Source organism: Ochotona curzoniae, unplaced genomic scaffold (assembly GCF_017591425.1).
Source record: "Ochotona curzoniae isolate NIBS_2020 unplaced genomic scaffold, NIBS_Ocur_1.0 contig_3037, whole genome shotgun sequence".
Taxonomy (NCBI): Eukaryota; Metazoa; Chordata; class Mammalia; order Lagomorpha; family Ochotonidae; genus Ochotona; species Ochotona curzoniae.
In genome coordinates, this window is record NW_024465699.1 from 2,977,620 (window position 1) to 3,049,708 (window position 72,089).

At 43.2% G+C, this 72,089-nt stretch overlaps 1 non-coding gene across 1 annotated transcript; it reads left to right on the top strand.

Annotated features, from left to right (window-relative positions):
* The first annotated feature begins 33,283 nt into the window (after window positions 1–33,283).
* Window positions 33,284–33,388, top strand: LOC121155724. Its single transcript, XR_005883711.1, has one exon. It is a non-coding gene; the product is annotated as a U6 spliceosomal RNA (small nuclear RNA).
* The last annotated feature ends 38,701 nt before the right edge of the window (window positions 33,389–72,089 follow it).

Below are 72,089 nucleotides of genomic sequence, written 5' to 3' on the forward strand. Positions count from 1 at the left end.
ACATCTACTCTTACAACTTTTATCTAGGAGTGACAGACGTCCCAGCCTATCCACAACCCAGTAATCAGAACTAGTCTCATTATCTCCATTGCAAGAAGGGCAGGAAGCATATGAATACACAGGCTGCAGCTCAGTCACAGATCCAAACCTGAAGGCCAGGGTAATGTGTCAAGATAGTCATTTCAACTCCTCGGCAAGCCTTTCATCAATGCTACAACAGCTTGCATTGTTACATGAGAATTTCTAGAATCTAACATCTTGGGCTTCAGTCAAAAAAAAAAAAAAAAAAGCAGAAAGAGTTCCGTTGAAACATCCAATTACATGGGGTCAGTGCTGGCATCACGGCATATCAGGTTAAGCCTCTGCCTGTGCCACTGGAAAATCTGGCTCCAGTTCTGACTGCTCCACTTCCCATCCAGCTGCCTACTAATGACTTGAGAAAAGAGCAAAGGATGGTCCAAGAGCTTCGGCACTGGAACCCACAAGAGAAACTTGGAAGAAGCCCATGGCTCCTAGCTTGGGCCACTGTGGCCATTTGGGGAGTGAACCGGCAAATGAAGGATCTCTGTAACTCTGCCTTTGAAATAAAAACAAAATAAGTCTTCAAAAAAAATCCCTTTCTATTTGGGCTAACATTTAAAATATGGCAACATACCATGAACAGAAATAACATTTAGTGAATATCTACTAGGTACCAGCCATTGTTCTATGTTGTTTGTGTACGTGACCTCATTTGGTTATCAAAAGAATACAAAGACATAAGTAATGATGCCATGGTTATTCTGAATCTTAGTCTTAAAGATTAAGTATTACTCAAGGTCAGTCCATTAGGGAGTGAGTCAGGTTTAGAATCCAAACATATGTTCTCTTACATGCAGTTCACTTTATTGTCCACCTGAACCAAAACACAGACAATATGTAAACCTACTATTTCAGCACCTGACATGGATCAGAAAGCTATCAAAATAAAGGGCTAATATTAGAATCATTTTCAGAATTAATGACCTTCACTGAATTGTAAAGATATCACTATGATTAATGTAATAGAGTCTGGCAACTGTTTCTTGCATTTCTATTAGTATTATTGCATTTAATATCATTGTGTGCTTACAAGAGCCATGCCTTCCATCAGATTGTTAGTTGTGCTTCAAGCCTTATGCATCCTAGCTGACTAGAAATGCCTTAATGAGAAGGCAAAGACAATGGATATAAAATGCACCAACCCATGGCTGATCCCTTCTCATTGGCCATTTTGATCTTTGGGAAAGCAGCAGAGGATGGCCCAAAACTTTGGGCTCCTTTCAACTGCATGAGAGACCCAAATGAAGCTCCTGTCCCCTGGCTTCAATATGGCCACTGCCCTCACTTGGGGAGTGAACCAACAGACCAAAGATCTCTCTTCTCTCCCCTCTCTCTGATTTTCAAATAAATAAATATTTTTAAAAGTTGCCAGTGAACAACTTCACAAATAAAGTCCATGTCCCTAAAGGGTTCTGTGACCTGTGGGCCAAAGCTCCCTGACTCAGGTAAGGTAGTGGAAGTCCACCAACTTCTGTGGCATGCCAAGGACTCCACTTGCAGCCTTAGGCGTGAATAGAAAATGAATATCCTACTCTCTGTGCTCTTCTGAACCAATGATTTTGACATAATGTTATGAAGAATGTGGAGTCAGAGTGTTAGGGTTAGGACCTCATGAAAAAGACTACCTGGGGGAAATGTGTGAGCAGAATTTGGAAGCATGAAGAAAACTGGATGAACCAGATAGAGGTGAGTAGAAATAGTCTTGCTGGTTGCATCAGCTTCCAGCCTGTGTCGGAGCACTCTGCCTCCACCTCTCCAAGGCTTCCCACAGAACCTATTCCTGAACATTTGACTCATAAGTTCTCCCCATTATGGTTCTCTCTGGAAATTGTAGCTGGACTCAATATGATAGGCATGGTCCCTAGAGGCACCATTTAAGAAACATGCCCTTAAGATGAAAAACCTTCCTGGAGTATAGAAAGAGACATCCAGAGAAGGCCCTTTAGCAACTGGGCTCTCACCAAAGCATTCTTCTCTATCTGGTAAATTATTTGTCAGTTTCTGAAGTTAAAAAATCCAGTTATCATGAACAAGGACAGACAGCCAAAGGGTCATGGGCAGAAGCGAATGGAAACCATCCACACATGACACTGCATGACATATGAGCAGCAGGAGCAGCCCACCCGGATCAGTCAGTGACACACAATCACTCCACAAGGTGAGTTCCAGTATTCTCATCTTACAGACAGACTGAGGTACAGATGACTTCAACACTTGTCTCAAGGTCACATTGCCTTGTGAGTAAATGCCCAAATGGAGATATGACTGTAAATCTAATTCTAAAGCTTTTGCTTTCACCTCTATGAAATTTTATTCTCACATGGAAAAGTTTGCTTTCATGTAGTTATGTAATCAAGAATCAAAAAAATCGTACAGTGGCCTAGTGAGAAGTAAAAATATTCTATTTCTCTCTTAAAGTCCATCAATATTTGCTAAGGGTCTACTCTAAACCAGACAACAGGGTACAAAAATGTGCTCGACAAGACTCCTGTGCTTAATTTCAGGAGAGCAACCTCATGTTCTAAAAATGCCCTCCCCGAGTCAATAGGAGGTCAGAGATCATCTGACAACTACGCATTTCAAGCACTCTTCTAAAGATGAAATGCACAGAAGGAGAAACATGGGAATGTGCCTGAATGGACAGAGAAAATGCCAATTCATCCTCCGGAGAGTGGCAGGACTCCACCATCTCAACGCCATGCGCCCCATGGAATACATGACGATGCCCTTCATCTCCACTCAGTGACACGTTGAAGTGCTTGTGTGATTGCTTGCTCGTGGTTCCTGACGACCCGTCCTCTGCCACCCTTCCCTCTGCTGCTGAAGCTGCTTCACGAGCTCAGGGAAGCCTTTTGTGCCTTGGTGACCCTCCTGCCACATCTCTTGTGGTCAAGGTACCAGGGAATTGGATGCCACCTTGATTGCAGGCTTGCAGGCAAGCTAAGCATACAAGGATTCAGCACTTTAATCTCATCATCAGCAAGGAGGCAGATTTTCCAGCAGGAAACAGCAAGAGCCTTGTACATAGTTCCAGGTACGGTGTGGGAGACATACTGAAAAGATGTAGAATAATTCCAACTATATTAGCATTTACTGAGATTCGGTCTTAATTATAACTCCACTTCCTCCACACCTCGCCTCTTTTTTTTTTTTTCTCATGACACCAATCCCCAGGAAAAATCATCTGATGTGTCATCCTCAAAACTGCAGTTTGTTCCACTTGCTCATTTTTTCTTGAGTGTTGATTTTATTCTTTTACCAGTCACTGCCCAGATTTTCATCCAACACCTACTACATGCCAACACATTTTCAGAGCTTGAAAGCGTGCCTTATCTATGCCCTTCTCTTTTTCTCTGCCTCCCTCCTCCCTCTCCCTCACTTTCAACGGAATCAGTGGTTAATTATTATTTCAGTGTAACAGCAATGCTTCTAGCAGAATTCCACAAGCCTCTAGCCTGAGGCCTTGCCTGCCTATCATGTTTACTGCTGACTTACACACTGACCTTGAACACAGTTATCAGTCAGTTTCTCATCACTGTAATCCTAAAATCCCTGCTCAGTCTACCCCTTGCCTGTGTCTCAAGAACTCCCTGCCTGACCAGTCACACTGGCTTTCTCAAGGTTCTTCAAGTTCACCTTCTATTTCATGCATTCTGGAAGCTTCCAGCTGCTTAGAAATGAAAAACGACCAGGGGTAATTTACATGAGAGAAGACACCATTCTCTCTTTAGTTGAACAGAACCTCCTTCCAACAGTGCTGCGTAGGTTCTTTTTAGGTATAGAGCAAAGTTTCAAGCTTACCTTTTGTAGTCATCCTTCGGTATCCACAGGCGTTCGTGGAAACCAAAATCTCTGGACATTGAAGTTGCTTTAATAAAGTGACATAGTTCTCACACACAACCTAGAAGTATCCCTAGATTATTATTACATAAAGCTATGTAAGTGCTACATAGATAGTTGCAGTACTGTATTATTTAGGAAAATGATAACAAGGGAAAAAAAAGCCTTATGGCTTCAGTACAGACCCAACTTAGTCCCTGAATGTTTTTGAGCAGTGTTTGGTTGAATCATGGACCAGACCCCACCGATGCAGAAAGCCAGGTGCTTTGTGTACATATTAAATTGATGCAGTCTGTATAACTAAACTACGCTTGCTAAAGGCAGGAACCATACCTAGTCCATTCTCCTCTCTTCAGCTCCATGCCTGGCACACTATAATTACAGGCTCACCAAACATTTGATCAGTGCAAGAATTTAATCAGCAGTGTCTCTTCCACAAAAAAAAAAAAAAAATCAGTTTGCCAGAACAATCCTCCAAGGTTCCAGTCAGCGCCTAAAGGAGGCAGGACAGGCAGACCAGGCGTAGCATGGGAGGAAAGCTCCATTTTCACTTTGCCTGGAGAAGCTTTGCAGGGCCCAATTGCAATGCTGGGTCTCTTACAGAAGGGTTTATTTTGGAAAGAAGCTTTGTACTTGTAAAATATGCAAGACTAAGGTTAAGATGTAGCAATGTGGAGGAAATGGGAATGATTTCAAAGCTCACCAAGAGGGACTTTGGGAAGTGGCAGAATAGCTTTGTGTCTTCACGTGGAGAAAGTGGTATGCAATCTTATGTGCATTAGTCAAAACTCACAGAAATGAACTGAATTTTATGATGCACAATTTTTGAGGATGTACAGTTTGTAAGCAGAAAAAAGTAGGAATGCCTGGATTACCTTTGGATGTTGTTTCTAGATTCATAAGATTGAAGGAATTGCCTATCATGTCCCAAAAAAAAAAAAAAAGGAAATTATGTCATGACTATGACCAAAAACAGACACACCTAGAGCCTAGGATCGTAGAATGAGGTTTTCCATACATTCCCAAATTTAATGCTAAAACATGAAGAGCGCAGTCTTTTAATCAGTGAAAACATCAAAAAAAAATATTTCCAACCTACTTCAACATACCAACTGTTCATGTACAAAGTTTGCAAATTTGGTTTATTAGACAAGTTACAAATATCTTAAGTCACATGTTATATACCATAACATAAATGTAAAAATACTGCTTTTTCATTCACATTTTTTTAATAAAGCAGCTTTCTCAGAACTTCTGCTGCCACAGAGCCTGGCTTTGAACCAGCACAAATGATTTGAAGTGCGAACACAGACACACAGAAATTGTTATCAAATTCATGTGGCATTCTATTGTTTTACCTTTTCTTGAACCCACACTGCATTCAAAGCAGCATCAGTTAAAGAAGTTTCAAGCTCATGTGTATTCCCCCAAACAGTGATTTTTATTTGGTTGCCCATGAAAGAATGAATACATAACTCCTCCCCCTCACAGTCCTACAAGACAACCACTAGACTCCTGTTTTCAGTCATTTCCCCTCAAAGTTCCTTCCACTGCTGCAAAGGTGTAGTTTTCCCTTACAGCTTCATCCCAGGCCATCCAGGAGCCTCTTGGAAAGCAGGCTCAGAAGGACACTGTAAGAGTCTGCTCAAGCCAGGAAGAAGGGAGCTCCGATCAGCTGCACCGTGATGCTGAGCAGGCTAGTCCTGGTCAGCTTTTTGAACAGCTAGGTCGTGGCATTTTACAACACTGAGCTTAGGAATTGTAAAAATTCACATACATAACAATTTTATCTTTCAAGAGGAAATTAAATAGCGGTGATGCATGCTGCTTGGAACCCAATTTGCCCCAACCAGGAGAAATGTGTTTTAGTGAAATGAAAAGGTCAGGGGAGAAAGCGAGCATTCAATATCTGCAGAGACCCTTGCCTTCTATAAACAGAGAGGCAGAGAGCTACTGAGATAAAGAGAAAATAGAATCGTAAGAGACAGCCAGAGATGAAGAGAGGGAGAAAAACATCCCATCATGTAATTTTGTTTTTGGCGTGATTTTAGACAAGCTTTATCTAACCGGTCCACTGGGACTCATGAATTCTTTACCTGTGTGACCATACAATTCCATTCCTGCTCCACCAGTTTTTAAAGAAAAGCCATATTATTGTGAGTATCAGATGCAAAGACACTCAGGATCTCTGTTACAGAACTGGAAAAAATAAAGCTTGACAATCTGCTAAAGCTTAGAGGAATAAATATCCAAGATCTATGTTCCCTAATACCTTACCCCAGATAGCTCAAAATTATATCGTTTTGACATTAAAGGTTGCCTCATGAGAGGATTAATAGCACACAAGAGAAAGTACAGAAGAGTACATTTTGTAATGATGCGCATCTCTACACGAATACCATCGAGTGACTTAAATTTTCAATGTGGCCTTTCAATTCTCATTGCCCCAAGACACTACAGCATGTATAAACTAGATGTAGTGTTAGTCAACTTTTCATTATTGTAAGCAGAATTCCTGAGAGGAGTAACTGAGGAAGAAGGAAGATTGACTTTACTTTACAGTCTGAAGGTACAACCCAAGAACAGGGAAGCCTCGTTGGTCTGGCATCTCAAAAGCAGGCCAAGGCAGAATGCGTGTGGTCACATGGGCCAGCCATAAAGTAGACAGACACAGGGAGTGCTCTCTGCTAATATAACCAACTTTCTCACGAGAACCACCTGCCAAGGGCAAGGCACCAATGACCCCAACACTGCCCACTAGGCTCATTTCTCAGATGCCATAGTTATATAAAATCCCCACCCTTAATCCACCAATCCATTTGCCTTTCATGTAAGATTTCAAGGCTAAAACCCCTTCCTGAGCCTGAGAAGCCAGAGCCTCGTCAAACCAACACAGACACTTGATAACGATGCTTTGGGGAGGCTGTTTCTAGTCCTGGCAACACTGAGAAGCAGCCCACCCATGTTTGGAGGACCTTGACTCTCAATAACTTTATCTGCTCTTCTTCAAGAAATCAGCCAGTGCCCTTCAATTGTTTTCCCACAAATGATGCAATGAAAACAAGTCTTCCCCAAGGGTCTTTGATTCTGCATTCGGCAAGCCCCTATTCCTCTTAAATATTTGACTGGTGGGTGGGCCAGGTCCTCCAACCCAGTAAAACATCTAGATGATATTCATGTCAATGTCAGCCAACCTCGGATGTCTTCTGGTTCATGAGCAGCTCCACTTTGGACTTCTTTCCTCAAAATGTGGTGAAAAGCGGCATTTAAAAAACAGCCCTACAAAGTAGGCATTTTTGGCAATGCCCTTCATTTTTTATTCTAGATGGTGACCCTTTGCTCTGTGGTTGGGAAGCCCAGAGTGAGGGATTGTCTTTGCATTCATCTCAGCTATGGTTCTAGTCTCAGTCTCTCTCTCTCTCTCTCTCTCTCTCTCTCTCTCTCTCTCTCTCTCTCTCTCTCTTTCTCTCTCTCTCCAACTCACAGTCCTTTAGCTTAAGTATCTTATTACCTGATATTTCTTAGCGTGTTCAAATTATTGACCTGCTCACTTGACCTGGTAGATAAGCCTCTTTCTCACCTGTGCAGCAGAAGACATGGGGAAGAGGCTTAGAACTACCTAATCTGGCCATCAGAGTTTTAATTTCCCCCACCAGGCAGAAGAGAAAAAAATAAAGTAGTAAGAAATACACTTGCAGTGCATAAACAGCCACCCTTCCCACTCCAACCTGAGATCCAATACCAATTTAGTCTTATCTGTCTAGCAAATCATTATCTGAAGACTTGAAAAGGTCAAGAGAGTTCCCCTGTCTCCTTTCTTACACTTTCATCTGCAGCACAAAGAAAGGGAGAAATCTGACAAGCATGGGGCTAATTTGGTTCACTCAGGCACCCACAGGGAAAATATTCAGATTGTCTCTGCAAGAATCAAATGGAATCCATAATTCATGGCACACTCTGTCCCTGTCCTGGCTGGTAAGACATCAGCCTTCAAGATAAAATAAGGGTGGTTAGGTCTGCATGGAAGGGGACATAAAATGTGAAAAACCAGCTGGGCCATTTATTCAATCATATTAGCAACAGTTCTTGAGCATCTACTGGGTACTAAGCAGGGTAAGCCCCTGCCCATAAGGGGTATACAACCTGGGGAGAGTCAGATAAATAAACCAAGGCTTATAGAATTACCTGAGCTTTAAAGTAGTGAGAGTGGAGCTGATAAAACAGGGAAGGAAAGTATCTATGAAAGGGATATACCAACAGCCGTATAGGGAGCTGCATGGGGGAAAGCACTGAAGTATGAAGGAAGCAGGCATTAGAAAACCTCTCTCAGCTGCTGCAGAGGAAGAACAGAGCATCACTGAGAGGTCAGTGGCAACAGTCGTGCTATGTGAACTCCGATCACAAACACCAGACATTGGCAGGTCACTCCAAGGAGCAGGCAGCCTGCCACCACCCAAAGCTAAGGGTACAAGTTTAAAACTTCACAGATAACACAGCAATCTAGACTCATTCAGGGTTCATTGCCTGATGCTAACTCTAAGGCTAAAACTAGACCTCGATAAAGACCAATATAGACAAGAGAAGCATCAGCATTGAGCCTTGAGGATTCAAAGAAAGATGAATGAGACAGGACAAGCAACAGATGGGGTATGCAAGGAAAATAAGACCTAGGAGTTGCAAATTAACAAAGACCTGTTGCACTGCAATGAATAGCTTGGGCTGGGAAACAACAGAGTAGATGTTGGTGATATGCAGACCAAAAGTGAATGACCAGGAGGATTACTATACAGATTGAATATCTCTTCTTCAAAATCTAGGGGCCTGGCATGATGGCGTAGCGGTTAAAGTCCTCGCTGAGCATGCTCCGGAATCCCATATGGTCACCGATTCTAATCCCAGTGGCCCTGCTTCCTATCCAGCTCCCTGCCTGTGGCCTGGGAATGCACCTGCTTGGGAGACCTGGGGGAGTTCCTGGCTCCTGGCTACAGACTGGCTCAGCTCCAGCCATTGCAGTCACTTGGGGAGTGAATCATCGGATGGAAGATCCTCCTCTCTGTCTCTCCTCCTCTCTGTATATCCGTCTTTCCAATACAAAATAAATAAATCTTAAAAAAAAAAATTTCTAGGAACCAGAAGTGCTTACAATTTGGGATTTTTTTCCAGATTTTTGAATATTTGCATACAAAGCAGCCAGAGTCTAAACACAAAAGCTGATTCTCTTTTCTATGCCTCACATGCACATAACCTGTAGGTATTTTTACACAGCATCTTTGATGTACCCAAATTTTGACTGCAGCCTAACACATGAAGCCACATTGACACCCAAAAACTTTCTAGACTTTGCAGCATTTTGGATTTCAGATCTTTGGATTAGGGAGGTTAAGCAACCTTAAAGCATCATCAACAGGATGATGAGAAGTTTTTGAAACTTTTTTCCTCTGCTTGACCCAGAGATGTTGTATCTTCCCTCTTTGATCTCCCAGCAAAACATTTTGTGCAGTGGGGACAAGCCTTCATTCCTTGTTTTACGAAGAGTTTGCTCTACTTGAACCAATTAAAGGCTCTGAGATGAAAGGCAAACATACAAGCCCCTTACCCTCATTTTACAGATGGAGAAGCAGGGGCTCAGAGAAAAAGGCTAACTAGGCTAGTGGACATGCCTATCAGCAGTAGATGGGGAGTTGAACAAAGAACTGGGAGTACAAATAGCTGGCAACAGAGTACAGTTATATTATGGAAGAGAAGCACAGAGTGTCAGTCCACGCTTAGAAGAAAACAAGAGACTAAAGAGATGCAATGGTGAGGTAGCTGGAAATGTGACTCTGTATTAATCGCAGTTGTTTACTGTCCATGTCTTACGATATTTTCACATCTGCAAAGTCTTGCAGGATAGGGAGAGGTGGCCTTTCCCTGGGGTAGGTAATTCTTGTAGATAACAAAGGGCTTGGCCAGGCGCACTGCTCTCCTATGCAAATTAACCCAGATCTGCATTGTTGTGGTTTGAATATGGTTTGTTGTCTCTGAAACCCTCATGTAGAGGCTTGATTCTTCAATATGGCAGAATTGAAAAGACGAAGGTGTTTCAGTTAAGGGGGCAATGCGTTCCTGGAAGGACTGATCCTTTCCTACAGGGTTGAGTGGGTTCTTGCTCTCTCAGGACTGGAACAGATACCACAAGGGTGGATTAATGTGAAACAGTGACCTCCTTTGCTCCTTCCCCTTCCACGGCTAATGGGAGTTGAAGCACACAAGCAGACGGGGTCACGCACACTTGGGCTTTCAGCCTCTTTATGATGAGCTCCAGAACCCTCTTTTCTCTGTACATTATCTGGTCACTACTATTCGTTACAGCAACAGAATACAGACTAAGACACACTTCCCCTCATTGGCTCATACATTCTAGAAGGCACTACTTCTAATCAACCCAGGACAGGGTACCAGGCAGAAACAGCTACTGAAACGTAAAGCATGTCAAGCTCACTCACACAGCAGGTCCTACACATTCACCCAGCCATGCCTTGTGAGGCCTTCCAAATCCACCGACATCCTGTGTCAGGTCCAGGTGCAAGCTTTATGATGCCATCCTCCCTGAGGCACAACCTCAGTGCTCCTTGTTTTGTATGTACTGCAAGTACTGGCAAGCAGAAGAGCACTTAAACCCTGAGAAGCCTGACACCTCAGTGAGACGGGAACACCATTTGTCAGCAAGGTCATCTTTTGTCCCTCGCCACGTGGTCAGGAGATCACACTTTCAAATGAGCAGCCATTTCCTAATTGGTTAAGAGACCACCAATGAGGAATGCCTTCCTCATAGGCTTCTACCCAAAGAGGAATCAGGAAACCTTAAAGAGCAGTGACATCCTGAAACCCCAGTGTCTCTCCCTCTCTCTTCTGAAGAAGAACCCCATCTCCTGGATTCCTCCCTCTTCTTTTTCTGTTCACCTGTTCATGTCACAAATAAAACTTCTCCTTTGTCTGCCATCAATTCCCAGTTTTTCATTTCTATACTAAGCTGAGGAAAGAAACCACCAAACTTCGATGTAATACCTTGTCTTTCCCACACAAACCCTCATGGATGCTCTAGCTGTGCTTCACCATCATTCCTGCTCTGTCTTGTGACCAAACCCAGTGCCTCCCCATGCTGTCCTGCACAGCAGGTCAGCCCATTTTCCCCAGCAAATGGAAGCAATATGAATTCATCTTTCAGTAGCATTGGCTTCTCTCATTGGTTAAGACACCTTGATAATCTGGGACCCAGACAAAGACCATGGGCTTTATTAATATCTGCTCTTGAAATTGAAACTTACCTCCAAAGTGTCCTCTGGAGTACAAGACTACTACTGATCTCTTAGAGTGGTGATCTCTTCAATCTCTCAGCCCATTTCAAAATGAAACAATGTTCCTATTTCCTGAAATTTATAATATATTCTTAACCCACATACAGATTTTCAAATAGCAACAAATATCAGCATTCTGTAAGATCAAGTCACTTTTTTTTTTAATTAAGAAAGTTCACAAGACCCCAAAGGGTAGAAACTAGAAACAGAGTGATTCTCTGTTTTATTCATTTGACACAATAAATAAAGCTCTGTGGAATAATTTCGGCTTCAAACAAATAAAATGTGATAAATGATAGTACATTGTGTCTGTTGTCAGAAATGCAAAGATAAATGAACACACTTACCTAATTCCAGTAACAAGAGTGGAGTTTCAAACAGTTATGAAATAAGAGGGATTATAGGCACACATGGAAGGTGCATCCTTGGAAAACGAGGACTCTGTTTCCTTATTGAGAACAAAGGCGGAGAGCAGCTGACCTCACACATTTCACTAAATATCATGTTAAACACCAGGAGTTCTTCCCTAAGAACCTCTTTCATGTTACTGGGACACACAGCTGCCCAGAGAGAACTGCGTTGTCCAAACTCAGCAAAGCCATAGGGCTCAAACTTGGGTAAAATACAAGGAGTACTGAACAAGATTTCTGGGATTTGTCCTACATCAAAGGGATGTTCCCACTTTCTCCTACTTCTGTACCCTACTGCCTAGAATGTGAGTCTGATACCTGGAGCTCGTGCAACTATGGCATGTGGTCAGGATAAACATCATACCCAAGACACAAGAAAAGCATTGAGGTCCCCAGAATCGCAGAGATGTCATACAGCCCTCAGCTTCTCACTTCCTGAGTTTATACAAGAGAAGCAAAACCAGACTTGATCCTGCTTGAACTACTTCCAGCTAGCAGGATACTGGCTAATGCAAGGAAAGGGGAGTTAAGTAATTCTTTGAGAGTCCTCACAGTGAAAGACTGCATTCTTCCCGGAAAGCTGAGGGTCAGATGTCAAGCAGGGAGCAAACAATACAGAAACAGATAACACAGGACTTGAGTATGGCAGAGCAGGTACCAGATCCGAGTGTCAGCAGACAGGATAGAGCTCAAGGAAGCTCCTGCAGAACAAAGAACCTAGTGGGAAAAGGAAGGCATAGATGCAATATTATACTCACACAGTCTCATTTTCATTTTCTCTACCAGGGTTCACCTGAAAATAGACACTGGAAATAAATACTAGAAACACAGTGTTGACCCTGGGAAGTTGGGTGTGGTTAGGCATGACTAAAGCAGTTAAGAAAATCAGCAGTAGAAAAATAAGGAAATTGTGGTTGCTACTAAAGGCATAATAGTGTAGACAGCTGTGAGCTTCTAAGCAAATTCAAACAAAAATAGAAGGAAAGATAATGGGGAAAGCCAAGTTTCATGGTCATGATCAGCATGAAATCAGACTCAGAAAGAAGAGGCAGATGAGGATCCAAGTAGGTGGCTGTTAGGGTCATGATCTTTCATTATCAAGAAGACATAAATCTAAGCCCCAGATATTTCAAGGACTCATTAGGTTAGCTTGAGAAAGTAATTTAGTTTTCCAGAACCTCTATTTGCTAGCTGTCAAACAGGACTAAAAGTAACTCTACGGTTAGGTCAGCAGACAGCCTCACATATAATCATTGTTCACAGCTATTTCTACCAGATGACGAGTCTGCATTTGGGGAGGAGAAGCCCAGAGGTTGAGCTCTGGAGGTAGTGGACAAGAATAAGGAGAAGGCAGAGGCAGGAGAAGCCCCACAGCCAAAAACATCCCTGAAATGTGCACTCTCTCCCTCTTCCTTAGCTAGGACATGCTAGAGCATTCATTTTTCCATCTGTTTTCCTGTGTTTGCTCAGAAGTTCCTTGATGGGAGAGAAGGAATGTTATGGGCAGACCCCTACCTTTCTTGCCAACTTCGAGCCAAGCAGATCTTTCTTTATAATTTCATGTTTGTATGTGTTTGGTAGTCAGCATGAAATTTTACTCAGACACAATTCTCAAGTTAAAATAAGAAGATGAAAAGAAAGAATAATAAATAGTCATAGCAGTGTAATAGTAGCCATAGCAATTTACCACCCTCAGAGAAAGCAATTCTCCTATTTAGAAAAATACACGCTCTAGAAAACACCAAAAGAAGCCCATATGGATGTGTCATTCAGGGTGCCAGGCAGAAACAATATGCTCAAACAAGAGGACGGAATTATATTTTCAGGAGCATAAACACAGTTAAGGGGCAATATCAGCACAGGCCCAAGTTAGTAACAGCGAGGGGCCTTTATCACTTCTGGATGTAAAGAGACTAGGAGAGAGAACATACAACACTGTGGACCTCACTTACCGATGAGAGGGGGAAAAAAAACAGCAAGGTTTCCTGCCTTTCAAAAAATAAAAAAAAAAAAATTTTTTTTAAATTAAAAAAAAACTCCTACTAGCACAGTGACCATAGAAAAATAAATTCTATAGCTCTCTATTTCTCTTCTCCCTTCCCCTCCCACCTCTCTTCTCTCTTATCCCCTGTTTGTGTAGCCTGCTGGTCAAACCCAATAGAAATCAGATAATCCAATCTAAGTAGTAGAGGGAGGCCAGCCTGCCAGGACACAGAAAGAGCAGAAAACATAGAAAGTGAATCTGGAGAATAAACACAGACACTCCCCACAGGGTGGGATTTATACCTTCTGCTAAGAATCCATTCTCCTTCACTGAGATGTGAGTGTGCAAAGCTGACCTTCCCATGAGGCATGCATGCTCTCCATCCGATGACTGTGCAGGTCAGCAGAAACAAGGATACGTTCCTTCTCCTAACTTTTTGATGGTCCATTAGGTTAGTTGTCTGTTTCTGTATAACAGATTGCCCTAAACCTTATTGGCTTGAAACCAAAAGCATTTACTGCCCATCAGTTGCAGTGAGGCAGGAGTTTGGGAGCAGCGTAGCTGGGTGATTCTCACTCAGTCTGTCATGACGTTACTAGAAAGTGACATGGATCATTCACTTGGCGGTTGTCAGCAGGCCGTAATTCCTGGCCACAAAAACCTCCCTCCATAGAGCTAGTTGAATGTCTTCACGACACATCAGTTGATGATAGAACGAGAATGTGGGACAGAAGAAAAAGAATACAGAGCAAAGAGAAAGCTACAATACCTTCACGAGCTAGTCTCTGAACCTATATGCAGCCATAGTCACTCTGCCTTATCATGATCTTTGTAAGCTAGTCTGACCACACTTGGAGTAGGGGAATGAAGAAAGATAAAGCTACAGATCTTGAAAGCAGGCCCTATGATTTAGATATCAAATTAGGTATCCCCCAAAAGTCTCTATGATAAGGATTGAACCCTTAAAATCATATGTCAATTATTCTAAGAAGATGCAGGCTTAATCCAAGCATGGTGTTTGAGGGGGAGACCTTCAGGAAGTAACTAGAATGGGTTAGGTTGTTAGGAACAGCCCATGATCGAGTCTCGGTAACTTAAAAGGAGAGACGTAAGCAAACACGTGCACACTCCCTCTTGCCACGTGATGCTGTGTACTAGCAAGAATGCTATCATCAGAAGCCGGATAGATGGCGTCTCCCAGGGTAGACTGTAACTCTTCAAGACTGTGAGCTGAAAAAAAAAACCCTTCTCCCTCCATAAACAACTTACTGCAGGTGTGTTGCTACTAATTTGGAGAATTAAAAAAAAAAAAAAACTTCTGGACGTGCTTTTAAAACACCACCCACAATTACCTGTATCCAGCAACTTTAAAGCTTTGCTTCCTACTAATACTATCTCCTAGGGATGATAATATCCATGTACTCCCTGCACCAATGGCAGGAGGTGTGATATCACCATAGCCCAGGTTTCACCAAATAAGACTCCAATTAAAAAAAAAAAAAACAGTAAATTCAAACTCAAAAATGGCAGGAAACCACACATCTTATTTATATATAAATACATAGAAATGTATAAAGGTGGCTTTATTTACCACCCTTCCAACTTAAACAACAGCACACTAAGTATCACAACAAAGCCCAGACAACTTCTACATTGGAGTGAACACAGAACAACAAATCCCAAAGGTTTAGAGTGATGTCTATTTGTATAACTATCGTAGAAAGGAGTGCAAGTGGGGCTGGTACGGTGACAGCAAGCTAATCCTCTGTGCTGGGGCACCAACATTCATGTTCCTACTGCTGCACTTCTGATCCAGCTCTCTGTTCATGGCCTAGCAGAGCAGGGTGGATGGTCCAACGTCTTGGGACTCTCCACCCATGTAGGAGACCTGAAAGAAGCTCCTGGCTCCGAGCTTCAGATGGGTTCATTGTAATCATTTAGAGAGTGAACACTGGATGGCAGATCTTTTGTGTCTATCTCTCCTTCTCTCTCGGTAAAGTTTCCCTTTCAAATGAATGAAGATAAATAAATATGAAAAAATAAGGAAGGAAGAGAGGGAGGGAGGGAGGGAGGGAAAAACAGGAAAGAAAGGGAAGGGAAGGGAAAAAAGAGGAGGGGAGAGGAGAGGAGAGAAGAGGAGAGGAGGGGAGGGGAAGGGAGGGGAGGGGAAGGGAGAGGAGAGGAGAGGAGAGGAGAGGAGAGGAGAGGAGAGGAGAGGAGAGGAGAGGGAGGAGGAGGGAGAGGAGAGGGAGGGGAGGGAGAGGAGAGGAGAGGAGAGGAGAGGAGAGGAGAGGAGAGGAGAGGAGAGGAGAGGAGAGGAGAGGAGAGGAGAGGAGAGCTAAAGAAAGATAGTATACCAAAACTAAGATACAGTATTTTGAAAGTAAAATGTCAGAGTGTTTGTAGCATGATGAGCTGTATAGAATCATCGATAAAGACCAGAGTCGAAAACATTTCCACACAGACACGTATATGGTATTCGTTTTTAAATCTCACGTTATTTGCAGTTAGAACTAAAATGTGGATAAGCTTCTCCAGCACTAAGAAATTGGTTCTCACACATTTACTTACTGCTTCTGGCAGTTTATGAGCCTCTGGTAAGTACAATGTCTGTCTTTGCCTCCATTTTTACACATTCATTTGCCAGATGACAGTAATCACAGACTGCGTTCTTCCCTTGTGGCAGATGTAGAAAGCAGAAGTTACACAAACATTCACGATGAGATCTATGCATTTATCAGTGTGTGCTTCCCTCCATATGCTCATGGATCGCCTGGTGCGGTCCATGAATACTCCCAATCACACTAAGGTACAAATCCAATTTTGCTGCCGCTGAGTGATCACATTGGAGCAACCTTGAAAGTTTACCTTCTCCACTCAGTGTCTCCATGCCAAGCCTAGGGCCCCACCCATGCACCCCACATAAGATCTTGTTAAAAACTGAAAAAGAAAGGAAACACTTCAGCCTCTTTTCTTAAACCTTCTTTTTAACTCACCTTCAGAATGAGATTGTTATTTTTGGTATCTTGAACAATGGTTCCAAAAAAGGTTCTGCTGGAAGAGTTTGGGTAACTCCTCTGTTGGGACACAGTCCCTGCAGGTGAATGCAAGAACCTTGACAGGGAGAAGCCCAGACCAGGCCAGGTAATAGTACCCACTGGCATACATTTGACTCAGGTCTGGGGTGAGCCAGGCTGGGCCAGTTCATATCACCTGCTAGCGAATCTGAGTAACAGAATGGAGTGTGGGTCAAGACGGGTCAGGCCGCAACAAAAGCCTGTTTATATGAGGGCCGAGATCAGTGGCTGGCTGGGCTGGGCTAGTCTGTAGCCCCTACCAGCATGAGCTGGAATTGGGCATTAACCAGACCAGTGGGCAACCCACTGGCAAATGCCGAAGTGAGGCAGCCATGCCAGACTGCTCCACAGCACCCAACAAGCACATGTGAGACCAAGAGGGGAGTCAAGCTATACTGCAGAACCACCTGAAGAGTACAAGATCCCGGAGTGGGAGTGAGCCTATTTGGGAAACAGTGGACACCTCTCTCTTGGGTTTCCACTCCAACTGGTGAACATGAGAACCAGGACTAGAGGCAGGCATGGCTAAACAGAGTGGCACCCACCAGCAGTAGTGTGGACTGGATAGCAAGACAAGTTGGGTTGAATGCTCACTGACTTGTACAAGAGCTGAATGGGATGTGGGACAGACTGGACCAGCCTGCTTTACATACTGGCAAGCACAGGATCCAGGGCAGGGGAACTGGTGGGGGTTATTTCAGGCTGCTCCAACTAGGCAGCCACTCCTACTGGCATATGTGAAGCCTAAGGATCAGGCTGGTCTCCAACATTGACTGGTTTGTGTAGAAGACGGGGCTGGAAACAGATCTGACTCAGCAATTGCAGCTACCATCATGTGCATAAGCTGATTGGGCAACAGACTGTGCTGGACCCTGTATTGGCAAAAACACACAAGAATCAGGTCTGGAATCACCTCAGATGAGACTTCTTTGGGGATCCATCCAACTGCATTGCTGGGCTTAGAACTCCAACCATGGAGAGAAATGCAGGTTCTATGGTCTGACCGTGAAATGCATGTGTCAGAGCTGGGCCTCCTCAGTGGCTAAGACGGAGCAGTGAACAGCATACCCAGATGCACATGGAGGATATGGCAGTATATTGAAACCTGCAGAGGACACCTGGTACCATAACAGAAAGCGAGCAACTATGTGTTGGCAATGAAATTCTGGGCAAACAGAGACTCTAAGTAGACGATGTCAGCCAGTGGATTCTGGAGAGATTATTTTTTTACATTTATTTATTTTTATTACAAAGTCAGATATACAGAGAGGAGGAGAAACAGAGAGGACAATCTTCTGTCCGATGATTCACTCTCCAAATGAGCACAACAGCCATTGCTGTGCCGATCCAGAGCTAGGAGCCAGGAACTTCCTCCAGGTCTCCCACGTGGGTACAGGATCCCAAAGCATTGGGCCATCCTCGACTGCTTTTGCAGGCCACAAGCAGGGAGCTGGATGGGAAGTAGAGCTGCCGGGATTAGAACCAGCGCTTAGTTTGATGTAGTTGCTTGGCTTGCTTTCTAAGAGTCATAGCTGGTTTTCTCATAGTCCTCTTAGTTGGTTTAGAAGGAAATTGTGCCAACCATGAGAGGTGTTCATAAAGCCACGGATGTAACCGGCTTTAGTTCTCCATTGCCTTTTGGTAGAGATGGCCATATGGCTTGCTTTAATCAGTGAAATAAGAACAGATGTGATGTAGGCCACCTTAAAGCAGATATTTTGATGTCCGTTATTCCCTCAGCCTTTCAATCTATTTTATTTTCCCTTTTGTGGGTGAAGATGTCTGGAAAACAGGCTACTCTGGGTTTTAGACCAGAATGCACCAGGACTCACTGGCTGGCCTGGAGTGTTAGAGAATATCCTGTTTCCAAAAGGAACTAGAAGAGAGCCTGGGACACTCTGGCCAGTTGCCCCTCATTTCAGGGTGCTGCCTTCCCAGCACATTGTCAAATCGTTCTTGAGAACTACAAGCCAAACCAGAGTAGAAGTGCAAGGCCACCTGATGGACTGTCCAGCAGAAATAAGCATTTTATTTTCTTGCAAATCATGTCACACTAGAGGTTGCTTGTTGCTGCAGCAAAAACTTTATCTTTTGGTGTGTCTAAGCTCATCTATCTGTTGCCTACAGGAAACACATCTCACCAACAAATGTAAGTGGAAACTGTATCTCATGGATCTTGATGTTTTTGTTTTTATCTTAATTTCTTCAAAATGGTTCTTGATTTTATTTTTCATTTCCTCAGCAACATATTAGTCATTCAGTAGCTTGTTATATAACTTCATGCTGTTGTAAATTTCTATTTTTCTTCCTATTGTTGATTTTGTTTTTGTGGACTTTCATTTTAGGGGATGAATAGTAACTGTGTAATGGAGACTATTGTATCCAGATGTGACAATACAATGCATTATACAACCCTACTTACAAATCAAAGATGGACTCCCAATGAAACAGTTAAATATACCTTGACAATAAGATTCTGGACTCTGCCATTGTCCGTGTCCACGATGATAGACTTATGGGTATTTATGAAAAGCTATATTATTGCAATCAGTTGGGGGAGGGATATTAGGAGTGAGAAAGGGAAATCCCAGGGCCTATGGAACTTTATCATAAAATAATAGTAATAATAATAATAATGAAAAAAGAAAGGAGAACAAACACACATGTATAATCCCAGAAACGAACAAAGTAATGGAGACCAGAATACCAGGAATCAAGGAAAATCAACAAAATGTGTCTCTACTAAGACATAAAGGTAGACTTCCAATGAAACTTCTCAACATGCCTAGACAACAAAAATTACAATCCCTACTATTACCTATGCTGAGAGTTTCAAGACCCACATACAGACCAACAAGTTGGAACCATTTCTCTCTCAGCTCTAATTTTAAGCAGTATCCTCTTGCAGTGCTCATTGTTAATAAGACTGAGGGGTTTCATTCATCTTCTTAGCGAATGGCTCTTTCTTGTTTCAATTTGCAGGGATTTTTTGTTTCAAATCTAATTAGTTTTGCTATGAATTTTACTTTTTTTGCACTTCCTATTCATTTGCGTCTTTTTCAACATTCCTTACATTTCATTAATCATTCATTCAAGACATTTTGTTTGCTTATAAACACCTGATGTTGTAAATGTCCCTTTCAGCACTGTTTTTGCTACATCTCATGGGCATTGAGCTTCTTTTTCATATTGTCATTTCTTCAGCACCACATGGGTCATGCAGTAGCATCAGTTTCTAAAAGATTTTTTATTTTCTTTTTCATTACTTTAGCGATGCATTGGTCATTCTGTAGCATGTAGTCTGACTTCATGTTGATGTAAATTTTCTGTTTTTCAACCTGTTGTGAACTGTGTTTTCTGCCTTTGTAATTAAGGGATGTATATCAGAAGTGTAGCGGAGACTGACATGTCCAGATGTGGAGATATAGTGCACTGTGCATGTCCTTATCCAGCTCAAAGATGGACTCTCAGTGAAACTGTTGAATATATGCTGGACTCTCCAACATTGCCCCATGCTGACAATGTCGGGAAACACTTCAATAGTGAAATGATGGACTAACGATTATTCATGGAGAACTATCCTTTGTAATACTAGAGGGAAAATCAATAGTGAGGAGGAGGGGACTTGGGAATGGAGATGGGAAATCCCAAAGCTTATGGAACTGTGTCATAAAATAATGATGATTTTTTAAAAGCAAGCCAAGCAGATTTCACATCTTTGAGTTGCCAGAGTTTCCATAAAATGTATTCATTTAGGGGCAGGTGCAGTGACATTGTAGGCTCATCCTGTGTCATGTGGCTACAATAACCAATATGGATACCAATTCCTGACTTGGCTGCTCCATTTCTGATCCAGCTTTCTGCTTATAGTCTAAAAAAGCAATGAAGGATGCCCCAAGTCCTTTGGCCTCTGTAACCATGTGGGAGACTCAGAAGAGGCTTCTGGCTCCTGGCCAAGGATCAGTTCAGCTCCAGCCATTGTGAGCGTTTGAGGAGTGAACAACCAGATGGAAAACCTTCTCTCTCTGTTAAAATCTGCCTTTCAAATAAAAATAAAATAAAATACTTTTTAAAAGATTTATTCATTCAACAAACATCTATTAATATCTTCTCTAAACAAATGACTATGCCTAGCCATGGAGTCAACATCACATCACAGTAGTGGCTATATGCTATGAAATTTAAGATCTGGGCTCAAACCCCTGTCAGTCACTTAGAGCAGTGCAAACACAAGAAAATCAGCGTTCTGGTTTCCATTATCTGAGAAAAAATGAGGACAAAAACACAAGGTACCTTACTGAATTGAAAGAGAATTGAAAGTGATAACACGGGCCTGGCGGCGTGGCCTAGCGGCTAAAGTCCTGACCTTGAACGCGCCAGGATCCCATATGGGCACCGATTCTAATCCCAGCAGCTCCGCTTCCCATCCAGCTCTCTGTTTGTGGCCTGGGAAAGCAGTCGAGGACAGTCCAAGGCCTTGGGACCCTGCACCCGTGTGGGAGACCCGGAAGAGGCTTCCTGGTTCCCGGCTTTGGATCTGCACAGCATTGGCCATTGTGCTTACTTGGAGAGTGAATCGTCGGACGGAAGATCTTCCTCTCTGTCTCTCCTCCTCTCTGTATATCTGACTTTGTAATAAAGATAAGTAAATCTTTTAAAAAAGAAAAGAAAGTGATAACACACATAAATGACCAATAATTAGAAGCTGTTGTATTTATTATTACTTAAAATATAGGTCAGGACACTTCTCCTGTGGAGGTTTACATGGTTTTTCAATTCACTTCAACTCAGTTTGAAAGACACTTATTAAAGTGTGGATGTATATGGATGCTAGACTAGATAGCATCAAAAATGAATAAGGCATGCTCACTGTCCTGAAAGAGCCAACAATTTGGTGGTGTGACAAAAGCACAGAGAATCATTGCTCTCTAAGTACAACACAGTATTGACAGCAAAGGAGAAACATTTGGCTAAATCCAAGCACAAACAGGTAGCACTTTCCTGAGGTGCACATTTCAAATATGCACAGTTTCCTTTACCTAAAGGTTAGTCGGGAAAGTGTTCAAATGTAGAATTCCCAGAACACCTTGCTGTCAGTGTTTCCTGGTGCTGCTTGATGGCAAAGGAAGTCCCACACCACCCTTCCCCACTCCTTGATTCAGTCTCCCAGATGGGCTGTGCCATGAGAGACACCAGTCAAAACCTGACGCAGATACTCAAGAAGCCACCATCCACCTGAGGGCAGCCCTTGCCAGCCCTTGCCAGCCCTGGCCAGCCCTTGCCAGCCCTGGCCAGCCCTGGCCAGCCCTGGCCGCAGTAATGAAATATTTGTTTCTCCTGCAGAAAGCAAACTGCAGGATGCAGATGCAGCATCTAAGAACAGCCATGGCCTTCCCGGAGTTCTGTGAGCAATTCTTCATGGATCCGTGGCACTGCTTGAGCTGTGTCCAGGGCCTGGGCAGAGGATTCTTTATCATCATTCTTTTCTACCATTCATCTGTCTGCTCTCAGGAACATGAAACCTCTGCCTGCATTGAAATGAATATTGGCACCTGTGAGACCCATGTGTTTGTTATCTCTTAACCCAGAAAGACTATCATACGGTTTCCCAATGACTGTCATCAAACACAATGAGAGTAAGATCAACAGACCATCAACAGACCAGATACCCCGGCCTGCTTTTCATATTGAGAAGAGAACACACATACCACCTAAACATGAAGCCAGGGACCCTGTTTTTTATTTACAATCCACTTGAAAGAGCTGGTTTCTATGGTAGCAGGCAATGTGGGTTTTTTTTTTTTTTCTTTTTTCCCAAGGAGCTATTGAATTGATTCACTCACCCCATTAAAAGTCTTTCTTCTTCTTTGATGATATGCCAGCACTGATGAATCTGGGTTGATTTGGGCCACAATGCTTGTTCTACAACATCGAAGAAGATGCATGGACAGAAATTTGACCTTCTTCTCTGCCATTGGGCTTCTTCCCAGGTCATACAACTGCAGATTTGCAGACATTCATAGGGAAGGGAAGGGACAGCTGTTAATTACTTCCATTAAGTGAAGAAGCAGTGGGCGTGTGAGAGGGGAGGACAGAATCCTGCCATTCACGCTTTGAAAGAACACAGTTCAGGGTTTTTGTCAGGAAACCTGCTGACAGGCTGTTAAAACAAACAGCTGCATAATTGATCATGATTCCTGTCTTCAAAGGAGGAAACATTTCATCCAGCTTTTTATGGTATGTGTTTGCTGCCAGAGGAGTCGGCATGCTGCACAGAACACACACTAGCTTCCTTCTTTCAGATGTCAGTAGCCGAGCTCTGATTCAGCTGGCAGGTAGGATTGTTCAGCCAGAACATGCTGGGAAGAGAATGCCATGCTAGGAGTACAGGCCCTCTGTGGGCCCTGTCTCCGGGGACAAAGCAGCTTTCAAAGGAAATGCAGAAGCTATAGACAGGGACGAACAGACCAGCAAATAGCAATGGGAAGAGGAAACAGACATTTCCTCTCCCAAGCCAGACTCACATGACTACCCACTGTCTCCATTTGGATATAGCTTGAACTACTCAAGTTCTCTGCCAGAATTCTTCAGGCAGCCCCCGGTCTCTCTTCCTTAGCCTGCAATTCAAGGAACATCCCACCAACCACGTAGCCCACACCGAAAAGGCTGGAAGTCATTCCAGGTGTGCCTTTAGTTTTCTCCCTCCCAATCACTAATTCTCACACTCTCTACTTTCTTTTAATTTTCTTAATTTTTATTGGAAATGCAGATTTGCAGAGAGCAGCAGAGACACAGAGAGATCTCCCATCTGCTGGTTCACTCCTCGATAGACAGAGCTGAGCTGATTCAAAGCCAGGAGCCAGCATCTTCTTCTGAGTCTCCCACAGGGTGCAGGGGTCCAAGCACTTGGGTCAGCCTCTATTGCTTTCACATGCCATAAGCAGGGAGCTGGATTGGAAGTGGAGCAGCTAGAACACAAACTGATATCCATAGGGGATATAGACACACAACTAACCTGCCTTGCCACCATACCAGTACCCACTCTATGCTTTCTCATGGGATTCAACCCCCACTGCTTCCTTTATGCAGAAACATAGCCTTATTCCTTGCCTGCTCTCATCTCCTTCAATCCATTCCCACGCTGTTGTAAAATGTGCTTTCTCTGAGTAAATGCCTATTTTAAGCTATGTTTTTGCACTGAAAATTTTAATGAGGTTTTGGAACTATTTAAAAGCAGGAGCTAAGCAGTTAGTACCTGCTACCTGAGACCCTCTCCACAAGCATCAGTCCCCCTCCACAGCAACTGCTTGACCCTGCTTTGAGCAGACTGCCTTCCCACCAACCAGTCTTTCAGTGTCTGATCAAGATGTGTTTACCTGGCCTGTTGGAAGCAGGTGAGCCATCTCAGCATCCAATACACTTACACAGCACCAATGGAGAGAGCTGAAAAGTGAAATCATGGGGCATCTGAGACCACAGATATTGTGAACAATGGCCACACATGCGGGGCTTTGTATAGCTCCTGCTCCTCTGACAGCTGTCATGCTTCACTTTGTAAAAGTGAATTGGATGAAGCAAGAAGCTGTCAAATAACCTTCTTGTTGAACAGCATGAGTTCCTAGCACTAGGAACTCGGTCGTGATCTCATTGTAACCTCACAACTTTGAGGGTAGATGTTATTGCCCCCATTCCTGGGATGAGACAGCACTCTAAATCATGTCAAGGAGGGCATGTGGTACAGTGGCTAAGACTCCACCTAGGACACTCATGCCCTATTTTGGAATGCCTATGTCCAGCCCCACTCCGATCCTGATCCCAACTTCCTGCTAGGAGACAGCCATGATGACTCAAGCAGTTGGTTCCCTGCCTCCTCCTTTAGAGACCTGGGTGGAGTTCCAGACTCCCAGCTATGAGCCCAACCCAGCCTAAACTATTGCCAATACTCAGAGTGAATGAGCGGAGGGAAGACCTCTGTCTCTTTCTCTCTGTGCTTTTCAGACAGTCAAAAACATACAGGCCCGAGAGCTAGCTAACCTCCTCGTTCACCTGAGACAGAGCACAGACCCCATCAACAAAAATGCTTCAACAAGTTTATAAGAAAATGGAATTCAAAGCTAAGTTTGAATAAAAAAAATTACAAAATCCATGCATAACTTCTTCCCACAACACATTTTTCTTAAACCTTTGGCAGCAGCTTCTTGTGAACTAGAAAGTCAGCATTCAGCAGGTACCATAGCTGTCAACACCTTGTGTTGGACTGCCCAGTCTCCAGAACTGCGAACCTGCTGTTGATAAGCCACTCAGTCTGTGGTGTCTGTTACAGCAACCCAAGCAGACCAGGACACAAGGATCAGCCATGCAGACAGGGCAGCAGCTGGCTGGGCACATTAACCCTCCTGCAAGCTCTGATTCCACCTCTCCAGGTGAGGAAGAGCCAGCAAAGAGGAGGAAAGAGTAGAACATTTCTCTCTAGAAACAATCATTGTAAGATGCTACAACAAATCAAACCTTGAATTTGGGAAGTTAGTCTGCACTGCAGCACAGATCCTCAGAGCAGCATGACATGCACGTGCTGGGCAGGGCCCCTTGGTTTCCAGCAACAAGAACAAGCCTTGGTCACCAACTAGAATGAATAAAGACTCCTGTGCTTCTAAGAGTCTGTCTGCAACTCATTTTGAGGGATAGATTTGGTCACATTTTCACCATTTTCTCCAATTTTTCCTTCCTTGGAGCCCCCTCCTGTCACTGTGGCAGTATACCTCTCTTTCATTCTCTTAAATAAATCTTGCTCTGCAAACTGGAAAAAAAAAAAATCTAGCCCAATTTTCTAGCTTCAATCTTTAGCTTCTCACCTGTACCTGACTTCTCATTCTCACCCATCCCTCAGGGTGTTGCAGGGAACTCGACACAAAAGACAACAGCAACTTCATTTCTTGTCTCACATAAAAGAAAAATTTTCATGAGGACGATTTTAGTGTGCAAAGCAAGATTTATTTAAGAGACTAAAAGAGAAGTCTTCTGTCACAGTGACGGAAAAAAACTTTCACAATGGGCAGCAATATAGCACCTTGTCCAGAACCAAAGGACATAAGAAAGGAGAGACTGGTGGCTTCCTCCTTCCATTCTGATGATAAGCTGAAAACTCAAGTAACCACCTCTTGGACAGTAATTCAGAGATGGGACTCGTATGGGCTGCTCCATGAGAAGTCCCGTCCCCTTCCCGCAGTCAAGGGCAGCTCCAATGTGCCTGTTAATCATTGGTACCCCCATACTCTAAGGGACACCCTGAGTCCTCCTGAGGCATCTCCGCTGACCTCACTCCAGCAGCAGCAGCAAAGACAAAGGGGTTTTATCAGGCCTGATACTCTGACCCTTGAAATTAACAGAAGCCCTTCTCACAGAAGGAGGCTGGCAGGAACAAGATGCTCAGTGTGAGCAGTGGCTTGAACATTGCCGTGAGATTGATGAGACTCTGCCATTCTGATCCAGCGCCACCTTGAATTTCTGCCTCCCCTTCCTGCTGCTTGCAAACTTCGTGCCCTTCCTGCATTCCTCCCCAACTCAGCGAATACGCAGTAGCTTCCTGATACCATACCTGACAGCCCCACCCATCAATCCTTCTTGGTCCCTTTCCCTAATCTCCGCCCACCTACCAATCAATCCCCTGAGGCCCCAACCATCTTAGCCACTAATCCCTCAGGGCCTGCCGGCAGCAACTAAGGACCAGAGGTCCTCAAGGTCCCTCCAGCACTCTCCAAGATCCACCCTGAGGGCATAAAATGGACCTCCACCTACACCCCCTTCCCTTTCCCTCTCTGCCTGCCTCCACTCCCATCTTGTGGCCCTACCCTGCTGGAATAAAGGACTGCTAGGTATCTCGCTGTGCTTGGTGTTTCGCCTTATTGCAACAAACTTATACCAAAGACAGCTTAGCTATGCGAAAAGAGTAATGCTCAGGAAGCATCTAAACTACAAACGCTGATAGTAAGAAGAGGCTTGAGATTCAGCTGTGAAGTCTGGCAGAACCCACGCCATCTTAATCCGGTCCCATTTCAGATACTTACCTCTCCTTCTGCTGTGCTTCCTCCTGTGAGTTCCGCAATCTTTAGAAGTTTTATATGCTAGTTCTTGGTCCCTAGTGAAGTTTCCAAAAAGGAGACTTCCTGTTCCTTCACTCTCAGCCCATGGCCCTTACGATCAATCCATCATTCTCTCAAAGCCCAGTATGCCCAATATCTGCACCCCCTTGCTATAAAAGCCCTCTCTGTTTCCTCCCCCCGGCCTCTGTCTTTCTCTTTTCCCCAGGACATGTTTCTTGCTCAGATAAAGAAAGAGGTTATTGGAACACCATTCTATAACCTAATGGATAAATGAAGTCTGAGTATTTAGCAACAGAGCTGCAGACATTTGGGGGTGGGGAAGCCCCTGGGTGAAAGGACACACCATTACCTATTGTCTTGCCATAGGGATTGAAGCTGAATCTGATAGAAGTGCTGGCTCCAGCTGACAATCTAAAGGAAATACAGAGGACACAGGGACATGTTGGACTGTGTCTTTGAACATGCAATCAGCGAACTCCAGGCTATGAGTTCTATAGATCACAGGGCACAATAGATGAATTCTGAGAAACAGGAAGCAATGAAGTAGAACTCACAGATTACCAGAAACTTTATATGAAGATCAGGCTGTTTATATGGACAAGACTAGAGAGTTGGGGGCTGGCATTGTGGCATAGCAGGCTAAGCCTCAACCTATGACATTGGCATCCCATTTGGGCACCAGCTTGAGTTCTGGCTGCACTACTTACCAAATAGCTGCCTGCTAATATGCCTGGGAAAGTAGTGGAGCATGTCCCAAATGCCTATGCCTCTGTACCCACATGAGAAACCCAGAAAAAGATACAGGTTCCTGTCTTTAGCCCAGCTCAACCCAAGCTGTTACAGTCATTTGGTAAGTAAAAGATATTCTCCCTCTCTCTCTCTCTCTCTCTCTCTCTCTCTCTCTCTCTCTCTCTCCCTCTCTCTCTCTCTCTCTTTCTCTCTGTATGTGTGTAAATCTACCTTTTTAGATAAAAATAAATAAATCTTTTTTAAAGGAAGATTTTCAGAGAGAAGGAGACACAGAGAGAAAGATCTTCCATCTGCTGGTTCACTCCGCAAGTGGTCATCCTGCCATAAGTGAGCTGATCCAAACAGGAGCTTGTTCTGGGTTGCCCAAGCAGTGCAGGGTTCCAAGGCTTTTGGTCATCCTCAAATGCTTTCCCAGACTACAAGCAGGGAGCTGGATGGGAAGTGGAGCAGCCAGAACATGAATTGGCACTCATATGGACCCAGCGCATGCAAGGCAAGGATTTAGCCGTTGAGCCATTGCACCAGGCCCAAATAAGTAAATCTTAAAATCTTTTTCAAAAAGAAATAAGCAAAACAAAAATAATCAAGATAGAGTAAGAATATATACTTAGTGATAAAACCATGTAAAATGCAAAGTTGTGACTGTTACAAAATTAGGCTCTGTAAGAAGGAAGAAAGGACCAGTGTTTGTGATGTGGCAGAGAGAGGACTCTGGGGTTTAATTCTTTACCTGAATGATGAGGAAAAGGATGTCATTCCCTTATAATAATCCACTAAGATAAAAGCTTTCATTGTCTGGATCTGGGTCCACCCTTATATTCTCATTCTTGATTCTATTTTTTACAGAAAAAGTAAGGAAGCAAATCTGAAAAATGTTTCAGATGGGGTATGAAATAACAGTATCCCCACCAAGAGAGAGATCCAATTCCTTATTCTCAGCGGTTGTGAATGAGTAGTTCTATGGCGATGATTTCACAATATGATTGTGGTCTAGATTTTTCCATGGGGAGGAGTCTGGATCACCCAAGTGGACCAAATAAAATTCCAAGAATCATTAGCAGTGAAAGCGGAGAGCAAAAAAAAGAAAGAAAGAAAAGAAAGAAAGCAGAGGGCAGGAAAGGCAGTGTCGGGGAGGCTGGCCAAATGAGCAAATCAGAGATTGGAACGATGTAGATGCTGACCTTGAAGATGGACTTGGGCACAGGCCAAGGGATGCAGGTATTTTTTTACAAGCTGGAAAAAGCAATGAAATGGACTGTCTTTCAGGGTCTGCAATGAGTATGCAACTCTGGCAGCCTTTTGATTTTGGCCAGGGAAGACACGTTGCTACCATGACTTCTGAAGTTGTGAAAAAAGAAAAAAACATTTTGCATTGTTTTAGCCACCAAGTTTACTGCAGTAACAGAAAACTAAGACAACCTGTCTCACCAAGGCAAGAAGTAATGGAAGGCCCAAAGGATCTTGCAGGATGTTTGTTAAAGGTTCTCAGCTTGGGTCCTCAAGTGCAAGGGTAAGTCTCAGGAAAGTTCTACGTTGTTAGGCAGAAAGAATTCCCTGCAAACACAGAATGAAGATGCTCAGAGAATCCATGGACCATTCTAGAGCCATTCTTGATTGAAGAGAGAACTGAGAATGCTGGAGAACTCAGAAAAAAAAAAAAGAGAGAGAGAAAACAGAAAGGTTTTGCTCTCTGTGGGGCCATTGAGATGAATGGACACTATCTACTTGTCTCAATTGAAGAAGAATGAGGCCTCATAGAGGCCAAGTACCTGGATAAATGATGATACCAAGACCCAATAGTGGAAAGTAGTGGCAAATAGATGAAGGCTGGGTGGCCAAAATCTGACATTGACTGTCACATGTTCACATTAGCATCATTTGTGCATGAGCACAGCTTAGCCCATGCAGGTTGCTATGACAAAACACTGAGTTCCTTGCAAGCAATTGACATTTATTTCTTACAGTTTTGGAGGCCAGGAAGTCCAAAATGAATGTTCTGGCAGATTTAGTGTCAGGTGAGGAACCGGTTTACTGGGAACTTCTGTATGTCCCCGCATGACAGAAGAAAGGAGTTCCCTTCTGAGTTCCCTTATGTGAGGATACTAATCCTTTCCATTGGGGATCCCCTTTCCCCATCCTGAAATACTCATCTCCCAAAGTCCTCTCCTGCAAACACCTTCCCCTTGAGGGCTAGAATTTCAACATACAAATTCAGGGGAAGACACAAAGATTCAGACCAGGGCAAAGCTCCTTCCCAAAGCATCCACCACACCCAGAAGGAAGGGCACATCTATCAAAGGTGGACAAAGAAACTGAGCCAAGTCAATTCCCAGGAGAGAAAAACCCAAACACATCACCAAAGACAGGGACCTCAGAAAGGAGAAAGGGCAGGGGGCCAATCGCAGGCAATAGGAGAGGGACTGACAGGAGCACTGAGGAGCCGAGAGATACTCTCCAACATCTCCTGCTTGCAAAGTGCTTGTTGGAAAAGCCTTGCCTCTTCCAGCTTACCTCGTAACAAATTCAGCCAATGGACCTAGACGCTTAGAATTAGGATCAAAAATTCTAAAATAGAAGCAGCCATCTTAGTCTAGTAATTATATTGATGCAATTAAAAATATATATATGGCTTCCTGTCTCTTCCACAGGGCTCTTCACCGTGTTCCACACGTCTCCACTCCCAGTCCATCACATCACCATCTAGAGACTCGGAACGCTGTATTTTAATATTGCTGTAAGCGCAGCTTGACCTTTAAATAGCGTTATTTAAATATTAATGACATAGCAGGAAAGCAGCCTACTGACAGGTGTTATACAAGTCAGACCAAATAGGGCACTAAATCTGCAAGCGGCTTTGAAACTCCCATTAGCGATAATGAGGAGAAGGCATGTATTTCCACACACAGTCCAGCACTGGATGGTTCCTCACCCAGTCAGAATAAATTAACTGAATGTGATGTGTGAAGGGAAAGAAATCATCATTCTTCCTTCAAAATGCTGCTTAATGACTTCTGCAGCTCCACACCACCACGGCAGGAAAGGGCCTGCCTGTCCCTCCGACTTCAAAGTGAATGCCACACCGCTTGCCAGAGTTGGACTCCACACCAAGGAATGAGAGCAGTAGGCTTGCTGCTCGCAGACTGGCCCAAGTGACCACCACTGTCTCCCAGCTGGCCTGACACCAGCATGGGCACCCAATTGTTAGATTCATCTCTTGGACACTTTCATTGAACTGAACTGAGACGTCAGAGCCTGCAGCGATGTGGCATTTCCACAGCACCCAAGGAACTGAGAGAATCTCGGATTAATTTCTTAATCTTGGCTCAATTCGTCTTTGGGATCACACAATTCTTGGCCTTGTTCATTGCTGGGTGCTCAGCAGCTGCTCTGTTTTTGTTTCGTTTTTTTGGTGTTTTTTTCTTTTTTTTAAATCTAGATGTCAGTAGAAACGTCACAGTGTTGTAATAGAAAAAAAAATGTCTCCAGACAGTGTCAGCATCTCAGAGCTGGAGGGTGTAAAGTAAATCCCAATAAAGAACCATTGGCCCAGATAAATATGTTGATTATTGCTCTTAGTGGTACAAGCCCCATTTTACCTCTCACCCTTTTAGATTTTTTTTTTTAAACTGGACCTACTAATATGAAATGAACATATGATAAACAAAACAAAAACATAAAAAAATTGTTTAATATGGGTTTTATGTTGCACAGGAGCCTTCATAAGGGATTAGTAAGAAAGCATAAATAAAGAAATTTATGACAAGGTCAGAGGACTTTGGGCTCAAGTAGTTACCTGGACCAAGTGGCTGGGAAGTTAAGAGTTAGTGTCATGTGGTTGATTTGTACAAATGTCCCTCAGACTCAGCTTCTCACCCCCGAGACTAAGAATTATTTTTTCATTTATTTTAAGTGGAACATCACTGGCTTAGGGATTTCATCCTTGGCTTTAAAGAAACAGAAGAAGAATCAGAAATCATCTTGCACCTGCTATTTTCCAAGAGCCTGTAACTTAAAATGGTTAATGTGCCGGAGTGAAGTATCTTTAACTTCTTCTATGTCTTTATATTAATGTTCAAAGTACTCATTTCAGAATCTAACAAGGCTGACACATTGGCATGGCACTTTGCCATGGCACTTGCAGCTAGTTCTTTGCCTATGGCACTTGCAGCCACAGGGGTGGCAGTTTAAGTACTGGCTGCTCCACTTCTGATCCAACTCTCCATGTCTGAGCTGGGAAAGGAGCATAGGATGGGCCATGGCCTTGGGCCCTGCACTCATGTGGGAAACCTGGAAGAAGCTCCTGGCTTCTAGCTTCGGATCACTGCAACCCTGGCCGTCATGGCCATCTGGGGCATGAACCTGTGGTTGGGAGATCTCTGTTTCACTCTGTCCCTCTGCTCCTCCTCTCATCAACTCCAATTCTCAAGTAAAATAAATAAATCTTTTTTTAAAAAGAATCAGACTGTACAACTCATCCGCTAGTTGAAGTTCACATGTTCTTCATGGTCTCTGAGCTGGAAAAGAGATTTGAAGTTTCGATGAGTGATGAATGCAGGAATTCAGGAAACCAGGATGATATCTCTAATTTAGTCACCTAATATCAAAGTAAGGGAAAGATTTCCTAAGTTTCAGGATATCTTAAATACGTTGGTTCTCACACTCATTTGAAATTAAGCCCAAATTTATTGATTCTAAAAATAGTATCTATGGATAATAAAATATCACTTGGTGAACCATAAGTACAAAAAGCATCTTGCTTTTCATATTTGACTTCATTAGAGTGGGATGTTGTGTAATATTCATAATTGCACCAAGATGTCAATATAACTGAAGTATTTTTTTTAAGCTATATGAATACCCTATCCTTTGAAACTGTTTTTCCTGAGAATTCAGGTCTAGGAGAAACTGTGGAGTTTCTGAGAAAAGTCATAAATGGGAACAGCAACACGAACCAATGAACCCATCAGCCACTAAGCATAAAAGCACTTGCATAGGCAGGTGTTGTCATTCACGTAAGTGGATGGTTTTTCATGAAAGCCATCCCTTCATAAGCCTTTGAAGGTATACTGATGGCACATCCAGAAAATAATAAATAATTTGTAAGTCAACACACAAAGTCCAGTTTACAATTTGAGGATAATCACAAATTGATTTTTTAAAGATTTGTTTGTATTTGAAAAGCAGGATTACCAATAGAAGGAGATCTTCCATCTGCTGGCCCTCTCCCCAAATGGCTGCAACAGCCAAAGCTGGGGCAGGCTGCTCTGATGCTAGCAGCCTAGAGCCTCCTGAAGTTCTCCCATTGAGTGCAGGGACACAAGGACTTGCTGACCTCCACCGCTTTCCCGGCAGGAAGCTGGACCAGAAGTAGAGCACCCAGGACTCAAATCAGCACCCATATGGGATGTCAGTGTCGCAGGCAGAGTGTTAACCATTCTGCCACACGACCAGCCCTTCACAAACTGATTTTATGCCATGTACTAATCCATCTAAACAACCAGTACTCTTGACAAATAAAAGTGTATGTGGCCTTCTGCAAATGTGTCAGAATAAACTCTTGAATATCAAAATCTAACCTCTGGTTCAACAACATTTCATGTGCTGCTTGCGGAATCTGGTTCTTAACGTTTGTCAGTTGCTTTTGAAATGTCCGGGGATCAAGTCCCAGCAGCACCTGGGACTCATTAGAAATGAAGATTATTGCACTTGCTTTGTCAGGCTGAGTACTAACTTTGGATTGATACGGAAAACATTAGCATGGCACCTGTGCAAGGATGACATGCAAATCCATGCAGCATTCCATATTTTTCTTAAGTGGCAGAATAAAATCATTACTTATGACTAATAAGTTAAGTGTAAATGGATTAAATTATCCAATTAAAAGCTACAGACCGGCTGAATGGGTTTAGAGAAAAAGAGCCATTTTCCAATAATATCTACCCATTAGAAACTTCCATCACTAGGAAAGTCCCACACACAGTCTCAAAAGCAAAAGGACGGAAAGAGATAGCATGCAAACAGAAAACAGAAAGTAGCAAAAGTAGCTTCACTCGCATGAGACAAGAGAGATGGTAAGAAAAAACCGTCAAAAGAGATGAAGAGTGTCACTATATAAAGAACAGGAATCACCAATACGATGATTGTAAATGCATCTAACGCCAGAGCACTCCGTTTTATGAAAGAACATTGTTAGACCTAAAGTGAGAGATCAATTTCAATACAATCGTAGTGGAGAACTTCATCACCCCATTTTCATCAATGGATAGATCAAACAAAAAGTAAACAAAGAAATTTACAGAACATTCTATCAAACCTCTGCAGAACACACATTCTTAAGTACAAGGAACTTTATCCTAGATAGGACATATATTAGGCCACAAACTAAGTTTCAATAAATTCAAATCACTGTTTCTGATCACAGTGGTATATAAAACAAGAAACCAAAGGGAAGGGGGAAGCCTCTTAAAAGTCTGTAAATACACTGAAAATTAACAGTGGAACAATAATGATTGAAGAAATCAAAAGGAAAATAAAATTTCCCTGAAACAAATGAAAATTAAAACAACATGCTAGGGTCCCAGCATGGTAGCCTAATAGCTAAAATCTTCACCTTGCATCCACACCCAGCAGTGCACTCTGGGAACTTGAGACTGGGCTTACAGAAGGTCTGCCGTATGGCACAAGTGAGGGTGAGCAGGGACCTGCCAGTACACGTCCAGGTGAGGAATGACTACAGAGGGAGCCCTGCACACAAGGCTACTGTACATTCAGGTAAGTGAGGGGACTGAGACCAAACAGGGGAATGGGACGACTTTAAAAATCAGATCGAAGCACCAGCACAAGTGGGGTAATTAGCAGCAAACATCACTGAATATCACTCACTGGCATACATTAAAGCTAGAGCTGGGGGCTTACCTAGAAGTGCTAGATCACAGTACTCACCAGGAAGAGTCAGAACAGGTAGGCAGCACGTAATGTAGTGTGAGAGAATCAGGGTCTGGGGGCAGAGGGGAGGTGTGAACTCAGTGCTGTGAAACTGTAGCCTATGCTCGTAGGTGCAAGATCTGAGTCTGGGAAAAGTCCTGCTTGGGTGCTCAGAGGACACACCGGCTGGGGTGGAGTTCTTTCTAGTGAGTGGGAGAGATGGAATGTGGGCAATGGGGTGGGCTGAATATGGCTGCAGTCTCCCATAACATGAGTGTAGACTGGGTCTGGGGAACGACAGACTAAGATAGACTCCGGCACTCACTGGTACTTGTGGGAGCCAGGGTGGGTGTAGAACAGGCTGCGCTAGGTCTTGGCTCCTGATGAACCATGGGAGAGCTCTGAATGTGCACAGACCAGGTGTGGCTGGGTTGCAACACCCAACAGTGAGAACTGGAAAGGGTGTGGGCCAGTTGAGCATGGATATTGCCAGGGCAAGAGATGGACAAAGTCAACCTGGGCAAGAAACTACCAGATGTGCACAAGATCTACCACTGGGAGGAGACCAGTTAAAGGAGCTTGGTGAACTCCTTTGTCAGGTTGTATTCCCTGCAGATGAGTGCAAGAGCCAAGGCAAGGAGCAGTCCAAACCAGACCAGGTTAGAGTACCTGCTGGCATACATGTGAGTCAGGTCAGGGAGTGGGCCAGACTATGCAAGTTAATAACCTTCACTGGCAGATATGAGAACCAGGATGGGGTGCAGGACAGGTTGGGTTGGGCCCCAACACCAGTCGGTCCACATGAGGGCTAGGACTGGCCTCTGGCTGGACTGGACTAGGTTGCAGCACCCATCAGCAGGAGCCAGAACTGGGGACAGCCTGGACGGAGCCAGATTGAAGCACCCACTGATGGATGCCAAGATAAGGCAAGCTATACCAATGTGAGCACAGCTGGTGCCAGGTCTGTGAGCCCCAGGCGTGGACAGTTTGGCTGGGTCTTGATCACCTGGCCCAGGTCCTTGGGCCTACCTGCAAAACATTTGTCCTCAGTGGAAAGGATGGAGCAGTGGACTGCAGACCCTCATGTACATTGGGGATTGTGGCTGTCCATTGGAGCCTGCAGAGGAAGGAGTACAGAGCAAATTAGACAACTACACCAGCCAAACGATAACAACAAAATGTGGGCAGAACCTACAGAGCATGCGCCACATTAGGACCCTGGGTTGGTATCAGGAGGCTATTCCACAACCCCAAGTACTGGGACAGTTGGGAGACTTGATATGGCTTCTCCCCTATCACCCACCTTTCCCCAAATACAGGAAGAAGAAATAGAAAATTTGGAAACAAGATCACACCCACTTTTCCCTAACCCTCAAATCCTCTCAAATCCTTCCCACCCTGATCAACAGTGCAAACATCATCAAAAATAAAGATAAAAATATAAATAAATAAATAACACACTATGTCAAAATAGTGGTCACAGCAAAAGCAGAACTAAAAGGAAGCTTTAGTAATAAGAACAACTTTTTAAAAAGGAAAAATATCAAATAAACAACATAACAGTTCATCTCAAGATTTAGCCACTGAGCCATCAAGCCGGGCCCTACAGTTCATCTCAAGAATATAGAAAAACAACAGCAAACCAAAATAGAAGTTAATAGAAGGAAAGAAATAATACACATTAAAGCAGAAATAGAGAGTTTTTAAAAATACCACAAAGAAATAAAGCATTATTTTTTGGAAAAAAATGAGCAAAATCAATACAACTTTAGCTACACTAAGACAATGAGAGAAAAGACTCAAAAGATAATATCGTAGATGAGAAAGGAGTTTTATAACTGATAGCACAAATATACAAAATATCAGTAAGGACTACTATGAAAAATTACATGCCAACAAATTGGAAAACCTAGAAGGGATGGATAAATTTGTAGACACAGTTAAATCAGTAAAACTAAACCATGAAGGTATAGAAAATTTAAACAGACCAATAGTGAGTGATGGGCTGGAGTCAGTAACTAGAAACAAACAAATAAACAAACAACTCCCAAAAAAGAAAAACACAGGATGAGATGGTTTCACAACTGATTTCTACCAAACTTTTAAGGAAGAACTAATAATCAATTCTTCTCAAAGTATTCCCAAAAATCCAAAGTAAGATAGCCTGTCTAAATTCGTTCTGAGAGACCAGAATTACTTTGGTTCCAGAATCAGATTAAGGTACATAAAAACAAAATCACGGAGAGTTTGGCACTGTGACATAGCTGGTTAAACCTTAGCCTGTGGCACCAGCATGCCATATGGGTGCCAGCTCAAGTCCCAGCAGCTGTACTTTCAATCCAGCTCCCGGTAATGGCATAGAAAGGCAGAGGTGAAGGGCCCAAGTTCTTGGACCCTGGGCTGTGTGGAAGACCCAGAAGTTTCAGGCTCTTAGAATCAGACCAGCGAGCTCTGGCCATTGCAGTCATTTGGGGAATGAAGCAACAGATAGAAAACAATCTCTCTCTGCAATTCTGCCTTTCAAATAAAAATTTTTAAATCTTAACAAAAAATAAATATCCCTTTTATATATAGGTGCAAAGATTCTCTACAAATTATTAGCAAATCAAATCCAACAATGCATATGCAAAAGATCAGCATGCCTAAGTAGGGTGTATCATAGAGATGTAATGGTTGCTCTACATGTACAAATTAAAGACATAATACATCACAACAACACAATGAAGGGTAAAAGTGCATGATCCCTTCAACAGCTATAGAAAAATTCAGTGAAACTTAACATCCACTTGTGAGTTCAAAAAAGTTAGAACAAATTAGGTATACAACTAACAAACCTCAATACAATATAAGATATATATGACAAATCTACAGTCAACATCGCATTGAATGGAGAAAAGCTGAAAGCATTTTCTCTAAAATCTGCTCTGATTCAAGTCATACTACTGAAACATTTAGCCAGAGAAATTAGCAAAAAAGATAAAGAAATAAAAGGCATATAAATAGGAAAGGAAGAATTCAAATTGCCCCTTTTTGCAGATTATGTAATTTTTTACATAGAAAAACCTGAAGACTTACCAAAAAAAAAAAAAACTATTAAAACTAAAGCATAACTTCAGGGAAGTTGCAGAACATAAAATCACACAAATATCAGTGACATTGTTATATATCAATAACAGGCCTACTGAGAAAAACATTTTAAGTGTCGTCTCATTCACAATAGCTAAAGAAATGAAATACTTTGGAATAAATTGAACCAAGGATGTGAAATGAAATTACGAAACACAAATAAAAAGAAATTGAAGAAGACACACCAATGAAAAGATCCCTCCATGCTCATGAGCTGAAATAATTGATATTAAAATGTCCATATTGGACTGGTGGGATGGCCCAGTGGTTAAATCCTCACCTTGCAAGCACCAGGAAAACAAATCTGCACTAGTTCATGTCCTGGCTGCTCTACTTTCCATATGGCTCCCTGCTTCTGGCCTGGAAAAGCAGTAGAGGATAGCCCAAACCCTTGGGACTCTGGATCCAAGTGGGAGACCTAAAAGAAGCTCCTGGCTCCTGGTTTTGGATCAGCTCAGTTCTGGCTATTGTGGCCATTCGGGGAGTGACCAGCACATGGAAGCTCTTTCTCTCTGTCTCCCCTTCTCTCTGTAAATCTGATCTGCCTTTCCAATTAAATAAATAAATAAATAAAGTGTTCATAATACACAAAATGATTCTCTGATTCAGTGCAATCCCTAACAAAATATTAATGACATTCTTCAGAGAACTAGAAAAAGTAATTCTGAAATTCATACAAAAGTACAGAAGACCCTCAACAACCAAAGAAATCTGGAACAAAAAGGACAAGTTTGAGACATCACAATACTAATTCAAGACATAATACAGTTTTTGCATTCAAAACATTATGGTACTGGTATTGAAAAAAAACATAAACACACAAGCCAATGGAATAAATTATAAATCCAAAAATTTAATCCATGTTTCTACAGCCATCTCATCTTTGACATAATTGCCAAAAGCATATTCTGGCTTAGTAAAAGGAGATGGGAAAATTAGATATCAATAAGAAAAAGATTGAAGTTTGTACCACCCACCCTCACTTCTACAAAAATCAACTTAAAATCAAAGATGTAAAGGTAAGGCCCGTGAAACTACTAGAAGAAAATATAAGGGGCACACTTCACGACACTGGCATAAACAATGATTTTTAGATGAGACCCTAAACACTCGGGCAACAAAAGCAAAGCCAGATAAATGGGATCTCAAAGAAGCTTCTTCACGGCACAGGAAAAATCAATAGAGTGTAGAGATAAGCAACACGTTGGGAGAAAAATATTTGCATTTGGCAAAGGATTAATTGCCAGAATATATGAGGAACCAAAAAAAAAAAAAAATCCAACAAGAACAGCAAAAATCCGGTTAGGAATTGGGTTAAAAAAAAAAAAAAAACACCTGGATAGACATTTCAAAAAGAATAAATACAAGTGGTCCAGAAAATATGTGAAAGAAAAAATGTTCAATGTCACTAGCCATAAAGGAAATATAAATCAAAACCACAATAAAGTACTATTCCATTTCAGTTAAAATACCTATTAATAAGAAAGAAAAATACAGTAAATGCTGGTTAGGATGTGAAAACAGGAAATCCTTCTCCACTGTTGGCAGGAATACAAATTAGTACAAACACTATGTCATGGAGTCCTATATGTATGTTCTTCCAAAGCTGAAACCAGGCACTAATGCTGTGGCACAGTGAATTAAGAGACTGCTTGCAATACCATATCACAGTGCAATTTCAAGTCCCATCTGTTCTGCTTTTGATCTAATTCCCTGATAATCTATCTGACAAGACAATGAAATGAAATGAATGAAAAATGACTGTACTTGGGCCACCCAAGTGGGAGACACAGATAAAGTTCTTGGCTTCTGGCTTCAGTCTATCTCAGATTTGGATGTTACGGCCATTTGGGTAGTGAATCCACAGATGTAAAATCTCTCTGTCTCTCATCTCACTCTGTCTTCCAAGTGGAAGAAAACAATATACAATTTTAAGTAGCTGATTTGAACTTGAAGTAAAAATTATTACAGGCTGGAAATGGGAAAAGGGGGCTGTTGTGCAATGAGTATTAAAAAGTGACCTGGTGAAGGTAACCAGCTCTAGTTAGCGTAGTAGCTGATGACAATGTGGTCTCTGTAAAAAACTGAGAGGTGTCAGTAGGCTCCAAATTCAGTGCAAAGATAACAACGTGCGAAGGTAAATTTCTTGATATGATTTTATAATCTACATCATGCGCCTGTATTAAAATGTTGCACTGTACCCCATAATGATGCATTTGCTGCAAAATAAATTTTTTAATGAAAATCCTTGCAACCCTCTCCCAGTCAAACCTGCGGAGTCAGAGGCTCAGGGCTGAGTCCAGCCACCTCTGTTTAACCATCCCAACAGGTGATGCTGATTCATCTAAAGTCTGAGAGCAATGGAGCTTAAAAATTAACTCTGCAGAGAAGTTAAACTGAACCCTAAATATGAAGCTGCTCATCTTCCTTCCGGCTACCAAATTTAATTCAACATTCTGTAGACTACCACTGATGTTATTAACACTGACAATATCGTTTGTAGGTGGATTAGGAAAAATAAAATGCATAATCAACAGAATGCCAGCCTCTCTCTCTCCCCCTCCAAAGTTCTACATTTCATAAGAGTCTGGCTGACACCCACCAAGTCTGAGAAATCCGGAATCATGAGCATCTTGGCACTTTTCTCTGTATTCCTCATGCATATGCACTTTTAGAGAGCATATGTTGTTTAATCAAAAGATAGCATTGCACTGGGTAATGTTCACCAGCACTGGCAAATATTTCACTTTAAAGCTGCCACAGTTAATTATCTGGAAAAATATATAAATATTCACATTTGGCCAAGTTCCTTGTATTTCCTCCCTCTGAATCTTTCCCTCACACAGCAGCTTCAGCTGCCTATCGTACTGCTTGTGTAATCAAAGCTCTTGAAATCAAGTCGGCTTCTGATTGACAGTAGTCCCTGTGGACTGCTCCAGGGGATGAGACCAGAACATGGGGATGACAGATGCCCCCTGACCCACTGTGTGTGACTGCTGGGCTGGAGCCCCATGCCAACACCCTGGTGCAGAGCTCAGGAGCAGTACAGGTGGACACTGCAGGGAGACAGCAGAGATCACAACCCAGCTCTGCCTGCTCTGACCTCCCGTTGTACAACAGGGATGACGGTCCTTCAGAGAGCTGTCCAGGACCGCATGAGGTCATTCATGTAAGGCTCTCAGTGTCGAGCCTGGCGTTATTGAAGCACTTGGCACATCTCCGCTAGTTTGCTATCTGCTTTTCGTTGTCAAACAAATCTCTTCTGAAGTAGCCAACACGGCTTTAGAGACCTGAAGGGAGCCCAGACAAACCTAGACCTTCCTTCTTCCTAGCCCAGGGTAGGTACCTACCAGGTGTTACCTTCTCTCCAAAAAACAATTCTGAGTACTATTTTGTTTTCTTAGTCTAAGAATGACCTTGTTGAAATAAAGCACAGGCAAGCAACTAAGGAATGTGGAACTACAAGTGTAGTAGCATGCTAGTGCTGACTTGTCTTAACCAAAAACTATGTATGTATTTAATTAGTCACTCCCTACTTCTCCCATATTCCTTAAAAAAAAAAAAATGTGTGAAGAGGATGAACCTCACGTTGTGCTTTCACCATGATCAGATTTTTTTAAATATTTGGCATAGATATTTGGCTGGCAGGTAAGTCATTGCTTGGGATGCCTGCATCCCGTAGCACAGTGTCTGAGTTTTGGTCCCAGCTCCATGCCTAATTTCAGCTTCTTGTTAATGAGCCACGTGGGCAGTAACAGGTGATAGTACAAGTGATTGATCCTCTGATGCCTACATGAAGAAACCTGGATTGTGTTCCTGACTTCTAGCTTCAGCCTTGCCTGGGACTGGCCACTGCTGGCATCTGGAGAATGAACTAGCACGTTGGAGTTTCTCTCTCTCTCTCCCTCTATTTCTCTGTGTGTGGTGTACCCCACTTCTCAAAAAAGGTATTAAGTAGAAAGAACCTTTTTGATTTTATAAATAAATAGCTAACTTAACAAGCTGCACAGAGAGTAAGCAAAAGAATCAGAACTTTGTGACAACTTAATTATGTGGCTTCAGCAGGGGAACCCAGGCCAGGTGGCCTGGTAGCTAATGGTGCCAGGAAAAGCCCTCAGGCTACCTGGCAGTGCGCTCTAGGAACTTGGGGGTGTGGGGTTACAGGGAGTCTGGGAGACGACACAGGTGGGAACAAAAAGGGATTTGAGGGTTACATGTCCAGGTAAGGAATGACCACTTTGAGACTTCCATGAACAAGGCCATTCTACTTGAAAAGCTACAACATGGAACCCAGCAGAGAACAGAAAAAGGAATGGGTACTATGAGGCTGGCCACAAAGCTGACAAACATATGAGTCAAATGTATGAGTGAATCAGGTCTAGGAGTAGAGTCTGCAGAGGAATATATGGGTTCACCCATGTGGAACAGCAATCTCCATTGGCATACACAAGATCTGTAGCTGGGAATAGGTCTGGTTAGAGAGCTAAGAGGATGCCATAGCTAGACTGGAATTTCTACTGGTGAGCACAAGAGCCAGAATCAGAGCATTGTGCCTGGCTGAATACAGCTGCAGTCTCCCATAACATGAGTGTAGACTGGGTCTGGGGAACGACAGACTAAGATAGACTCCGGCACTCACTGGTACTTGTGGGAGCCAGGGTGGGTGTAGAACAGGCTGCGCTAGGTCTTGGCTCTGAATGTGCACAGACCAGGTGTGGCTGGGTTGCAAAACCCAACAGTAAGAACTGGAAAGGGTGTGGGCCAGTTGAGCATGGATACTGCCAGGGCAAGAGATGGACAAAGTCAACCTGGGCAAGAAACTACCAAATGTGCACAAGATCAACCACTGGGAGGAGACCAGATAGAGGAGCTTGGTGAACTCCTTTGTCAGGTTGTATTCCCTGCAGATGAGTGCAAGAGCCAAGGCAAGGAGCAGTCCAAACCAGACCAGGTTACAGTACCTGCTGGCATACATGTGGGTCAGGTCAGGGAGTGGGCCAGACTGTGCAAGTTAATAACCTTCACTGGCAGATATGAGAACCAGGATGGGGTGCAGGAAGGCAGAGCCAAGCTGCAACACCAGCCAGTTCACACTGGAGCCAGGATGGGGAGCTAATTGGGTAAGACTAGGCTGCAGCACCAACCAGCATAAGCTGGAACAGGAAGCATGTTGAATTGAACTAGGTCACAGCACCCACTGATGGATGCCGAGGTGAGATGAGCCATGCCAGTTTGGGGGATGTGCCCCAGATCCGTGAGCCCCAGGAATTGAGGAGCCCTTCAACCTCACTGCAAGATGGGTGTTGGATCCATAAATCCCAGGAGTGAGGGGTCTGGTGGGGTTTGGGTCACCTGGGACAGGTTCCAGGGCCCACCAGTGTGGTGGGTGTCAGGTTCATGAGCCAGAGGGAAAGCGGGTTCAGTGGGGCCTGGGTTGTATGGCCAAGGACTTTCAGCCTACCTGTGAAGTGGGTGCAGCATCTGTAAGTTCCAAGGGTTTGGGGATCCAGCAGGGCCTGAGTCTACTAACCCAGGTCACTGGGCCTGGCTGAATGGTAGGAGCTGAGCCTGTGACCCCCAGGGGGTGAGAGGTCCAAAGGGGCCTGAATCTCCTAGCCCAGGTCACTGGGCCCTGCAAGGTGGGTGTCAAGTCCATGAGCCCTGGGGTTGGGGGCTCCAGTGAGTTCCGGATGCATGGCTCAGGGTCTTGGGTCCACCTGCCTGGTAGGTGCTGGATCTATGAGTCCCAGGGGTGTGGGGTCTGGCTTGGCTTGAGACTTATAGCCCAGGTCACTGCAGGGTGGGTTCTAGGTCCATGAGCCCCGGGGATGGGGGTTCCAGCAGATTCTGGGTCTCATGGCCCAGGTAAATCAGCCCACCTGTGAGAACTGATCCTCCTCTGTGTAAAGGATTGAATGCTGAACGGCCAACTATGGTACACATAGAGGACATTACCACTGGGGCCTGCAGAGGACATCTGGCACCATGGCGGAGAATGGAGAACAGAACATATGAACAACTACCTCAGCCAAACAATGATAGCAAATATCTGGGCATTCCAATGTCGACTGTGTCAGCCAATGGACATTGGAAGGGATTCCTCATCCACAGATCAGTGAGTATGACAGCATGTTGAAACTATCACATCCACCTAGGCAGAACCCTTGCAGCATGTGCCACATTGTGACCCTGGGTTGATATCAGGTGGCTTTTCCCTATCCTCGGGTACTGGGATGGTTGGGAGCCTGGTGATGGCCTGTCCCCTTATCTCCTCTCTTCCCCCAGAAATGGGAAGAAGAAAGATACAGTTTGGAAATAATGATCACACCCACTTCTTCCTGACCCTACATCCTTCCCAATCCATGTAAACATAATCTAAAATAATAAATAAATAAATTTAAAAAGGAATGTATATAGTTTTGAGATGTATTATAGAAAGCAAAGAGATTTACATCAGATTAAGTTCTGTAAGTTATTTGCGATCCTTATTTGTAAACTGGACTTAAGAAAATCTCCCTCTGGGCTTGCTGTAAATGTCAAATACAGTAGTCACTAAATTCATGTTGATTGTCCCAAAATATGTGTTCAATCCCAAAAAGGTGGCCTAGGAGGTGAGGCTACAGTGGTGACCAAGAATACCAACAAGACATTGGGTGACTATCTCCAACATGCGAGTGACAACTAACATGGCAGTGAAAGAATTAAGACTGCACTTCACCTGGGTTCAGCATCCAGGCATGTAACTTACCCTGAATGCATGCAGCACAGGGGCTAAATTCCTGACAGAAGTGAATCTTACTTTCTGAAAAGCATTTGGACGAAAGGAAGATTTTTTTTTTTTTGAAAAGTAAAGAGCTGGATGACGCTATTTAGGGATAAATGACTTGAACTGGGAGAAACAGTTTCTCCTTCCACAGACACAAGACATAACTCTTCAGCTGTAAAGCTTGTCAACAGAAATTCTGCCATAGAAAACCATGAAAAAGTATGTCAAGATAGTGGTTTGCTTATGTGCTGATGTAAAGTACAGCAGGCCCAGGCAGACATGTCTTGTTAAGACAGAATATTGTGGAAAACTTGCTTATCTGCACTCTAGACACTGAAAATGTGACTATAAAATCAGGTAAAAAAAAAAAACACTTCATAAGGCGACTGGATACAGTCAAATATATATTGCCTGGAGATCTTCTCTGGTAAATAATATTCAAAAGGCTACAAAAGAATTTGTTGAAATGTTGGCCCAACTGTCAGCAGTGAAAACCAATGTAATGAACTGTACACATGAATATTCAAAGGCTCACAAAGAAGTATGAATTCTGACATTCATCTTCATTTTGCTGTTACCAAGAAACTCCTAATGATAGCGGGCCACACAAGTTACTCAGTCAGTATTTGCTAAACATGTTTCAAAGTCAATGCTGCGAAAGGAAAAGTTCTGGTCTGGTCATGAGGAGCATTTTATAGGTGCCCATCTGAATAGAGACAGGCATCTTGCTCTAGATTCTTTCTGAAAAAAAATACGAGACTTTTTGAGAATTTGCTTAGGTATGTTCAAAACCAGCAGCTCACGGCTTGTACAGCTGCAGGCATTTGAAAACAAAATTCCCTTACTTGCTGGTTGATCTGAGGAGTATTTTCCCCAAATTGTTGCTTTTCTGTTTCTCTGAACTAGATAATCATATTTCCCCCATTAAAATACTCAGCTCCTCTAAAGGCTGTGGGCATAACTGCTGGTCCGGGCCCTGTGGTACAGCACGTTAAACTGCCATCAGTGATGTCCGCATCCCATTTTAGTATCAGTTCAAATCCCAACTCCATCACTTCAGATCCAGATTCTTGCTAATGCACCTGAAAACCGGCAGAAGATGATCTAAGACCTTAGACCCTGTCACCCACGTGAACAATTCAAGTGGCATTTCAGCCTCCTGGCTTTGGACTAGCCCAATACTAACTAGGTGGCCATTTGGGGAGTAAACCAACAAATGAAAGATCAATCTCTCTCTCTCTCATTCTGCCTTTTAAATAAGCAAAATAATTTTCTAAGATTGCCTTCCAATACAAAGAAGCACCTGTTGTTTTCCATCTGCACCTGCCATCCTTTCACTCCCATCCACAGAGTATACCTCAGTGTGTGTCTGATCCATCGCTTCTTGCTTAGAACTGTGTGGGACCATGGGAAATTGCACAGTGGTTTTCCATAAGAGTTGACTCACCTTCACGTTCTTTTTTCTTTTTTAAAGATTTTTTTTATTTATTGGAAATTCAGATATACAGAGAGGAGGAGAGACAGAGAGGAAGATCTTCTGTACAATGAGTCACTCCCCAAGTCAGCGCAATGGCCGATGCTATGCCGATCCGAAGCCAGGAGCCAGGAACTTCTTCCAGGTCTCCCACACAGGTGCAGTGTCCCAAAGCCTTGGGCTGTCCTCGACTGCTTTCCCAGGCCACAGGCAGGGAGCTGGTTGGGAAGTGGAGCTGCCGGGATTAGAACCAGCGCCCATATGGGATTCCGGTGCGTTCAAGGTGAGGACTTAGCCGCTAGGCCATGCCACCGGGCCCTCACCTTCACTATCATTGAGAATTTTTGAAGTCCTACAGCTCAACAAATAGTGGCGTTAAGACACAGCTGTCCTTGGAGAATATGCTCACCTTCATTTGTGTGCAGTGCTGCTCCTTTTGAAATTCTGGCTATATACAATGACCTGAACATTTCCTATTAGATTTCCCTATCATCTGTGCTGTGCCTCTATGTTGCTTTGCGTATGTAGAAATGCACCCTGCACCCGCTCCCACACAGACTGCAAAAAATGGCAGGAAGAACACTGTTGATGCAAAAGTAACATTAACACATGGCTAACTTCTTGTCCTGCCCTGCACATGATGATTTTTGAACTCATCAATAACTTCTCCACCTTCTGCAGGGAAACAAGTCTTCAAGTCGTAGAAAGCTCCTAAAATTCCACCAACTGACTGGAATGCCGATATACCAAACAACATATTTTGAAGCTGAAGAGGTTTCATTGCCTTCTAGCACTATCAATTCCCTAGAATTTGACTTTCTATTCCTCTTACAATTTTTTTTTCTCCAGCAAGAGAAATTTTAGTTTTAAAAGATTTCAACATTGAGGATTATAATTTTTGGAACATTATAAGGTTAGAAATTTTTTATTTTAAGGATTTTTGATCTTTTGGGATTTTAAGGCTAGCAATGATAACTTTTGAGATTATGTCTTTCATGTTTGTGATAAACACAGCTTATTTGTTGCTATTTTTAGAATTTTTTTAAAGGACTTAGACCTAGTCTTTTCCCAATGGGAAAGAGGCGTATTCCAGAGACTGCTGATTGCTCTGAGAGCAAACCCAAAAGGCAGGGAAGTCATGTCTGTGAATCCGTATCTTTCAGAAAGAATTGTGGGAAGGCAATCAGCAAAAGGAATAGTCAGGCTTGGCAAAAGGCAGACCCATATTTACGTATTCAATGGAGAGCATTTGCTGTTTGCTGATTAAGCCTGTAACTGTGAGCATATTGGGTTCAATAATCTGCACTCAGGGTAACGAGGCTTTAAAAAGCCTAAAAATGTCAAGCACACGCACACAGAGCGGAGGAGAATACGAATTCCTCACTTGCCTCTTTCTTTCGCGTAGAGTGAATTTCATGGAAAAGTAGAGTGCAGATTTGGTGATTGCTTTACCAAGGTGCACAGCATGCAAACAAATGAAGCTGGAAGTATTGATTTCCGGCTGTTCCTCTACACGTTCTGGAAGGAGACGTCAGGGCTTCTGATTACTGACACACCAAGAGGGATGCTGAGTAAGGTCATTTGTTGCTGGTATGTCATGCACCTTTGTAAAGCTGAGTGTAGCACACAACACATCTGGCTCATGGGTGGTCATGGCTCACCTGTCACCTGGCCAGTGTGCTAGGACTCATCTCCATGGCTGGCCTACAGAGATGCTTCTGGGAACCACTGAATCCAAGACAAAATCTTTAGCAGCAAACCAAATATTGTCTGCTCCTCTGGAGACCGCCCCACTGACCCACTTAAAATCAGTGCCTACAGATCTGGCTTGGTCACTTAGTGCCTAAAGTCTTCACCTTGCACGCACCAGGATCCCATGTGGGTGCCGGTTTATGTCCTGGCACTCCACTTCCTTTCACGCTCCCTGCTTGTGGCCTGGGAAAGCAGTAGAGGACAGCCCAATGCCTTGGGACCCTGCACCCATGAGGAAGACCTGAAAGAAGCTCCTGATTCCTGGCTTTGAATTACCTCAGCTCTGGCCTTTGTGGCCACTTGGTGGAGGGGGTGAGCCAGCAGATAGAAGATCTTCCTCTCTGTTTCTCCTTCTCACTGTAAATCTTACATTCCAATAAAAATAAAAAATCAATCTTTAAAAAAATTAGTGCCTTCCTATTTTCTTAAGCTCCTTCATAGCAAAGAGTAGGGACAAATATTCCTGAAGAAATGTGTGAGGGAGATAAATCCATCACATAATTTTTAATTTTCTTCAGTAATCTTGCTTGCAAACCTCTGCTGAACTTAAAGTGATTAAGGTAATAAAAAAGCTTTGTCATTTCAATGACCTACCATTGGCCTTCATAAAAAAGTCATCACGAACTTAAAATTTTAGTGTATGGTTACTAATATCGTCTTAACTTTCCATTGTCTTTACTTTCTCCAATAATTATGCTACTTGAAATAATTTGTTCTCAATGACTATCCAGTGCACAGTCTATGCAATTCCCAAACTTTCAATGAAGTTGTCTGTTGGTCTGCAAGGTTGTTATATTTTACATTGTACTTCATAGTGTGTGGCACAATAAACTCTCCCCGGACGTGCGTTACACAAATGCCCTATTTTCTAGGCCAGGTGTGCCCTGATCCTTATCTTCAAACCATATGCTTTGAGGAAAGGAAGCTACTCTAGACTCAGGGTTAATTACATGATGTATCTCACCAATCAATGTATTCTGTTTTCCAGGTCTTGGTGGTTCATGGAGGAAGAGGCCCATGACCTAAGTTTGCTGTATTGCAATTGATAAGATCTTACTCAGAGATTATGGGTACCACGCTATGGCAAGCAGATGTTTTTCTCTTCTCAGAACTATGTGTCACATCACTGGAAATGTGAACTACTGGCTTCAGTCCTAAGATCCTCAGAATCAGCCGTCCAAGTGGAAGCAAATTTGGGAGGCTTTTTCTGTTGATACTTTTTGGGTTTGGAAACAGACCTCAAATTGAGCTCATTGTACCTATAGGCTTTTCAGTTTATATGTTTTTTTTCTCTTCGCTTACATTGGTGGGGTCAAATTATCTGCACTTTGCAAGTGTTAAAAGTCCTGATGTGCCTTATTATTTGCTAGCACATTTTTTTAATTAACTAAAATAATGTCCCAGAGAGAGCTAACAAATTTACAGTTTAAGGATTAGTATGCTTCTTCTTAACAGACCAAAGCATAGATATTTTAGGTTTTATGGGACTCATTGTCATTGCTGTAACCATCTATCTCTACCGTGATAGCCAGAAAGCAGTTCCAGGCAACCTAAAATCACAAGGGCATATCTGTGTTTTTCTTTGTTTGTTTGTTTGGTTTTTTTTAACTGTTTTGGAGAATGGAGGGTGCTTCGTTTGTGGGAGGAGGCTCCCACAGCCATAGTCGGCCATCCTTCGATTGGTGGGATACTCTCATGTTTACCTAATGAGGTAGTCTAGGTTTGTAGAAGTAGACTGACCTGGGCGATGGCTTAGTGGCTGGATCCTCACCTTGCAAGCACTGGGGTCCCAAATGGGTGCCAGTTTGTGTCTTGGCTGCTCTATTTCCTATCCAGCTGCCTGACTGTGGCCTGGGAAAACAGAGGCGGATAGGCTAATTTTTGGCGCCTTATACCCACGTGAGAGACTCGAAGGCTCCTAGCTTCAGATTGATTCAGTGTCAGCAATTGTGGCCATTTGGCTAGTGAACCAGCAGACGGATGGAGGATCTTTCTCTCTGCCTTTACTTCTGCCCTTCCTGAAAAAGAAAGAAAAAAAGTCAATGGATTTATCAACAGGGGATCATTTAGTTCCTGCCTCAGTTGAGAGATCTTTAATTTCTGACACTCTTGGTCCTACATGTTGCTACCCCTTTACATAGCCTAACTTGACTTAAGTTTGAAGTTGAATGAGCTTGAAACTAGTGATGAAATCGTGGTCTGCTTTCTTGAGGTTTCTGTCCATGAGCTCGGATGAGATAAAACCTGAGCTGTCTTGTCATTTTGGACCAGTCTTTTGAAATACCTGCACTTTTGGAAATTGTCTCACATTTTCCATAAAATATTCCATTACACCTATCCAGTTCTTTCTCAGTACTCGAGCGGGTTGATAGCAAAGAATACAGTAAGAGCTTGTAATCGTGATCAGTTCTTTTAGATTGTTGTCATTACTGATGTGCATGTACTTACATGAAAAGTAAGTGTTCAAACCAAATGAAGAATACCGACTTCTACATCCTTAGTTTACCTACTTTGGAACAGGGCTGCCATCGTGCAGTGGGTGTGCGAAGGCTGTCAGCTCACACTGCCTCTTAGCATGCTTGTGAAGCTCTATCTGGGTTTCCCAGATGCTTGACAGGAACCTAAGCATGTGGGCCATCTGGGCTGCTTTGCCAAGTGCACAGAGCTGAATGGAAAGTGGAACCAGTCTCAGGGTAAATGTTTTTATGGAGTTTAAATTTATCTTATCCATATCACACAAATTTGTCTCTACAATGTGAATTGACTTTGCGTATGAACTTATGCATGTATGTAACAATGTTGAAATCTCCTCCGTGAATGAAGATATTCCAACGTGCATATCGTTGTAAAAATAAAACCTCTCAAGATCCCAGCTTTTTGGGTAACTGCTTGCCTAAGGGGTGCCCAGGGAAGTTTCCATTCAATCTTTCCAAAAGATCCAGGCTTCCCATTATAGCACTGCAGATGACCAAAATTATAAAGTCATGTCCATACAGTTATCAACCATTGTAACCCATGTTTATTTATGTACTTTTGGCCTGTTTCATTATGAACACAAACCTTCTACTCATGACTGACACATCTGTGCATCTGTCATCAGTATACTTACATGTTTACGCTTGCAAAAATATGAATGTTGCTATAGCTTCTTTTGTTGACTAATGTAATTGGAAAGTCTTCCATTATGTCATGTTTTCTTATGTTTCTCAAATAAATCTCTTTCTTAAAATGTACATTAATATCTTTGCAAACTTAAAAAAATTCTCTTAGGATTGCATTTTCAAGATTTGGAACTTCATGATTTAAGAATTTTTATATTTTAGATTTCAACATCTGGAATTATGATATTCAACACAATGCTTCTTGGGCTTTAGGAGCCAAAAAAAAAGTTGGTGGGAAGCAAAGTTTATAAGAAAACAGGAAGAGTAAAGGAGTGTTAGCCTCATGTGACCTCCATCCTTTGTCTGCTGCATGCCCTTGACCAAGCTACTTAGCTGCTCTCTCTCAGCATTGCCATCTGTAAAATGGAAATTATAACAAGAATATTTCAGGAGCATTGTAAAAAAATCAAAGAATGATCATGACCAACTTATAGTCACAACCCACAGGTAATAAGCTTTCAATGAATGTTGATTTTCATTTACTCTCCACCTCAGTCTCACTTGGCACAATCCAGAACAAAAACCCTCAACCACTGCACCATCATCAACACTGTAGGAAAAGCAGAGCATTTGCATGCACTTTAGTGGTTGGTTCCCATCTGGGGCCAATGTTCTCTGCCTAGCTGTCTTGACACCCAACTGCTCATTTATTGGTTCTCAGTCTGAGAGCATGCCAGGATTACCTGACAGGTGTGTTCATCACAGCCTGCTGAACCTTCCCTGCAGAGGACAGCTGATTTAGTAGGTCAGGATGAAGCCTGGGACTGTGCCTCTCCAGCAGTGGCTGGTCCAGGAACCACACTTAGAGAACCACTAGAATCAACATATTTTAGAATATAGGAAGTCAGCTCGGCTGTGTAGGGATATGATGCAGCCAACGTTAAATCAGTATGAAAAGGAAAAAAAAAACAAGACTCCGGATCTTTCTGCCTTCCAAGGAGGATGTCATAGAGAATTCTGTGGATAATGGTAAGAAGCAATAAGATTTCCACCACTTCTCTTTTTCAGTAGATGCTGGTAGAGAGACAGTAGGTCTGGAACCGCTGTCATGGTACATGGAGCTGCTGAAGTTCTAGATGTGCAGAGACACTTACAGATGACTGAGTGACTTGGTCTTTCTTTTTTTTAAAAAAAAAAAATATTTATTTTTATTATTTTCTCATTGGAAAGGCGGATATACAGAGAGGAGAGACAGACAGGAAGATCTTCCATCCGATGATTCACTCCCCAAGTGAGCGCAACGGTCGATGCTATGCCAAGCCGAAGCCAGGAACCTCTTCCGGGTCTCCCACACGGGTGCAGGTTCCCAAAGCTTTGGGCTGTCCTCGACTGCTTTCCCGGGCCACAGGCAGGGAGCTGGAAGGGAAGCGGGGCTGCCGGGATTAGAACCGGCGCCCATATGGGACCCCGGGCGTGCAAGGTGAGGACCTTAACCACTTGCACCACCGCGCCGGGCCCGACTTGGTCTTTCTATTGCTGTTCCCAGGTAAGCAGGGGACATGAGGGGTGATGTGGAACAAGCAGAAGACAAGAGGAAGGAGAAAAGGTGAGAAGACTTCCCACCAGGAACTTGAGTTGGTTAAACAAAAAACAAAACAAAACAAAAAAGGAGCTTTATAAAGAATATCTGTCATTCTTGCATTGCTTGGATGTTTAAGACAGTCTTCTCTAAATCTCTGTATCACCACTAAATTCAATTTCATGGGATGAACGGTGTCCCTCTAAAATTCATACTTCAACAGTGAAATTCCCCAATAAGTAAGAATGTAGTACCTGGATACAGGACTTTTACAGCGACAATGACAATTACATGAAATTCCTAGAACATTTCTAGACCAGCATAATTGGTCTCCTTCTAATAATAAAAGGAGATTCGGACACTGACACACAGAAGAGAAATTTTGTGAAGTTCCAGAGAGAGGACAACCACTGACAAGCCAAAGACGCGGGTTTCAGAAAACACCTCAGCCCCTTGCCAGCACCTCGATCTTGAATTTCTAATCTCAAGAATGATGAGAAGATAACTTTACATTATGTCTGGTACTTTACTACAGTAGCCCAGATTATCAGTCAACCACTTTACAAAGGCATTGATGCAGCACTCCATGAAAAAAGACCGAGGAGCAAGGAAAAAGGCAAAATGGGGCCACTCACAAAAGCAGCAAAGGTGAGACAATGGCAGTCTTCAGAAACTGAATTATCCCAGGAAAGCAGAAGCTTGACATCAACAGCAGTTGGTAGCACTCTGGGCCACTCCATTCTCAGTGGGATAATGGCATATTAATTGCACAGTGCAAGGATGCATTGATTTTAGTGGGACTGACCATTGTTTCATATGCTTTTGGCTATTGATCTGTCTTTTTTCAAGAAACATTTATTCAAATTAATCTATTTCTCTAAAGTAGATATAATGAATATGTCAAGTACAAAAATAGTAAGAATCATTGCAGAATAATTTTTAAATTTTGAATTAAATGGTTTTTCAGAAAAGAGATAAAAACTTCCTCACCCAGAACATCTGGAAAGGCAGGCGCAGTAGCATTATTCTCACTGACTGTGCAATGGGAACAAAGCTGACACCATTTAAATCTCAGTGATCAGGACACCTCAGCTCACAGCTCTGAACATTCTGAAGGAGTAAAGAGAACTCCGTTTTTTAGGTTAAAACTTTCCAGAAGGCTCTCAGTGTAGCCATGGGCACCCTTTTGGTGCCATTGTTTTGGCATAGCAGATGGCCAAAGCAAGAAGCGGTCATGGGCTCTGGATTCTTCTGACATGGTTGAAACTATGAATCATGCCCAAGAGTTGGGGAGTCATCATACTGTGAGAGGTAAAACCATTTACATCTTCCCAAGAAGATTCAGAGGCCCCAGGAAGGAACATGTATTTGACCTAGTGGTTAGAATGTGGGATGGATTGTCCACGCTCCACATTGGAACGCTTGGGTTCAAGTCCTGATGACACCCCCAGTTCTAGTTTACACCCTACAAGGCAACAGCAATGGTTCAAGCAGGTCTCTACCTCTCATGTGTGAGACATGGGTAGGGCTGAGTTTCCAGTTTGTGGGACTTAGGAATTGAATTAACAGTCGAATTCCCTCACTCTCTTCTCTGCTTATCCCTTTTCCTCTGGAACAAGTAACTAAAAGAACTCCAGGGAAGGGCAATGCAAATTCCTAAGTCATGAGAACTGAGTAAAACACTAAGAAGAAAACAGAATATGAATCGATTGATGGCAATTAAAATTTAGCACATAATTTTGTGTGAGCTTTCTACTGTGATTTATGTGATAACCTTTTTTTCTCCTCTACAATAAAGTTCCCAAACAGAGAAGACATCTGTTTATTGGTCTCCTGTCTCCCATTCACATCCATTAGGCATCTGGGTGGGATGATGGGAACTTGTAATTATTCTGTAACTAAAATCCTTCTCCTGACTTCGTACCTGCCCAGCCTAAGAATTCTGCAGTCACACATAAAATAAATGACCCAAACAATAGCAAATATACTTAAATATGCATCAGAAAGTCATCTTCCTCAAAGGTTCACCAATCCGAAACTTCCTTTTTTTATCTTATAAGATTTTGCAATCCCTCTCAAATCAAGGCAGGTGCCTCACTTGTGAGATTTTGAATACGTAACTAATTTGCTCTCAGGCTTGGTTTTTGTCTTTGACAGTAGGGAAACATGTTGGTTCACCATAAATCATTCATTCCATTCTCTAGATAGGATACCAGAGGACAAATCTGAAAGGGATGAATCACAGATGTGTATGGTCGGACAGGTTCTGCGGTGAGACTAGGAGGAGAGCATGGAGCAAGCAACCTGGGACAGCAAATCACACCAAGTGGGTGCTGGTTTCCTGGGGTGAAGAGACAGACAAAGCTGAATAGGAGTAAAGAAATGCTGATGGCAGACCTACCTAAGTCATATTTGCTTCCAGTAACTGGCACACACACACACACACATACACACGCACACACGCGCACGCAAGTGCACTTTGAAAATATTGTGATTCTGAGCTAATCTCATCATATGTTATCAAATGTCTTCGATACAAAAAGCATCACATGACCTTTTAAATGTCAGATTTAACTTGCCGAGATACTTGGTGTCACAGAGACTCATACAGAAATCCTGGGAAGGCAGAAATGATTGACACAGGCCAAAACATCAGAGGATGTGCTGACGTCCTGATTGGTGCCTGCTAAGATTCTCAGGACTCAAGTTGGCAAACCCTGTTTAGAAGGTGGAATGTCTCCCAGACATGGCTGGGTTTCAGAGATACTTTGCCAAGACTTCTGAAGGTTCACTGTCAGCCTCCAGGATGCTGGAGAGAAGTAAGTCTCAGGTCACCTTCTCTGATGGATGTCACCACTCACTCTGAGTCATCCTCAGTCACAGGGAAGCTATCTGCAATATCCAGCCAGCATTGCCTCTGCAGCTCCCATTCATACAGTCTGTCTCCCTAACTCCTCAATAAACTCCCGTTTTCCACCTGCCAAATAATAAGACAACAGACATGGCTACTTGCAATATACTTTCAATATGAAGCACTTTTAAGTGGCCTCAAGATGATTCACTTGGAACCCTAGTACAAATAAGGAAACTATATTCCTTCATTAAGCTACACAATTATTATCCTTGGTCTGAAGTGTTGCTGATGTGTTAGAACAAGACACTTATTGTCATTTGACACTTTTTTTGTAATAAGTATTCAAAGTAATGATGTAAACAACTCAGATGCTTCTTAACCTGTGATAGGGTTCCTTCCTGATAAATTCATGGCAAATTGAAAATATACTAATCCAAAAATACATTTGCTCCACCTGATGTTCTAAAGAACTTGGCCCAGCAGCACAGTGCTATGTGTGACAGCTGTTTTCCTTCATGGCCTCAGAACTGACTGGGAGCTGCAGGCTGCTGCCTAGCTTGGAAGTAAAGCACCCTACCACCTCCACAGATACTTGAAAATCTTTCTGAGAAATAAAATTGAGAGTTATGTTTATTTTAGTGAAAACAAAACCTTGAAAAACATGAATATGAAAAGATCTTTAGAAAGTTCATGGAAAATGTGCACTCTGAAATGAAGTCATACATAGATTTCAAGTTTGGGGTGCCAAATTAGATTCATACTTTAAATTCCACTTCTTCCACAAACTGTGATGTCACCTCTTACTGCTAGTCTAGCAAAAGATCAAAAACAAAATTTAAAGTGTGGCTTCTACTCAATCTGCTTAATGCATATTGCTTCCTATGGAATGCCTACCTGCCTCATACTAGTTTAAAATTGAGAAAAATAAAACCCTATGTCAAACCATCGTAACTTAGAGACTGTGTGTATAACAGAGCCTCCTTTGAGATGTGTCCTTTTGCAGAGTGTGACCTATACAACCTGCAAGCTTGGACAGAGGCTCCAAAAATGGACAGCAAACACCAAAGAGCAAAACCAAACCCATCGCTAGATGCTGACGGCTCCGACTTACCTTGGGAATGCATGCTTTCAGCACGGCTTTCCCAGAATTTCTGCCTCTAAATTTGAATTAGACGTATGATAATCTTATCCACATAAGATAAATTGATATGGAGTGCAGACCACCATCAGTGTCAACATGAAAAAGAATATTTTTTAAAAAAAGAATCAAAATCCTTTTCTCTTCGTCTTCACAAGTACTTTACGGTGAGGGAGAAAAAGAGAAAAAGCAGCAATCAACCTGCAAATGTCAGCCTTGCCTTAAAGCCAAGGGCAAGCTGCCCTCATGGCCCAGTGACAAGGCAAAGCCTGCTCCATTGTGCTCAGATAATCATTCCAACACAAGAGACCAACACAGCTTGAAAACCAGTGGTTTGGCTTCATTCACTGAGTGATCTTTGGCAGAACATTAAGGAGCCATGCTCTATAGACTGGGATGACAAAAAGACAATTTAAATGCTTGGAGTGGGCAAGCAGGAAAGCCAAGTTGCTTTCAAATGTACCAGCTTCCGTAGAGCTGGGAAAAAAAAAAAAAAAAAGGAAATCCAAGAAAATCAGCAGGGCCAGAGGACAATACATCTCTGTACTGTCAGTGAGCTGAAACCTCCAGGGAAAATACATCGGTGACTGTGTCATGGTGGCAATCCATCTTGATGAAGCAGAGTTTGTCTGCTGCAACTCTTCTCCTATGAGCCAGTGCATGGCTCACCTTCAACACAGCTAACAACAGCCATTTCCCACTAGAGTGCCAGGCACTGCATTCCAGGTCTTTGTGCTTGTCCTCTGCAAAGAGCTAACCTTGCTCCTCTGTATTCCTTATCGTATTCTTTAGGATTGACTTGTGGCCTATTTCTCTTGGTACTGCAGGACATTGGCCATGGTAATCTGCACTGACACCAGCCTCACTGTCTCCCCAGCCTGCCTTCTCTGAGACTCTGTTTCCTGGATCCAGCTCAGTCCTGACCCAATCCAATCCAGAAGCAAGCAGCAAACACTTCTAACCATAAGGCCAGGATCCACCTTCTAAGATCCTTTTGACTCATTAGTCTGGAGGACTAGAAAGAAGAGGTACGTTGACCTCCACTTACACTAAATTCTACTAGGTAAGGAGTGTGATTTCAACAGCATTCCAATAAAGGTAAAACACAAAATCTATACTAAAATGGCAAGAAATGTTTTTTTTTGGTAAAATGGCAATGCACCTAACACCCCATGTAGGATGAGTCACCCCTACTTCACATTTGTGTCCATCACATTTTTGTTTTTGTTTTTAAAAGCCTTGCTTTATTTTTTGTTTATTTATATGTATTTATTTTTATATGGAAGCGTGAAGAGTGGAGGAAAGAGAGGGAGAAAGAGGAAGCGAGAGAGAGAGATTGTCCATTCTCTGGCTTACTTCCCCCAAATGCTTGCAATAGCCAAGTTTGTGCGAAGCCAAAGCCAGGAGCCCAGAACTCCATCCAATCTTCTCATGCGGATGGCAGGATCCCACGTACCTGACCCTTCAGCTGCTACCCCTCAGTATGTGTAATAAGGAAGCTGAATCCATAGAGGAGTAGCCAGGACTTGAGTAACAATTTAGGTTGTGAGATGAAGAAGTCCCAAGTGGGAGTTGGACCCCTGAGCCAAACACCTACGTATTCTTTCACCAAATTCTTAAATTACATCAACAAGTGATAGTACATTCACAAGAATATTATTATACAGCCAGCCATGACCACTGCATTCAGCTCCTGTTTGAGTTACAGAGAGGATAAGACAGAAATGGAGATGGGATCAGCCTGTCAATAGTGTCCACCAAGCCAGAGTCAGGATTTGAACTCAAGTTTATCTGATTCCAAGGCCTGTTCCCTATTGTCTTTATTGGTTCTGCCTTTTACACAATAGGAAGGGAGAAAGAAAGCAAAAGTATCAACCAATGCAAATCTAAAGGAGTTAAGAATAAATTATAGTGAAGTTCAGAAGTGAGTAGCATAGCACTGGTTAGTTGCAAAAGCATCATAAGGAAGCAAATTGGGAATGGAAAAACGAACTGAACTATATGAGGAAAGAGAAAAGAAAGAGTGAGAGAGAAGGAGAACTAAGAAGATAGAAGGAAAATGCAGTTGGCTTGACCTTACAAGTCTGTTTGAAGTTCATGCCATATAAGTAATGCAGTCATCTTCAGCATACTAGAAAGCTACAACACTACCTAATCACTGTCTATAACCGAACATGTAAAATTAAATCAAACTATGACCCAATATATTATTGTATGTCATACAAAGCTATAAACTTTAAATTTAGGCTGCTGGGGGCCTCTGCTGTGGTGTAGCGGGGAAAGCCACTACCTGCAATGTCAGAATCCCATACAAGTGCTGGTTCATGTCTCAGTACATCCACTTACCAACCAGTTCTCTGCTAACAGCCTGGGAAAAGCAGTGGAGAGGATCGATGTGTCTGAAACCCTGCCACCCTCGTAAGAAGTCAAGCTGAAGCTCTTTGCTTCCACTTGGCCCATCCCTGGATGTTGCAGCCATCTGGAGAATGAACCAACAGATGGGAGATCTCTTTCTCTTTCTCTCCTCCTCCTCTCTGTAACTCTGATTTTCAAATAAATCAACACTTCTTTTTCTAATTAATTGGCCTGCTATAGATTTATTGAATTTTGAGTCCTGCCTACAATTGCCTTGGCAGAGCCAGACAAAATTTCATGGACTCATACAAGCCTACAGGAAGGATGCTCTCCACCCCCACCTTCTAGCAAACCACAGAGTTGGCTTCCTTCCTCATGTTTTCCCACCCCTTGTCCTAAACACTCAAGACTTTCTAGGATGAATGGGGAACATACACATCTAATCCTGCCAGGCCATGAAGAGTTGTTACAGGCAACCCAAATGTATGAACATGTTGTGAGAACACTGGTTCCTCAAGACAATAAGGAAATTTCCATGAAAATCGTATGCTGTAGACAATGCCCAATTTAACAAACACAGATGGTATTATGTGCTGGAGAATATCTCAAACCTGATGCGCAGACTTAAACAAATAATACGTGGGAGGTGATGGTTACTGCCAAAACTTTTTGATTTTCCCCCATCTCCAGCCCCAAGAACATTTGGAAGGGCAAGTGTGACACAAAATCCACCTGGGTTGTTCAGAGGGAATGATCAAGGCGCTCCCAAGTGTAGCAATGTGATAGCAAAATAAAACCACGACAGAGAAGACCAAATACACAGTGTAGATGAAGAACACTTCATAAGTGGGCCAGAGGCAGAAGGCAGAAATGCAAGCACCTTCCCTGGCGATCTATAAAAGGAAATAGTGGGAGGAGCCTGCGAGTATCCTCTTGCATCCTAGATTGAGGGTTTAAGAAGGCAAGAGACCGCTGATAAGAGTTCTTTGCTCCCCTGTGCGGTGTGTTCTCCCTGTTCCCCCAGGGCCCACCCACCGCCCTGCCTATCTTCCCACCTTCCTGGCCACTCATCCTCAGTCTCCAATTTATCATCATTCCTCCCACCTCAAAATGCTGGATTGCCCCCAGAGCTCAGTCTCTAGATCTTTTTTCATAAGATTTATTTATTTTTATTGGAAAGGCAGATTTGCAGAGAAGGAAAGACAGAAAGATCTTCCATCTTCTACCTCACTCCCCCAAGTAGCTGCAACAGCTGAAGCTGAGCTGATCTGAAGCCAGGAGCCAGGAGCTTCTTCTGGGTCTCTCAGGCAGGTGCAGGGTCCCAGGGCTTTGGACCGTCCTCAACTGCTTTCCCAGGCCACAGGCTGGGAGTGGGATGGGAAGTGGAGCAGCTGGAGTCTAGTTTCTAGGTTTTTTTTCTCTCTGTCTTTTATGCTCAGCTCCCTGTAGATCATATCAAGTCTCACGGCTTTAATGAAATCAACATGATTCAAACAAACAAAGAACAACAGTTCCAAACTTACATCTCCAGCCTGGATTTCTCCCCCAACATTCAGGCTTCAAGACTGAAGAGCTGACTTAGTATCTCTACTCGTAAGTCCAAACTTAATTGTCCAGAACAAAGCTTGTGACCTTCCACCTCTGAAATTATTCCTCCTAAATATACTCTTCACATTTCAGGTCACGGCAACTTGATCCTTCCTGTCAAAACATTGCAGTCATCTCAGATCTCTCTCCCTCTTTCTCTGACTGCCAAGAAGTATTCGTATCTTTGCCTTTAGGATGAATTCAGCATCTGATGATTTTTCGCCACTTTTAATACTACAACACTGTTTGGTACTACAAACAACATCTTTCTCCAGGATTTTGTTAATAAAGGCTCAACAACTTCCTTGGTTCTTCTCCTTCCTTGAGAGCCAAAAAAAGACAGTGAAATTAAAAAGGAAAAAAAGATAGGGCCCGGCACAGTAACCTAGCAGCTAAAGTCCTCATCTTGCTCATGCCAGGATCTTAAACGTAAGGACCTGCAGCATTAGCAGAAGATAAAATTGGACTCTTTAAAGGACCATGGTAATAGACCCAGTCTCTGCTCTTCAAAAGTCACTGCTGCTAAAAAGCTAGAAAACAAAATGTGAATTCCAAAACATCAATGGAAAGGCAAACAAAAATTGCTCTCATTATGGAAAATGATCATTAGAGAACCAAAAAGAACCAGCCCGTGCGCTTGTCTCTCTTGGTATATACCCTGTACACAGAGATTACTCATGCTGGTGCTCGAAGGATGGATATTACATGCATAAATGGATGAATGACTTAATTTCTTTGTCAGAAAGTTCCTTTTAGATGTTTCTTGGAATCTCCGCACATCAATCAGCTTAGTTCCTCACTCCTGCTGTCACTGACAAGGACTCATGTCAGTTACCAACTCATCAGTCCATCGTCTTTGATTTCCATGTTCCTACAGAGTCAAGGCAAGAATATTCAGAGGTGATGGAAGAGTTCAGCCCCCTGGCCTGACACACAGATATTCTGCTCACTTCTCAGCAGAAGTGGAATGGGTAATTGATCCTGGAAAGACTTCTCTTGGCACCTCTATTCCTTTTTTCTTTTTTAAAAATTTTATTTCTTTTTATTGGAAATGCAGATCTACAGAGAGTAGAAGATATAGAAAGATCTTCCATCTGTTGGTTCATTTGGAAAGTAAACCAGTAGATCAAATATCCTTCTTTCTGTCTCTCCTCTCTGTAAACCTGATCTTCCTTTCCAACAACAACAACAAAAAAATGTTTTAAATCTTAAAAAAAAAAAAAAAAGGAGGGGGGGAATGACAAATGGCAGCAAGGAAGGTGTTTCTAGATAAGCGGCTGATAACTGTAAGGCATATTTAATGCTTTCAGCCTTAAACAAGCCTTAGCAGAATAATGAGCAAGATGTCAAGACTGCAGCTGGTTGACTACAGGAAGGTGGACGTGGAAGGTCAGACCAGGCCAGAAGTGACTGTTCCACAGCACCAGGAGCCACCACCTTGCCCTGTTGGAGCATGTGTTTGTCACCAATCCAGCTTGAGATGCTTCTGTTTTACCTAAAATAAGAGAAGTTTCCATTTGTAACTGGAAAACAAAAGAATCGGAATCACAACATCCGCTTTAAGCAATAGGTATCATCTGTAAATTTTTATTATTTTTTCTGTTTAGAATTTATTTTATTTTGAGTTGAAAGGTGGATTTTTGCAGAGAGAGAAAGAGGGACAGAGAAAGATCTTCCATCCACTGATTTACTCCCCACATGACCGCAGTGGTCGAAGCTGAGCTAATCTGAACCAGGTGCCAGGAGCTTCTCCCCTTCTCACCAGGGTGCAGGGTCCCTAAGACGTAGGCCATCCTGCATTGCTACCCCAAGTCATAAGCAGAGACTGTATCATAAGTGGAGCAGCCAGAACATGGGCCAGCACTCATATGGGATGCCTGCACTTGCAGGCAGAGGATTAACTTGCTACACCACTGTGCCAGCCTGCATTTGTACATTTTTTTAAAAGTGAAGACTTTAGACTCTCTAGGCTAGCTAAAAGAAGCATATGTCATTCAGTTCTTCTATCTCAGGCTGCTAAAATGATGCTGCTTCTTATTAAAAATTCTTCACACACACACAAAGCAACATGAACAGTGTCAGAAATAAAACATGAATTCTAAAAAAAATCTTTTCCTCCCCATCTCATTCCAAATCAAAATATGTACCTCTTTGATTCATAAAATGATACATACAGTTGTGAATTTTAAAAACCCAGAGCCGGACAGTTTGAAATGAGGTCTCTAACCTCCAAACGCAAATGAGATCATTTCATTTCCTTTCACAGCTCTGCACTCCCAGCAATTATCCGACTGCATTTTCACCTGACTCTCGGGGAGGAGGGAAACATCTGTTTGCCCTGGCCGAGGAACACAGCAATCCCTACCCAGGTTTTCTTCCTGTCTAAAAGCCTGTCTCAGAATAAGGCTTCTTCTTTGTTTCTCCCAGCAGATTTCCACTCCCAGACGTGCTGGCCTTGCATCGCAAATGACCCCATACTGGTGTTTCCTGGCTGCGATGCCGGTAAAGACAGGAGCACCTCCTGCTGCGCGACTCAATGATTTAATAATTATTAACGAGACATTATGTTTTTGTACATTTGTGACACATGATGGATTGTGCTAGCAACACTGAACATCACTCTCTGACGTCTGGAAAGGTGATGCCAAACACCCACTCGCACATCACACGATCAAAAGGGACAAATTCGATTACAGCTGTATGTCAGCTTTATTGATTTGGGTGAGGGCAATATTTACAAAATGCAGGTAAAATGTAATATGAGAAAATGCATGTGTGATGATGGCAGGCCATTTACTTGAAAGTTCTTTTTTTTTTTTTTCTTCAGTCATTTGGAAGTGATTTGTCTTGCAGACAGTGGTATTGAGAAACTCCAGAGCTGACTTCTTGCTTCCCTGCGTGGTAAGAGGAGCCTTAGTCACGCTCCTAAATGTGTGCTCCATTTTTATCAATCCCTGGATACAGAGATCGTACTTCAGCTCAAAGATGTGATCCCATGGCAGAATCACCAGGAAAATTATACCAGTACATTCCCAGACTTCCTTCAAAGCAATTAAATCCAAATCTCTCGAGTTCACTTTAACGCATTACTTTTTATTTTTCATTCCAGAATGTTTCTGAAATATAGCCAGGGTTGAAAACTCTTTTGTTTTGTTTTTTTTTTTTTCACCTGCTGCACCAGATTTTTAAAAATGACCCAAAAATGCCTGGCTGAAGCTCCCAGCAGGAGGTAAGGGCTAAGGTCGCCTCTCTAGACTCTGGCACTGGGATGAACTGACCGATAGATTAAAGCAGAAGGGATGCTATGCCAGTTTCCAGGCTTAGGCCTAAACATTTGGTAATGTTTACTTTCCTTCTGGCCCTCCTCCCTTGGATCCGAGATACCATGCTTTGGGGAAGACCAAGACCACCTGGGAAATCCCAGATGGAGGAGAACAAAAGCCCTGCCCCCACAGACTGGCTGAGCTCCCAGACCTGCCAGGTAGGAAGTAGATGCCCCAGCCCTCAGTAACACACACCCAGCTGACGTCACATAGAACAGAACCAGGACTACTGATAGACAATAAATAACTAGAGCATCTGTTTACAAGCATTATTAATGAAAATGTATTTACTCAAAAGGGTATATTTTTTACTTACACTTAAAGCACCATTTGAAACCCAGTATCCCATATTTGAGTTGCTAGGTTCACAGTACAGCTCTACTGACAACTCCAGCTTCCTACATATGCACACCCTAGGAGACAGCAGGTAATGGCTCAAGTATTTGGGTCCCTGCCAACCATGTGGGAGACCTAGAATGAGCTCTTGCTCCCTGCGTGTGGCCTGGCCCAAACTTTGCTGTCTCAGGCCTTTGGAGAGAAAACCATTAGACGAAAAATCACTCTCTCACTCTCTCCTTCCATTCTGTCTGTCTCTACCTCCTTTTCTTTTTTACCTTGAAATTGGACTTTATTAGCCAGTGCACTTACATTTTTTTATAGTTGTTTAGGGTACAAAGGGTTAAAGGGCTACAGGAAAGTGGGTAAGGCCACTGTTTATTATTTTTTTCTTTATCCAGGTAAAGGAAGAGATAAAGGGAAAAGCCCCACCCAGCCTCCCACCCATCCCAGGTCTCCGATGTGGGGCATGCTCCGAGGGTCCTGCTCAAGCAGTTTTGATAGTTCAACAGTTCTGAATTGCTGCCAATCTCTCAGTTCCAATCACAATGAAATCAATTCAGAATCCACTGGCTGACATAGTCTCTTCATGGTTGGGGTTCTGAGATCAGCAGTTCAGTTGGAGGGATCTCCAAAGAAACTTCGTCTGAGGTGATCGCAGACCTGATTCTTGTGTGTGCTTGCCAGTACAGGGTCCAGCACCACCCATTGCCCCAATCAGCTTATGCACATGCTGGTGGTTGCAATTGCTGGGTCAGTTCTGTTTCCAGCCCTGTCTTTCACGCAAACCAATGGGTGTTGCAATCCATGACTTGGCCATCATGCAAACCTGTGGGAGCTGCAGCCTAGTTGAGACAACTCCCCATGACACTCACCAGGCTGCCCCCACCCTGGTTCCCATGCTTGCCAGTATGTACCACAGACTTGTTCAGTCTGTCCCACATCCCATTTAGCTCTCATACATGTCAATGGGCACTGAAGCCTAGTTCAACCCAAACAACCCTACTATCCAGCCCACACACATACTGGCAGGTGATTTTCTGTCTAGCCACCCCTGCCCCTGTCCTGGTTTTCGTGCTCTCCAGTGGGAGTGGTAATCCAAGAGGGAGATACCCACTATTTCCCTACTAGGCCACTCCCACTCCTGAATTATGCACTCTCCAGGTGGTTCTAGGGTTTAACTTGACAGATTAAGCCCCTAGTGCCAGCCTCTGCCAACTGATGCTGCAGCAAAGTCCAACCCTCTCTCACCCACTCTAATTTTTGCTTGCACCAGTCGGAACAGTCAGCCCAACCTGGCCCTTCCTTGATCTAACTCACATGAGGCCCACAGGTGTTATAGCCCTGCCTGGTCTGGTCTGCCCCCATTCCAACTCACACTCTCCAGTAGGAATGGTTGTTGAGCAGGGAAGCCCACGTTCCCGCTTCCAGCTTTGCCCCCTCCCTTCCTGGTTCTCATGTGTGCTGTTTGGGCGCTGCAGCCACATCTTGTACTGCTCACCTCATGTTGGCTTTCCGTAATGTGCGCTGGTTTGTGGCACGATCAAACCTGGCCCAACTCACACTCTATTCTGTTACTCAGATTCGCCAGCAGGTGATGTGAACTGGTTCAGCCTGGTCTGCCCCTCACCTATGCCAAATGTTTGCCAGTGGGTATCTTCCTCTGGCCTGGTCTGGGTTGCTCACTATCATGATTCTTGCACTCACCTGTAGGGACTGTGTCCTTACAGAGGAGTTTCCCAAGTTCCTCCATCAGAACCTCTCCCTATGCCAGATCTTGTGCATACTGGTGGGTCCATGGGCCAGCCCTCCTTGCTGGCCTTCAATCCAGTCTGGTTCTTACTGTTGGATGTTTCAGCCAAGCCAAGGCTCATCCATACCCAGACATTGCTCACACATGGCTCAGTAGGGGCAGAGACCTAGCCTAGTCTGACCTACATCTACCCAGGTTCTCCAGAGCACCAGATGGTACTAGCATCTAGCCCGGCTTGGTGCATCCAGTCCCAGTTCACACTTGTGCCAAGGGAGATTGTAGCCATATCCAGACAAGAACTCAGCCCCCACTCTGGCCCCCACACTCTCCCATGGGAACCCCAAGCCAGCAAGGGTGTACTCTCACAGCTCCACAACAGAGCCTATTTCCAGCTCTGGATTATGCATGTGCCAGTGGTTGCTCTAACCCAGCTGACTTAGCCCCTCACCTGTCTCAGCCTTGGCCTTCAATGCTGTGTCCTAGTATCCCTGGCTCGTGGAGACCAGTCAGTGTAAGAGCCTAGTTCAGCATGACCAGTGTTATATCACCTCCTTTTCTTTCAAATAGAATAGTGCAAAATAAAACAAAATGAAATAAAAACTGGATTACAAGCATTTGTGGGTGTTATATACAATGTTACCTTAAAGCTTCTCTTTGACCAAAATAGTGAAACTTGAAACCTTCCCTGCCTGTGTCAATTCCATATAATTATTCTAATCAGACCAAGCTTATTTTCAGAATTAATTAGCCTCTTGGCAAATAAAATTACAAACTCAAAATATATTAATTATCAATTTTCATTTGGAAGACAGTCTGATGAGAGGAAAAGCATCTCTGAAGAACCAAATTCTGGAAAAGGATATAAAGGCTTACGTGAAAAAACAAGAATACAAAGGTGGATGAAGAAATGACAGTATAAGAATAGCCAGAGGAAGTTCAGGCACATGGGTAACTTTATCACCTGTGGGACAAGCAAGCTGTGTTGTTTAATCAGGCTGCTGTTGTAAGATTGACAGTGAGGTCTCTCTTCCCAGCTCCCAGACCTTATTACCTTACCTTCTCACTGTATCCTCACGTGCCCTTTCTTCTGGGAGAGAGACAGGCTGACAGAAGGAGAGGGCAGCAAAGGGACTGAGCAGCAAGGAGGGCTCTCTGATAACTTTTTCTCTAGGAAAATGTCCTACTTAGGCTGGCCCTTTCTTATACCTTCATGTACCCTTCATTGCCTCCTTGAAGGTCATGTCTCCAAAGACAGTAACCTTGGGGGTTAGGGCTTCAGCACATACTTTTTACAGGAATGCAGTTTAGTTCAGAAGAGAAAATCTTAGAATTGTAGGAAAGTTCTAGATAGAATCACACCATTAAAAAAAGCTTTCATTAGCCCTATTCTTTATAACTGAGTACACGAACATTCAGTAGTTTACTCACAACCCTCTAGATTATAAATCTCAGAATCTTAACAGAGAGCCATGAGCTTCACAAACCTGTTGGCAGATCTAGCATTGTGGTATAATGGATTAGGCCAATGCCAATATCCCATGTGGGCACTTGTTTGAGTCCTGGTTGCTCCACTTCTGATCCAGCTCCCTGCTAATACTCCTGAAAGGACCCGAGTCCTTGAACTCCTTCCCTCATGTGGGAGATCCAGAGGAGGCTTCTAGCACCTGGTATCACTCTGGCTGTTGTGGCCATTTGGGGGACTGAATCACAGCAAATGGGAGATCTCCCTCTCTTCCTGTGTAACTGTCAGTGTGGGTGCTGTTGTTGAAACCAAGCCAAGGGATGCTGTGGTAGGGAGGGCATGTTTCAGAAAGTCCTGTGGAAGCTTGGCTATGGTCCTAGTGTTTGGGGCTCCACCTTTGTGCACCCCTCAGCAACTCAACCAAGGCGAATACATCCTGGCTGCCCACCCTAGGCAGAGCAGCTCCCTACAGGCCTCTGACATAGGTTTCCTCACAGCCCATCAATCCTGACTTCCTAAGACTGCTTTCACTTACCTCTTCTGCAACCACTGATCATGCTCAACCAGCCCTAAAATGTTACTGACCATCCTGGCTTCTCGTTTCAATTTTTATTCTCATAGCTGCATTCTTTCAAAATGCAGAAAAAGAATCTATCACTAAATTGATAGGAAAACCGCTAAAACTCCAGTGGAAGGAATGGCCATCGTTTATCACAATTCTCATTGCAAACCTTGGAATTCTGCCGAGTTGACTGGCAATGACCTGCACTGATCCTGACACTGCTCCTGAAGCATGGAGGCACAGCACGTTCACAGGGAGGGTTTAAGCACTGCCCATTGTTTCAGCACAACTTTAGCTGTCCTAGCCAACAAAACAAGACTGGTGTATGGTAGTACAATAGAAAGAAAACAACCTCCTGCTATCACAAGGAATCTATGTTATCTGAAGGTAGGGAAACCCCAGAATTTTGCATCCAGTAATAGTCCCTCCTTCTTGCATTTCAGCCAAGTCTGTCTCCATCACTCTCTGCAATCTTAGTCTCAACCCAGAGACCTCAACATGCCCTCCAACCCAGCCTCAGGTATCAACGACATGCAAACTGCTTTATATATTTTCTTTACCTTATACTTTTGGTCTTATGCTTTATATCACATATCTCTGTTGGAAGCATTTCAAAGCACGGTGTTCTTTAAAAAAGGAAATTGTCATAATTTGTCACAAAGACTTTTAGGAGGGAATGTAAGACATGGGCATAATATTCCTATTACAAAGCTAGAAACCTGCCTTTTCTTTTACGCCTGTTCATTAAAATAGCTTGGTTTTTTTTTTTAAGATTTATTTTATTTTTATTGGAAAGGCGGATATACAGAGAGGAGAGACAGAGAGGAAGATCTTCTGCCCGATGATTTATTCCCCAAGTGAGCGCAATGGCCGATGCTATGCCGAGCCGAAGCCAGGAGCCTCTTCCGGGTCTCCCACGCGGGTGCAGGGTCTCAAAGCTTTGGGCCGTCCTCGAGTGCTTTCCCAGGCCACAGGCAGGGAGCTGGATGGGAAGCGGGGCCGCTGGGATTAGAACCAGCGCCCATATGGGATCCCGGGCGTGCAAGGCGAGGACCTTAACCACTGCGCCATTGCACCGGGCCCAATAGTTTGTTTTTAAAACCAATGTTCTGGGTTTTGATTGATTTTTTTTAAAGATTTATTTACTTATGTTTGAAATGCAGATTTACCAAGAAAGAAGGAGAGACACAGAGTGCCGTTCCATCCATTGATTAACTCCCCAAATGGCCACAACAGCCAGGGCTGAGCCGATCCGAAGTCAGGAACCAGGAGATTCCTCCACGTCTCCCTGCATGTGGGTGCAGGGCCCAAGCACTCGGGTCATCCTCCACTGCCTTCCCAGACCACAGGCAAGCAGCTGTCTTGGAAGAGGAGCAGCTAGGACTTGAAATGATGCCCATGTGGGATGCCAACACTGCAGGTGGACGATTAGCTTGCCAAGCCACCACATTGGCCCCTAAGTTGTCTTAATGTTATAAAATTGATGTTCTAACAAAGTTGTTTCATCAAACACCACACTTTTTCCATAAGATGGTTTACATCCAGAACAACAGCATGGTATATGGCCCTGTTGTGATGGCTTTAACTATCGGAGAATGTTAGACAAAGCTCTAGCAAGTGGGGCCTGTGTTGTTGCACACTGAATTAAACCATGGCTTGCAACACTAGCATCCATTTTGAAGTTCCAATTATTCCACCTCTCATTACGCTCCCTGATAATGCACTTGGGAAAACAGCAGAAGATGTCCCAAGTGCTTGGACCCCTGCCAGCCACGTGCGAGACCTGAATAGAGTTCCTTTAAACCTGGCCTAGCCCTGGTTATTTTGGTCTCTCTCTGTCTGTCTGTCTCTCTCTGTCTTTCACTCCCTCTTTGTCTCTCTCATTTTCCTCCTCCCCTAGTCCTTTTGGACTCTCTGACACCCTCTTTGAAAACAATTACATATAAGTTTTCAAAGCAAGCTTCAACAACAGAACACATAGATGACCTTTACCAAGGGAGCGGGCATCGAGTTTAGTGCTTGGGACGCCCACGTCTCACATCATAGAGTGTCTGGGTTTAACCCAGATCCAGAAGCTGGCTTCCCAAGGAGGTAGTGATGGCAACTCAAGGAACTGAATTCCCGGCACTCAAGTGGGAAACTTGTGTTCCAGGCACACAGGTCAGCCCAACAACTATGGGGCACCTCGGGAGTGAACTAGTGGTGGAAGCTCTCTCCTTCTGTCTCTCTGTACCTCTGTAGCTCTCTTTTTGACTCTCAAGTGCATTCTTTAAAAAGAATTAGGAGCTAGTGATGAAGAACTGTCTTTCCTGATAATCTGAAACCACTCTAAGGTTTGCCCTGGCAAACAGGGCACAGATGACTGAAACCTTCTTCTTACCTGATGGGTGAAAATAGAGGACTGAGGGGGGGGGGATCTGGGTAGATATGTAGTCAAACTGATAAATTATTTTAATTGATTAATTCTTTTATATCTTTAAAGGTTTATTTTGTTTCTATGAAAAGCAGAGTGACAGAAGGAAAGAGAGATCTTCCGTATTCTGCCTTACTCCCCAAATGAGTTGGGCCAGGTTGAAGCCCAGATCAGAAATTCCATCCAGCTCTTCCACACAGCTGGAGGGCCCAACCACTTGCACCATCTTCTGCTGCTTTCTCAGGCCCGTTGGTAGGGAGCTTGACTGAAAGTAGAGCAACTAGGACTCAAACCAGTGCTCTCATATAGAATGCCAGTATCACAACAGTAGCTTAATCCACTGCACCACAATGCTGGCCCCTGGATGAGTAATTTTGCCCATAGACGATGAAGCACAATTTCATTTTTCTCAGTAATTCAGTCTACCTCCACTATACTACACTACAACACACAGAAAGGAGGTCACAGATGCAATGACCTTGTATCTGGTCATGTCCAGAAAAGTACACAGAAAAATAAACTTTCAGAATGGAACACCCTAAATGCAACAGGAAGAGACTTTTTACATAAGATTTATTTATTTTTATTTGAAAGAGGGATTTGCAGAAAGAAGGAGAGAAAACGAGAGGAAGAAAATCTTCTATTTGCTGCTTCACTTCCCAAATCGCTGCAACACACAGAACTGAGCTGAGCTAGAGCCAGGAGCGAGGAATTTCTTCTGAGTCTCCTGTGTGGTCTCAGGGGCCCAAGGACTTGGGCCCTCCTCTGTTGCTTTCCCAGGCCATAAGCAGGGAGCTGGATTAGAGGTGAGAGTAGCCCGGGACACAAACCAGCACCCATATGGGATGTCAGTGCCTGAAGGTGAAGAATCAGTCTGTCAAGCCATGACGCTGCTCCCAGAAAGGGACCTCTTAAAGTTCATAGAAAATATCATTGAAAGAAAAGTGTATTTTGCTGAAAAAAAATTAAATCCATGCAAATTTTGTCTTCAAAAACTTCATGAAAGATACGTTATGAAAAGTGCATGGAATTCAATTTTATCACATCAAAACTAGCTTCTCTTGTATTTACTTTTCATAATTTGATCTTTTAGAATTTTATTTAAGGAGCAGAAAGATAAATAGTTCTCATCTCCTTCCCGAATAACCACAACAGCTGTCACTGGGCCAAGCTGAAGCCAGAGCCCAGAACTCAATTACTTGAGCAATTACCTATTGCCCTCCAGACTGCACATGAGCGGGAAGCTGGAATGTGCAATAGAGCTGGTATTTGAACCCAGGCACTCCAATATAGGAAGCAGGAGGTCCCATCCATCAGCTTATATGTTAGTGCAAACACCCACCCCACAAACTAATCTTTGATGCATCAGCTTTGCTGGGCCATAGACTTCCCAGATATTTGGACAAACAAGATCTTAGAATGTTGATGAGACTCTTTCTGAATGAAATAAACATCTCCATCAGTAAATTGAGTAAGCAGATTATCCTCACCATCCTTTGAGAACCTGAATACAGCATATTGGGTGAGTTAGGAAGAATTCTCTCTGCACCTGCCTGACTTCAAACTGTGACTCCGGTCTTCGACATTCAGACTCAGTTTCCATGCTCATGGGAGCCAACTCCCTGTCTTATACACAAACAGGCAGAGGGCAAGAAAGAAATGCTCCTCCATTTATAAGGAGTATATAGTAGCTTAAGTTCCCTGACCTTGATTTTGTGACTTGAAGAGATAATGCTATGTTGCAGGACATGGTGGGGATGAAAGGGGGTTGTTCAAAATAGAACATTTGGCCTGAGGCCAGTCAGTGACACAGGCTCCTGTGTCTCTCCCAATACCCCCATTTTAAACTAAAAATAATGTAAGTTGTGGCTGGCATGGTAGCATAGAAATCTAATCCTCCACCTGTTAGCACCAGCATCCTATATGAATGCCAATTGGTGTTCCGGATGCCCCACTTCTGATCCAGCTAGTTTGGGCCTAGGAAAGCAGCAAAGGATAGAAAGCA